Raw genomic sequence first — 72,089 nt, forward strand, 5'->3', positions numbered from 1 at the left:
ACACCGATCTTCTGACGGGCATGAAGCACATTCTGGTAATTGGTGGTGACTAAATGACTAATCATTGTAGGCTGTATCCTGGATCTCATACCTCCCATAGCCACCGCTGTTATTAATCATGTATGTTCCCATTCCTGTCATCACGATGCCCCTTTTCCTGATCACTTCATCCAACGATTCGGAATTTTGGAATGTTTAAATAAAAATGAACATTTAACGTTTTTACACAAAAAATGTACTTCAGCTCCAATTTGTTCTATTTTACAAAGGGTAACAGGAGAAAATGGACCCCAAAAGTTGTTGTACACTTTGTCCTGAGTATGCCGATACCCCATATGTGGGGGTAAACCACTGTTTGGGTGCATGGCAGAGCTCGGAAGCGAAGGAGCGCCATTTGACTTTTCAATGCAAAATTGACTGAAATTCAGATGGGACGCTGTTGTGAATTTGGATTCTGGGCTCCCCCGGTGGCCGCTTGTGGAATTGGACTTGTCATCCTCTTTCCTGTTTCACCTGGTTCCATCAGTAGTGGGTGTCGCTATTTAAGCTCATTTCTCTGGTGGTTTCTTGCCGGTCAACAATGTTATCTGATGCCTCTCAGTGCTTGTTCCTGCTTCTGACAACTACTAGATAAGTTGGACTGTTGTCCATGTTTCGTTTGCCTATTTGTTCCAGTTCACAGCTGAAGTTTTGTTACTGTGTCTGGAAAGCTCTCGTTGATCAGGGATTGCTACTCTGGTGTTATGAGTTAATGCCAGAGTTTAAGGTAATCTCTGGATGGTGTTTTGTTAGTGTTTTTCTGCTGACCATGAAAGTATACTATCTGTCTTCTGCTATCTAGTAAGCGGACCTCAAATTTGCTAAGACTATTTTTCCTGCTGCGTTTGTTGTTTCATCTGAACTCACCGTCATTATATGTGGGGGGCTACTGTCTGCTTTTGAAATATTTCTCTAGAGGTGAGCCAGGTCTTATATTTCCCTCTGCTAGCTATTTAGGTCTTAGGCCAGAGCTGGGCATCTAGCAATAAATAGGAAATGCTACCTGGCTATTTCTAGTTGCGCGGCAGGCTTAGTTCATGGTCAGTATAGTTCCATCTTCCGAGAGCTTGTCCCTCTATAGGCTTGCTATGATCTCTGCTTGCAGAGATCATGACAGTTTGACCGGCCAATAAAGTGTTAAAGACCCAGGTTGAGAAAGGAGAGTTATAAGAAGTCTGCTGGTATTTTTTTTTTTTTTTTTTTTTTTTTTTTTTTTTTCCCTCCAGTTTGCCTTGCTGCAGTCTTTTTTCTCTCTCTCCTCCTCATCTCTGTATGGCTCTGTGTGCACCTGACAATAATGGATCTTCAGAGTGTAACTGCGGGTTTGAATAATCTCATCACGAAAGTACAAAATGTACAAGATTTTGTGGTACATGCTCCAGTATCTGAGCCGAGAATTCCTTTGCCGGAGTTCTTCACAGGGAATAGAGCTAGCTTCCAGAATTTCCGAAATAATTGTAAGCTTTATTTGTCCCTGAAGTCTCGTTCAGCTGGAGACCCTGCTCAGCAGGTTAGGATTGTGATTTCCTTGCTCAGGGGTGACCCTCAAGATTGGGCCTTCTCATTGCCAGCAGGGGATCCTGCGTTGCGCGATGTGGATGCGTTTTTTCTGGCCTTGGGCTTGCTTTATGAGGAACCTCATTTGGAACTTCAGGCAGAAAAAACTTTGATGGCACTATCTCAGGGGCAAGACGAAGCTGAGGTTTACTGCCAAAAATTCCGTAAATGGTCTGTGCTTACTCAGTGGAATGAGTGCGCCTTGGCGGCAACTTTCAGAGAAGGTCTCTCTGATGCCGTTAAGGATGTTATGGTGGGGTTCCCTGTGCCTGCAGGTCTGAATGAGTCCATGACAATGGCTATTCAGTTTGATAGGCGTCTGCGGGAGCGCAAACCGGTGCACCATCTGGCGGTGTCTATGGAAAAGACGCCAGAAAGTATGCAGTGTGATAGAATTCTGTCCAGGAGCGAGCGACAGAATTTTAGACGGAAGAATGGATTGTGCTTCTATTGTGGGGATTCTACTCATGTTATATCAGCATGCTCTAGGCGTACAAAGAAGCTTGATAAGTCTGTTTCCATTGGCACCATTCAGTCTAAATTTATTTTGTCTGTAACCCTGATTTGCTCTTTGTCATCCATTGCCACGGACGCCTATGTTGACTCTGGCGCCGCTCTGAGTCTTATGGATTGGTCCTTTGCCAATCGTTGTGGTTTTGATTTAGAGCCTTTGGAGACTCTTATTCCTCTGAAGGGGATTGACTCCACCCCATTGGCTAATAATAAACCACAATACTGGACACAAGTAACCATGCGTATCAATCCGGATCACCAGGAGATTATTCGTTTCCTGGTGCTGTATAATTTACATGACGATTTGGTACTGGGATTGCCATGGTTGCAGTCTCACAATCCAGTCTTGGACTGGAGAGCAATGTCTGTGTTGAGCTGGGGATGTAAGGGTATTCATGGGGACTTACCTTTGGTTTCTATTTCGTCGTCCATTCCCTCTGAAGTCCCTGAGTTCCTCTCAGATTATCAAGACGTCTTTGACGAACCCAAGCTTGGGTCGTTACCTCCGCACCGTGAGTGCGATTGTGCCATAGATTTGATACCGGGTTGCAAATATCCAAAGGGTCGTTTGTTTAATTTGTCCGTGCCGGAACATGCTGCTATGCGGGAATATATAAAGGAGTCTTTGGAAAAGGGACATATTCGTCCATCTTCTTCTCCCTTGGGAGCTGGGTTTTTCTTTGTCTCAAAAAAGGACGGCTCTTTGAGACCATGTATTGATTATCGGCTTCTGAATAAGATCACTGTTAAGTACCAATACCCATTGCCATTGCTTACTGATTTGTTTGCTCGTATAGAGGGTGCTAAGTGGTTCTCTAAAATTGATCTTCGTGGGGCGTATAATTTGGTGCGGATCAGGCAGGGGGATGAGTGGAAGACCGCATTTAATACGCCCGAGGGCCACTTTGAGTATTTGGTCATGCCTTTTGGTCTTTCTAATGCCCCTTCAGTTTTCCAGTCTTTTATGCATGATATTTTCCGCGATTTGCTGGATAAATTTATGATAATATATCTGGATGATATTCTGATTTTTTCTGATGACTGGGACTCTCATGTCCAGCAGGTCAGGAGAGTTTTTCAGGTTCTGCGGTCTAATTCTTTATGTGTGAAGGGGTCTAAGTGCGTTTTTGGGGTCCAGAAAATTTCCTTTTTGGGGTATATTTTTTCTCCCTCTTCCATTGAGATGGATCCCGTCAAGGTGCAAGCTATTTGTGACTGGACTCAGCCCTCCTCTCTTAAGGGTCTTCAGAGATTTTTGGGCTTTGCCAACTTTTACCGCCGATTTATTGCTGGTTTTTCGGATGTCGTTAAACCACTGACTGATTTGACCAGACATGGCGCTGATGTTGCTAATTGGTCCCCTCATGCTGTAGAGGCCTTTCAGGAGCTTAAGCACCGTTTTGCCTCTGCCCCTGTGTTACGTCAGCCTGATGTGAATCTGCCTTTTCAGGTTGAGGTTGACGCTTCGGAGATCGGAGCTGGGGCAGTGTTGTCGCAGAAAGGTTCCGACTGCTCCGTCATTAGACCTTGTGCCTTCTTTTCTCGCAAATTTTCGCCCGCAGAGCGGAATTATGATGTTGGGAATAGGGAGCTTTTGGCCATGAAGTGGGCGTTTGAGGAGTGGCGCCATTGGCTAGAGGGGGCTAAGCATCAGGTGGTGGTATTGACTGACCACAAAAATTTGATTTATCTTGAGACTGCCAGGCGCCTGAATCCTAGACAGGCGCGCTGGTCTTTATTTTTTTCTCGCTTTAATTTTGTGGTGTCATACCTACCGGGTTCTAAGAATGTTAAGGCAGATGCCCTTTCTAGGAGTTTTGACCCGGACTCTCCTGGTAATACTGAACCCACAGGTATCCTTAGGGAGGGAGTAATTTTGTCGGCCGTTTCTCCTGATCTGCGGCGGTCCTTGCAAGAGTTTCAGGCGGATAGACCGGATCGTTGTCCGCCTGATAGACTGTTTGTTCCGGATGATTGGACCAGTAGAGTCATCTCTGAGGTACATTCTTCTGCATTGGCAGGTCATCCCGGAATTTTTGGTACCAGGGATTTGGTGGCAAGATCCTTCTGGTGGCCTTCCCTGTCACGAGATGTGCGAGTCTTTGTGCAGTCATGTGACATTTGTGCTCGGGCCAAGTCTTGTAGTTCTCGGGCTAGCGGACTGCTGTTGCCCTTGCCTATTCCTAAGAGGCCTTGGACACACATCTCGATGGATTTTATTTCAGATCTGCCTGTTTCCCAGAAGATGTCTGTCATCTGGGTGGTCTGTGACCGTTTCTCTAAAATGGTCCATTTGGTTCCTCTGCCCAAGTTGCCTTCTTCTTCTGAGTTGGTTCCTCTGTTTTTTCAGAATGTTGTCCGATTGCACGGTATTCCTGAGAATATTGTTTCTGACAGAGGTACCCAATTTGTGTCTAGATTTTGGCGGGCATTCTGTGCTAGGATGGGCATAGATTTGTCTTTTTCATCTGCTTTTCACCCTCAGACTAATGGCCAGACCGAGCGGACTAATCAGACCCTGGAGACATATCTGAGGTGTTTTGTCTCTGCTGACCAGGATGATTGGGTTGCTTTTTTGCCATTGGCAGAGTTCGCCCTCAATAATCGGGCCAGCTCTTCCACCTTGGTGTCCCCGTTTTTCTGTAATTCGGGGTTTCACCCTCGATTTTCCTCCGGTCAGGTGGAATCCTCGGATTGTCCTGGAGTGGATGCGGTGGTGGAGAGATTGCATCACATCTGGGGGCAGGTTATGGACAATTTGAAGTTGTCCCAGGAGAAGACTCAGCGTTTTGCCAACCGTCATCGTCGTGTTGGTTCTCGGCTTTGTGTTGGAGATTTGGTCTGGTTGTCTTCTCGTTTTGTCCCTATGAGGGTCTCTTCTCCTAAGTTTAAACCTCGGTTCATCGGCCCTTATAGAATATTGGAGATTCTTAATCCTGTTTCGTTCCGTTTGGACCTCCCTGCGTCCTTTTCCATTCATAACGTTTTTCATCGGTCGTTATTGCGCAGGTATGAGGTGCCTGTTGTACCTTCAGTTGAGCCTCCTGCTCCGGTGTTGGTTGAGGGTGAGTTGGAGTACGTTGTGGAGAAAATTTTGGACTCTCGTGTTTCCAGACGGAGACTCCAGTATCTGGTCAACTGGAAGGGTTACGGCCAGGAGGATAATTCTTGGGTCAATGCATCTGATGTTCATGCTTCTGATCTTGTTCGTGCCTTTCATAGGGCTCATCCTGGTCGCCCTGGTGGATCTGGTGAGGGTTCGGTGCCCCCTCCTTGAGGGGGGGGTACTGTTGTGAATTTGGATTCTGGGCTCCCCCGGTGGCCGCTTGTGGAATTGGACTTGTCATCCTCTTTCCTGTTTCACCTGGTTCCATCAGTAGTGGGTGTCGCTATTTAAGCTCATTTCTCTGGTGGTTTCTTGCCGGTCAACAATGTTATCTGATGCCTCTCAGTGCTTGTTCCTGCTTCTGACAACTACTAGATAAGTTGGACTGTTGTCCATGTTTCGTTTGCCTATTTGTTCCAGTTCACAGCTGAAGTTTTGTTACTGTGTCTGGAAAGCTCTCGTTGATCAGGGATTGCTACTCTGGTGTTATGAGTTAATGCCAGAGTTTAAGGTAATCTCTGGATGGTGTTTTGTTAGTGTTTTTCTGCTGACCATGAAAGTATACTATCTGTCTTCTGCTATCTAGTAAGCGGACCTCAAATTTGCTAAGACTATTTTTCCTGCTGCGTTTGTTGTTTCATCTGAACTCACCGTCATTATATGTGGGGGGCTACTGTCTGCTTTTGAAATATTTCTCTAGAGGTGAGCCAGGTCTTATATTTCCCTCTGCTAGCTATTTAGGTCTTAGGCCAGAGCTGGGCATCTAGCAATAAATAGGAAATGCTACCTGGCTATTTCTAGTTGCGCGGCAGGCTTAGTTCATGGTCAGTATAGTTCCATCTTCCGAGAGCTTGTCCCTCTATAGGCTTGCTATGATCTCTGCTTGCAGAGATCATGACAGGACGCCATGTTGCGTTTGGAGAGCCCCTGATGTGCCTAAACATTGAAACCCCCCACAAATGACACCATTTTGGAAAGTAGACGCCCTAAGGAACTTATCTAGATGTGTGGTGAGCACTTTGACCCACCAAGTGCTTCACAGAAGTTTATAATGCAGAGCCGTAAAAATAAAAAATCATATTTTTTCACAAAAATGATTTTTTCGCCCCCAATTTTTTATTTTCCCAAGGGTAAAAGAAGAAATTGGACCCCAAAAGTTGTTGTACAATTTATCCTGAGTGTGCTGATACCTCATATGTGGGGGTAAACCACTGTTTGGGCGCATGGCAGAGCTCGGAAGGGAAGGAGCGCCATTTGACTTTTCAATGCAAAATTGACTGGAATTGAGATGGGTCGCCATGTTGCATTTGGAGAGCCATTGATGTGCCTAAACATTGAAACCCCCCACAAGTGACACCATTTTGGAAAGTAGACCCCCTAAGGAACTCATCTAGATGTGTTGTGAGAGCTTTGAACTCCCAAGTGTTTCACTACAGTTTATAACGCAGAACCGTGAAAATAAAAATTCTTTTTTTTCCCCACAAAAATTATTTTTTAGCCCCCAGTTTTGCATTTTCCCAAGGGTAACAGGAGAAATTGGACCCCAAAAGTTGTTGTCCAATGTGTCCTGAGTACGCTGATACCCCATATGTTTGGGTAAACCCCTGTTTGTGCGCACGGGAGAGCTCGGAAGGGAAGGAGCACTGTTTTACTTTTTTAACGCAGAATTGACTGGAATTGAGATCAGACGCAATGTCGCATTTGGAGAGCCCCTGATGTGCCCAAACAGTGGAAACCCCCCAATTATAACTGAAACCCTAATCCAAACACACCCCTAACCCTAATCTCAAATGTAACCCTAACCACACCCCTAACCCTGACACACCCCTAACCCTAATCCCAACCCTATTCCCAACTGTAAATGTAATCCAAACCCTAACCCTAACTTTAGCCTCAACCCTAACTTTAGCCCCATCCCTAACTTTAGCCCCAACCCTAACCCTAACTGTAGACCTAACCCTAGCCCCAACCCTATCCCTAGCCCTAACCCTAGCCCTAACCCTAGCCCTAACCCTAACCCTAACCCTAGCCCTATCCCTAACCCTAACCCTAGCCCTAACCCTAACCCTAACCCTAGCCCTAACCCTAACCCTAGCCCTAACCCTAACCCTAGCCCTAACCCTAGCCCTAACCCTAACCCTAGCCCTAACCCAAGCCCTAACATCACAATAAAGTGGCAGATCGCCGATCTGACACTTTGCTGTGCACTGTGTCAGATCGGCGATCACACAGCACAGCAGGGAGGCTTCCCGGCGCCTGCTCTGAGCAGGCGCTGTGAAGCCACCTCCCTGCAGGACCTGGATGCAGCCCCACGGCCATTTTGGATCCAGGGACTGCAGGGAGGAGACACTCGGTGCAAGGTGAGCACATCGCCTTGTACCGATCGTCTCAGGGAAGCACGCAGGGAGCCCCCTCCCTGCGTGATGCTTCCCTATACCGCCGGCACACTGCGATCATGTTTGATCGCAGAGTGCCGGGGGTTAATGTGCCGGGGGCGGTCCGTGACCGCTCCTGGCACATAGTGCCGGATGTCAGCTGCGATAGACAGCTGACACCCGGCCGCGATCGGCCGCGCTCCCCCCGTGAGCGCGGCCGATCGCGCTGGACATACTATTCCGTCCTTGGGAAGTAGGGCCAACCCCACATGGACGGAATAGTACGTCCGATGACAGAAAGGGGTTAATCCTTATATGTACTTACCCTTTGTATGTTAACATATACAAAAGTGTACGCACTCATACTATTCAATCATACAATTCCTTTAATTTTGTACTTTGCAATAAAATTGCGTTGTATTGCAAGTATTAGCCTTCTTTTAAAGCTGTTTAGCGTTAAAAACTTGGCTAATAAAATTGCCAAATTCTCCTGTAAATATTTCTGCAAAGAGGGAACATCATACCATTTAAGGATAAAAAAAAAGTTGATCGTCCTTCAATGTAGTGCACCCTGCTCTCAATATATTTTCGGGATTTCATCATTATCATTTTAAAAGGGTTTGACAGCTTGAAGTTTCATGGTACACAATTTTTTTTTAAAGTAACAGTCTTTTGTCTCTAATCACGTCATTCAGAAAGCATTGTTGGGTATTATTAAAATCTTAACTTAAAACAGACATCATTTTGTGTCACATTAGAAAACTTTATAGTCTTGCAAGGATTTAAAGTATTCGGTTTCACTCGCTTTTGGACTAATTGGTGATATTTTTATCAGCCACAACTCTGAATTTTTAGCAAGTTTTCCTGGAAGAGATACAGATTCTTTCCTTTTTTTCCCTTGCAGTCAGTTCTCCTTAACTCTGTGTGATTTTATATGTGATTTTTTATTTGAACATTGAGAAATGGATTTGGTAGGGGAAGAACGCACTTTTCTGACATTTGAAAAAAATCTTTTTGAACCATGCCTTGCTTAATGGCCACCATCTTGCAATGCCTACAGTTTAACAGTTCAATAAATGCTTTTCTTTTCCATCAGAAGACAATTTCAGGGAAGCAACATTATTTTTTTTTATCTGATACAATAACAGTCGAAAAAAAAATAATGGTCTTCAAGTGTTTCTGTGGAGAAAACGAACACTTTGCATGGAGGTGTAATTTTTTTGGCGTGGAAATGCCATTTACTTTGATATGTTGGAAAACTTGCACTAAATCCCCACTAATAATCACTTGGGTAGATTAACTTAGACCTTTTATGTCTATCATTGGCGACTTCTGGATGTACAAAATGCATATTGTGAAGTGGATTTTCATGGGCCCATCCAGTATATAGGTTCCAAGACGTAATGGGGTGCATATGACTATGCAGCAGGGCTGGCTTTGCTGCCAATGTGTGATACAAAGGAGTACGGGAGTACAAAATGCATATTGTGAAGTGGATTTTCATGGGCCCATCCAGTATGTGGGTTCCAAGGCTTCTTGGGCTGCATATGAATTGGTAGCAGACCTTGCATTCAATGCAACATTTTTTCAGGAGTCCCTTCTGAACATCTTATGAAACGGGTATTGTGGTGTGTAGTAATTCTTGGCAGCCCATCCACTCACGGCATAGGCTACAACAGATTAGGAGACCCACAGTTTAACAATGGCCCTTTAAGAAGATTAATGTCACCTGATGCACCAGTAAAAATAGATTCTGTGACTTTAAGAGTCCCTCCTTCATAAATGAAACAAGATGGGCCTGCTTATGTGTCACACACCACATGGCCAGCTAGGATTGTTACTAGAGTTGAGCGACTTTTACTTTTTTCGGATCGAGTCGGGTTTCGCGAAACCCGACTTTGTCAAAAGTCGGGTCGGGTGAAATCGGCCGATTATTGCGAAAAGTCGGGGGCCGACTGAAACACGAAACCCAATGCAAGTTAATGGGGAATCAAAGTCGGCAGTGAGTGGAGGACAGGAAAACACCTACAATGCCCATTTTAATGCCAAAAACATCAATTCTGATTACTTAAGCTTGTCAATCTTAATTTACTTTATAAGAATAGTTAGGCATTGAAAACTGGGGGTCATTTGGCTAAAGTTGTGGGGGGGTAGGGCTGGCTCAAGATTTTCGTGGGCCCAGGAAACGCGGAACAAGTCACGGCGGTAGAGCAGGGAGAGGTAAGTATTTCAACTTTGCAAGTGCTGTGATCCTGAGCAAGCAGGGGGGCCCACTCGTTGGCACTGGCACAGGGCCCCTCATTGTACGGCGGGTGGCGCCTCCCACTGGCAGAGACACTTTTGCGTACTATGAGGGGCCCTGTGCCAGTGACGTCGCCAACGAGTTTGCCCCCCACCTGATGAAGGAACCTGCACTTTCATCTGCACCTTCCTCTTTGTCCCCGTGTAAGGTGGTATAGTATGCGGGAAGGGGAACCTGACTTTCAGCAGGGTCAGATTCTGGCTGTGTAGAGTGCAAGGGGAATGTAGCTGTCTGGGTCAATGTACCAGCATACTCATCTAGCAGTGGCTGGGCTATGGGCAGGATGAGGAGGAAACACAGATATAGGCCCAAATAATAAAGTAGGCTAAATGCAGTTCAAAATTGGTAACAGGATTAAACAGTCAGCATTGCTTTGTTCAGTGGAGGAAAACTGTAATGAGTGGCAGACACAATTAGTAGGCCCAAATAATAAAGTAGGCTAAATGCAGTTCAAATGTGGTAACAGGACTAAATAGGCGGCATTGCTTTGTTCAGTGGAGGAAAACTGTAATAAGTGGCAGACACAGTTAGTAGGCCCAAATAATAAAGTGGGCTAAATGCAGTTCAAATGTGGTAACAGGACTAAACAGGCGGCATTGCTTTGTTCAGTGGAAGAAAACTGTAATGAGTGGCAGACTAAGTTAGTAGGCCCAAATAATAAAGTGGGCTAAATGTCTGCCAAAAAATTGTTCATAAATAAACAGGCGACATTGCTTTGCTCAGTGTCGGAAAATTGTAATGAGTAGCAGACTAAGTTAGTAGGCCCAAATAATAAAGTGGGCTAAATGTCTGCCAAAAAATTGTTCATAAATAAACAGGTGGCATAGCTAGGTACAGGGGTGGGCTCCTCTGCTGAGTAGCAGACAGTGGTAGTAGGCGCAAAGTATTAACTGGTCTAAATGGAGGCCAGGGCCCCTGTATATTTTAATTATTATTTATCATTTCAACAAATTTGTATTGGCAGTGCCATTGAAGGATTTAACAACACAGACTACACAGTGGTGGAGCAGGGAGAGTTAAGTATTGCAAGTGGTAGAGCACTGTTCGAGCTGGGGGGAACACTCTCTCGTGGGCGGCGGTACTGGCACAGGGCCCCTCATATTACGACGGTGTGTCTGACGTTGGTTGTGCACCACCACCATCAGAGACACTTCATTGTATTAGGAGGGACCCTGTGCCAGTGCCGTCGCCCAAGAGTGGGCCCACCCACCTGTCCAGGCAAATGGCACTCGCACGGGTGCTTGTGCCAGGTGGTGACCATGGCCCTGTGGGGGGAGTCAGCCCATTTAGGGAGGTATAAAAATGGCCTATGGTAGGCATTCAGCAGCTGCAAATGGAGGAATTGGAGAAGTCAGTAAGAGGAGGCCAAAAGCAAAACATTTTTCAGGCAAGCTACGTGTCAGCAGGGGAAGGTGGGGCAAAAGAATTTGAAATCCATGATTGGTTCATTTTAATGAAGGTTAGATCATCAACATTTTGGGTAGCCAGACGTGTCCTTTTTTCGGTCAGTATTGAACCAGCAGCACTGAAGACTCTTTCTGATAGCACACTAGCAGCAGGGCAAGCGAGCTCCTGTAATGCATATTCTGCCAATTCAGGCCAGGTATCTATTTTAGATGCCCAGTAATCAAAGGGGAATGACCTGTGAGGGAGAACATTGATAAGGGAGGAAAAGTAGTTCGTAACCATACTGGACAAATGCTGTCTCATGTCACTTTGAATCGATGCAGCAGTACCTGTCGTGTCAGCGGTCATTGCGAAATCACTCCACAACCTGGTCATAAAACCCCTCAGTCCAATGCCACTTCAGATTTGTGCACCTCTAACACCTCTGCCATGTTTCCCCCAACGGCTCGTGTGAGAACCATCACCGCCGCTGTGTGCTGGGAATGCCTGAACCAAACGGTCTACAAGAGTTGCTTGTTTGGTAGCCAATATTTGCTCAAGGTTCTCATGTGGCATGATATTTTGTCATTTTCCTTTATATCGTGGATCCAGGAGGCAGGCCAACCAGTAATCATAATCGGTCATCATTTTGATAATGTGGGGGTCCCTTTTTAGGATACGCAAGGCATACTCAGCCATGTGGGCCAATGTTCCAGGTGTCAATTCACTGCTTGTGCTGGGTTGAGGAGCACTTTCTTGCAAATCAACATCACCTGTGTCCCGCAAAAACCCTGTACCTGACCTTGCAACGCCACCGGTTTCTATTGCCCCCTGAGAAGCATCCTCCTCCCATAAATATTCATCCCCATCATCCTCCTCCTCCTCTTCGTCCGCCACCTCGTCCAGGAGAGTTCCCTGAGCAGACAATGGCTGACTGTCATCAAGGCTTCCCTCCTCCTCGGCTGCAGACGCCTGCTCCTTAATGTGCGTCAAACTTTGCATCAGCAGATGAATTAGTGGGATGCTCATGCTTAAGATGGCACCTTCTGCACTTACCAGCCATGTGCATTCCTCAAAACACTGAAGGACTTGACAGAGGTCTTGTAGCTTCGACCACTGCACACCAGACAACTCCATGTCTGCCATCCAAGTGCCTGCCCGTGTATGTGTATCCTCCCACAAATTAATTGCAGCACGCCTCTGTTCACACAGCCTCTGAACCATGTGCAGTGTGGAGTTCCACCTTGTTGCAACGTCGATTATTAGGCGGTGCTGGGGAAGATTCAGCGATCGCTGATGGTTCAGCATACGGCTGGAGTGTACGGGCGACCAGCGGATGTGCGAGCAAAGTCTTCGTACTTTCAGGAGCAGGGCTGGTAACCCCGGATAATTTTTCAGGAAGCACTGCACCACCATGTTCAAGGTGTGAGCCAGGCAAGGTATGTGTTTCAGTTCTGAAAGGGCTATGGCAGCCATAAAATTCCTTCCGTTATCACTGACTACCTTGCCTGCCTCAAGATGTATACTGCCCAGCCATGACTGAGTTTGTTGCTGCAAGTACTCGGCCAGTACTTCCGCGGTGTGTCTGTTATCGCCCAAACACTTCATTTGTAACACAGCCTGCTGACGCTTACCACTAGCTGTTCGATAATGGGACACCTCGTGTGCAACACTGGCAGCTGCCGATGGAGTGGTCGTGCGACTGCGCTCTGTGGATGAGCTTTCGCTTCTGGAGGAGGAGGAGGAGTGGCGAATGCCTACAGCCAACTGTTTCCTAGACCGTGGGCTAGGCAGAACTGTCCCACTATGGCTGTCCCCTGTGGACCCTGCATCCACCACATTAACCCAGTGCGCCATGATGGACACGTAGCGTCCCTGGCCATGCCTACTGGTCCATGCATCTGTTGTGAGGTGCACCTTTCCACTGACTGATTGCCTCAGTGCATGGACAATGTGGTCTTTGACATGCTGGTGGAGGGCTGGGATGGCTTTTCTCGCAAAGAAGTGCCGACTAGGGTTGAGCGACCTTTACTTTTATGGGATCGGGTCGGGTTTCACGAAACCCGACTTTTTCAAAAGTCGGGTCGAGTGAAATCGGACGATCCTATAAAAAAGTCGGGGTCGGGGTCGGCCGAAACTCGAAACCCAATGCAGTGCATTGGGTTTCCAATGGTTCCCAGGGTCTGAAGGAGCGGAAACTCTCCTTCAGGCCCTGGGATCCATATTTAAGTGTAAAATAAAGAATTAAAATAAAAAATATCGCTATACTTACCCTCTGACGGGCCCTGGTACTAACCGGGAACCTTCCTTCCTTAGAATCAGCCTTCCAGGACCTTGCGGTGACGTCACGGTGACGTCGCAGCTTGTGATTGGTCGCGCGGCCGCCCATGTGACCGCTCGCGCGACCAATCACAAGCCGCGACGTCACCGTGACGTCACCGAAGGTCCTGGAAGGGCTGATTCTTAGGAAGGAAGGCTGCCGGAAAGAAGCAGGGCATGTCCGAGGGTGAGTATATACCTAATAGGAATATATTCACCCTCGGCTTCGTTCCGGCAGCCTTCCTTCCTAAGAATCAGCCCTTCCAGGACCTTCGGTGACGTCACGGTGACGTCGCGGCTTGTGATTGGTCGCGCGAGCGGTCACATGGGTGGCCGCGCGACCAATCACAAGCCGCGACATCACCGCGACGTCACCGCAAGGTCCTGGAAGGCTGATTCTAAGGAAGGAAGGTTCCCGGTTAGTACCAGGGCCCGTCAGAGGGTAAGTATAGCGATATTTTTTATTTTAATTCTTTATTTTACACTTAAATCTGAATTCCGATACCAATTCCCGATATCTTAAACATATCGGGAATCGGTATCGGAATTCCGATTCCAGATTCAGAAGATCGCCGACTTCATGGCTGACCCCACACAGGGGTCGGGTCGGGTTTCATGAAACCCGACTTTGCCAAAAGTCGGCGACTTCTGAAAATTGCCGACCCGTTTCGCTCAACCCTAGTGCCGACTGGGTAGGTCATAGCGTGGTACTGCGTAGGCCATCAGGTCTTTGAAAGCTTCGCTTTCAACCAACTGGTAGGGCATCATCTCTAATGAGATTAGTATAGCAATGTGGGTGTTCAAACCCTGTGTATGCGGATGAGAGGATGAGTACTTTCTTTTCCTAACGAGAGTCTCTTGTATGGTAAGCTGGACTGGAGAGCTGCATATGGTGGAACTAGCGGTGGTGGTGGTGGACAAGGCGGATTGAGAGAGGGTTGGTGATGGTATTCTTGATGTTGGCCTACATACAGTGTTTCCTACCAATAACCTTGTGATTCCCTGACTGCTTTGGCCTTGCAACGATACCTCCACATTTGCTGCTGGTGGTGTCCTAACCGGTGGGCTCACAGTGAGGGAAGCAATGTAGCGTTGCTGACTACCTTCATTCTGAGCAGGTGCACCAACGGTACGGGACGTTTGGTAGTTATTCCAGGCTTGCAAGCGCATGCTGGTTAAATGTCTAAGCATACACGTTGTATTTAAATTTTTAAGATTCTTCCCTCTGCTAAAGGTCTTTGAGCATTTCTTACAGATAACTTTTGACTGATCATTCGGATCATGGTTAAAAAATTGCCACACTACACTCTTCCTACTATGGAATACCTTTTCAGGCATTGCACACTGTGCTACTTTCACGGGATGGCCACGCTGTCCTAAAACTGTTTTTGTTTTTGACAAACGTTTTTGGCCTGATACGGGCCTGCCAGATGACAGCTGTTGCGATGTAGATGGGTGCTGCGGATCATCTTCCTCTGCTTCTGAGCTACTGGCAGCGGCACCCTCTTCCCCCAATGGCTGCCAATCTGGGTCAACAACTGGGTCATCTATCACCTCCTCTTCAATGTCATGTGCACCTTCCTCTGTGTCACCGTGTAAGGTGCTATAGCGTTCGGGTCGGGGCACCATAGTCTCATCAGGGTCAGATTCTGGCTCTGTACACTGCGAGGGCAATGTAGTGATCTGAGTCAATGGAACAGCATAATAATCTAGCTGTGGCTGTGCATCAGTGCACTCCATGTCCGATTCATCTTGTAATGGGCATTTAAAAATTTCCCTTTCTAACCCAGGCACGGTATGTGTAAAGAGCTCCACGGAGTAACCTGTAGTGTCGCCTGACGCATCCTTCACTTTTGGTTTGGGTCAAGGACACAAGGAAACGTCTTGTTCCTGACCGGGGGCATCCACTGACGATTCGCTGCTTTTATATTTGGAACTTTCTGAAGAGGAGGCGAAAGAGCTAGAGGCTGAGTCAGCAAGGAAAGCCAAAACTTTTTCCTGCTGCTCCGGCTTTAAAAGCTGTTTTCCTACTCCCAGGTAAGGGAGCCTTTGAGGCCTTGTGTAGCCAGATGATTATGCTGGCTCAACACCTCCAGCCTTAGGTGCTATTGTGCTTTTGCCACTACCACCAGATGCACCACCACCACCATCAGTTCCAGCTGTCAACCGCCGCCCACGGGCTCTTCTACCAGACTTCCTCATTTTTTTGAAAATCTAACCAAAATAACAACCATTATATGGTACTGTAAAACAAGGTAGAAGGTGTATATAAACTTGTTGAGAATTTAAATCTCCCTTTTTTTTTTGGGAGACTGAACCAAAACTCAGGCCCTGTGCATAAAACAACACAATGCAAGTGGCACAAAGTGGCTGGCTGATAAACGACAAACTAACAGGACTGAAGTATATCCACTTTGTGAGAATTTGAATCTCACTTTTTTTGGGGGGAGACTGAACCAAAACTCAGGCCCTGTGCATAAAACTACACAATGTAAGTGGCAGAAAGTGGCTGGCTGATATATGCGACAAACTAACAGTACTGAAGTATATCCACTTTGTGAGAATTTGAATCTCTCTTTTTTTTTGGGAGACTGAACCAAAACTCAGGCCCAGTGTATATAACAATGCAATCTAAGTGGCAGAAAGTGGCTGGCTGATATATGACAAACTAACAGGACTGAAGTATTTCCACTTTGTGAGAATTTGAATCTCACTTTTTTGGGGAGACTGAACCAAAACTCAGGCCCTGTGCATAAAACTGTAGTACAATTTCAATCTTCCTACAATGATCTCAGGACAAGTATGGCAGCAATAAAAAGGACTGCTGCACACAAAAGTGTTGACAAATAAACAAGGTAACTGTACAGAAAGGAGCAACAGGATTTTTGCTTTTAAAAAAGCAGTTGGTTTGCACAGCAGCGTGCAAACAGCAATGCAGCTATCAGGGAGCCTTATAAGGCAGCCTAATAAGCTACAGAGCTGATGCACAAAAATATAGCCTCCACTGTCCCTGCAAAAAAAAGGTGGTGTTGGACAGTGGAAATCGCTACAGCACAAGCAGTTTGGGGGTTAATCTTCCCTCCCTAACTATATCCCTTCTTCTGATGAAGCTGCAGCAAACTCTCCCTATGCTAAGATCGGCAGAAGTAAGATGGCGGTCGGCTTTATAGCCCCTGTGATGCCGCAGAAAGCAAGCCAATCACTGTCATGCCCTTCTCTAAGATGGTGGGGACCGAGACCTATGTCATCACGCTGCCCACACTCTGCGTCCTCCTTCATTGGCTGAAAAATGGCGCTGAAAGCATCTTACGAAACGCGACTTTTGCGCGCAGATCGCCGACCTCATGGCCGATCCCACACTAGGATCGGGTCGGGTTTCACGAAACCCGACTTTGCCGAAAGTCGGCAATTTTTGAATTTGTCCTATCCGTTTCGCTCAACCCTAGTTGTTGCAATTACATTTCCCAGTGAATGCATTTGTAGTGGTTGAAAGCAATGTCAAAGTTGAAAATGCTTCAAAAACACTGCATCTGAACTAAGCCAAAGTAGGGGAGGAAATTTTCGGTCTGGGGTTAATTATTTGGCCTTACAGGCAAGTCATTAACCTGCAAAGGATGTACCTTAACATATTTCCCAGCAAAATCCATTTTGGTTTCGTTTTAGTGTGTTTTTTGTTATTTGAGCAGTTTCCATCATTTTCAGATGTTTTTAGACCTTAAAAGGACCCCGGGGGGGGGGGGATCGCGGTAAAAATACTCGGGTCTCCCATAGACTTACATTGGGCTTGTCGCTCTGGTCTAGTACCCGAGTATTCCAATCTGCTCGACCCGAGCAATGAGCACCCGAGCATTTTAGTGCTCGCTCATCGCTACTCAAGACCCCTTGTCCCAGTGTCAATGGATCCTGAAATGCCAACCATTCTTATGCCGGCTAAGAGTTTCTCGTGGTTCTGCAAGGAAGAAGGAAATGGCGACAAAGTAAACTGAACTTGAAAGAAGGAGACATTGTATTAATGAAGGAAAAACACACTCAAACGATTTACTGGTCTATGGGAATCATTACAAAGGCTTTCCCTAGTGAAGACTGTAAGGTCCGGAAGGTGGAGCTGAAGATCCTTAGGAAAGGCGAACCTAAGACTTTTCAGAGGCCAAACGAAAAGTTCATATTGGTACTACCGATCGAGTACATTCCGGTAGGATAAACTATGAACAGAACACTGCACTAGTACTTGCCCATTGGATTACAGTTGGGTCGGAGAGAGTTTCGCCTAGTGCAGTTTCTCCGATCCGAAGATGGGTTTCCTTTGGATTATCTCAGGAACTGACTTAGAGACATTCATCTATCTCATTTGAAGTAGTTATTATTGCATTGCATGCATGTTTTTGTTTGGTTTTCATTTCTAGGTTGTGGACTTTATTTCAAGGACATTAATATAGTGAAATCCCTTACAGAATTTCAGACAGGGAGTGTGCTGTTCCATGTGTGCTGTTCAATTTCTATGTATTATTTTCATGCTGTGTATGGTATCTGTTATATTTTACTCTGCTGCCACCTAATGGACTTTTTCCATATGGCAGCTTGTTATTCATTAATTTTATGGGCACGCCTTTCACTTCTGGTTCAAGGGTCATGTCTTTTTCTTCCTGCTGGCAGCCATTTCATTTTAGTCTGCTTGCTGTTGTGAGGACACATTTGAACCAGGTTTAGGAATGCATCAGTCTTTCGACCACTCGCTGTCACAAATACACTTGCTGTACTTGTCTCTACTCTGGAGAAGTTACTGTATAACCATCGTACGCTGTATGTCCAGATTTACAAATAAACAAGTCTGGATTGCACAATCCCTGGTGTGCATTATCTCTCTGGACGCTGAACAGCATTCGTCCTGTCTGCCCTGCATCGAGGACAGGGAAGGTAGGATCTCACATCTTGATTAAGGGAGCTTAGTCTCCAGAAACGCGTTGAGATTCTTACACATATGGTTTGTGCTGAAGTTTGTATCCTAAATGTTTAAGTTTGTGAATAAAGAAAACTTTTTTTCACGGATTTGGTGAAGCTGGACATTTTTTTCTTTAGGATCTGACAACCCCTATTAATCAACCACACCTCCATTCGCCTCATGTGGGGACAGAACACTATTTGATGAATCGGCCCTTATATGACATGTTAGTCTAAATCATATCAAATGTATTATTTTAGAGTTGAATTGGGAAAATATTGTTATGGTTTATATTTTATACATTGCTTTGATTGTGATTTTAACAATTTATGTTTAATATCTATGTGTTTTTGTGTGCTCAGCACAGTTCTGCTTTCAGCAATAAGCTGAGAAGTTGCTTAAACTGTTTAGACTGGATTTTGAATGTATAGATATTGGAACATGTGCCTCCTGTTGATATGCTGACCTGTACTGTAAGGGTACTGTCACACAGTACCATTTTAATCGCTACGACGGCACGATCCGTGATGTCGCAGCGATCGTATGATTATCGCTCCAGCGTTGTAGACTGCGGTCACACGTTGCAATCACGGCGCTGGAGCGATGCCGAAGTCCCCGGTAACCAGGGTAAACATCGGGTAACTAAGCGCAGGGCCGCGCTTAGTAACCCGATGTTTACCGTGGTTACCAGCGTAAACGTAAAAAAACCAAACAGTACATACTTACATTCCGGTGTCTGTCCCCGGCGTTCTGCTTCTCTCCACTGTGTAAGCGCCATAGCCGGAAAGCACAGCGGTGACGTCAGACGTCACCGCTGTGCTCGCTTTCTGGCTGGCCGGCGCTCACACTGCAGAGAAGCTGAGACGCCGGAGGACAGACACCGGAATGTGAGTATGTACTGTTTGTTTTTTTTACGTTTACGCTGGTAACCACGGTAAACATCGGGTTACTAAGCGCGGCCCTGCGCTTAGTTACCCGATGTTTACCCTGGTTACAAGCGAACACATCGCTGGATCGCTGTCACACACAACGATCCAGCGATGTCAGCAGGTGATCAAGCGACGAAAGAAAGTTCCATACGATCTGCTACGACGTACGATTCTCAGCAGGATCCCTGATCGCTGCTGCGTGTCAGACACTGCGATATCGTAACGATATCGCTAGAACGTCACGAATCGTACCGTTGTAGCGATCAAAATGGTACTGTGTGACAGTACCCTTAGTTCCTCTTTTTCAAAAAGACAATAAAATTCTCAGTGATGTTGAATCTCAGTCAGACAGGCTCTGTACATAGACGTTTGTATATTGTGGCTTTGTCTCCATGACCAGTCAACACCCTCATTTACTCAAAATTGGCAAAAGTGTTGAGACCCCATGTGTCATCTCCAGAATCTCTCCCTAAACAGGGGGTTTTCTATGACAATGTAAGCTGGATTTTTTTGTGAAAACTACAAAGAAATTAAGAAAATGAATAAATTTGCAATTTTACCTTCTCCCAATGCTTCTCCCTCTCACTGGATATGGCGGTGCACAGGCTTAATTGTAGCATTTGTTTTAGAAAATGTGATTGTCCTGTGGAGGTCATCTGTAGTCCTTCAGATAAACCAGGTTACATCAAAAGTAAAAGAAAATAGATGTAAAATGGAGTGTTCATATGAACAGATCATCCAGCCGTTCACCAAGGCAATGTGCTGTGCACTGAACTGCAAATAACTGATGCAAATACTATACCACAGTCTCCATAGCAAGTACCTAGTGCTAACGTACCACGGTGTCTCATGACTATGACCTATGGTAAAAATTAATTGTAGTAGGAAAGGAAAAGCAAATATATAATGTTTGTCCTTTGGTGTCACGCATGACCAGACAAGCAAATCATTGCTTTGTAATGCTCTACAGATAGACTGACCAGAGGCTGTATATTTGCTATGTTATATAATATCAAAGGCAGTCGGTTTCTTGTCAAACAGGAGGGTCAAGTATGCATGAAAGCTACTTGATGTGTCATTCGGAGAAACAAATTATTGTGTTGGATAACCCTAGTCCATTTACCAAGAGTTCAGGAAATGTATTGTAGCACCACATGAAATGTTCTTCATTGACACAGATCATTAGAGTAGTATCCTAATGCGCTTTTTCTGACAATGAAAGTAAAGTAGAATTTAAATAGGACCTTTCTGCGTATTTTTTGTACATTAAATCTGAGTGCCTACTTACAATTCTAGATGAAAAAGCACAAAGTACATTAGGGTCTTATCCAAGTTACACAATTGCATTATGCTCACCTAATAAGGTTGGGTGTAGTACAACCACCAGTACTGCGAAAATACCAGCTGCTGTAGCGTCTATGAGTGTGGGCGAGAGATAATCATGGGAGTGGATTAAATCTGCGCTGCTGATTTCTAATAAGGGTCCAAGAACTAGGATTGAGTAAATGGTTTATTGTCAATGCATTTCAAAGTCAATATGACTCCTTCCTCAGGATGACCACATGTAAAAAACATTTATCACAGGCGGTTGTCCTGATGAAGGAGCTAGATTGACTTTGAAATACGTTGATAATAGATTACTTTATTCAATTCTCGTTCTTTGATCCTTATTGGAAATCAGCAGTACAGATCTATTCCCATGGTTATCTCTTACCTACTTACAATTCGTACTGCTCCACTGATTATGGAACAGTTATTCTTTTTTTATGCGCCCTTGTGTGCTAAAGTTATGTTACCCTGGAAATAAAAAAGCTGACTTCCTATTCAACAAACTGGGTATATACCACAGAACTTCTCTATTGATGCAGCAATGTTTTGATCCACCAACATCAGAGGTTTACCATATCCCATGGATTTTCCCTGGCCTTCACCATTTAACCCCTGTACAGGGGTCTTGACTTAAACAGGGGTCTTCTGGGCTGGGGACATTGAATAAGCTCTGTTTGGGGTTACAGACTGGCAGCAGTGATCAAGAAGCTGGGTCAGGACCATGAGGGCAGAAAAAGTACAAAATCAAACTATGCAAGGATAACGTGGTGCAGGCAGTAGTCACATGTGAGGCACACATCTGTTGCGCCCCGGCATGCTTCATGAAAGTGGGGGTTCTGGCTGAGCGTGTGAACTTGTGCTGTTAGGGTGCTACGCTCATGTAGGCCTCATGTAACTAATGTTGGTGCTTCGCCAGGATCAGATGTTTCAAAGTTCAATGAGGGAGACCACCATTCAAAAATGAACAGTTTTGGTTGAACAGGAACTTGGTAGGGAATATATACATGAGATAGTGGATACACAATCTTATGACCTTTTCCTTTTCAACTCAAAGCATTTTCCACACAGTTTCCTTAGTTCATTTGTCTTTTGCTTTCTATGGCCACTGCTTTAACTTTACAGTCCTGCTTAAAAAGTGTCCTTTGCTCGCAATGCGATTCTGCGTTTTCATTCCCCTTAGGGTACCAGAATGGCCAAACTTTCCTTCAAGCTCTCTGATGCTCTGAAACTCCCACCTGGAACAATCTATACATCTGTCGCACTCAGTCCCGTCCAGGCTTGTTACAGTGTGAGCTGTGCGACAGATGCATAGACAGGCTGAATACATTTGAGAATTCTCTAACAAACAGGCAACCCCCACATGTATTCAAGCTGTCTTGCAGTCTCAAAACATGCAGCTGCGGTGACGAAAACTAAATCTCCGAGCACGCCAAAATCCTTGGAGACCACCCGAGCATTCTCGGGGAAACCCAAGTAACGAGTATACTCGCTCATCACTAGTAGTCAGTTTAAATTAAAGAGTAACCTTTGTTTTAATTTTTTTCATAAATAAATAGCACAGGTGAAAATAGGATTTTTAATGTCTCTTATTGGAGAAATCTGGTTAGGATTAGAGCTGCAGTGACAGAGGCTTGGAAAGAGCATCCACATACCTAAAGCACTTCAGCCTCATTTGCATATCAGTTCAGTTGCCTTACCTCTCAGAAATGGAGGAACATACTGATTAGGTAAAGGTATTGCTGGATTTGTAAGAGGTGCATTCACAAATAAATAGTTTACGAGGTTAAATCATTCTGACTGATTCCCTTTAAAGAAATAGGTTGTGAGTTGGACGACTGCATTGAAGCTCTAGTCTCAGGATTATAAGATTCAGCAATAAGTACACATGGATACACAGTAGCTGTCTTTAGACCTTTGATGGAAATCCGTCCTCACTTCTTTCTCTACTAAGCTCATGCCAGTGTCAGAGAGAACACTTAATTATAGCTGAAAAGCTACCTGGATTAGTGAGAAAGAAGTTTTAGGGTATGTGCACACGATGCTTTTGCAGCATCTATAGTAAAAGATAGAATGTTTAAAAATAATAAAAAAAATAAAAAAAATGCTTATACTCACCCGCAGACAGCTGATCTCCTCACCGGCATCCGTTCCGTATAGCTGGTGTGTGCGTGCAGGACCTTCCATGACGTCGCGGTCACGTGAGCGGTCACATGACCGGTCTCGAATAATCACAAGACGGCGACGTCATCGGCAGGTCCTTCACCGCACACCAGCTACAGGAACCGAAGTGACAGCATGCAGCGGAGAGGCGGGAAGACATCGAAGGTGAGTATATCACTATTTTTTATTTTAATTCTTTTTTTTTGACCAATTATATGGTGCCCAGTCCGTGGAGGAGAGTCTCCTCTCCTCCACCCTGGGTACCAACCGCACATGATCTGCTTACTTCCCTCATGGTGTGCACAGCCCCGTGCGGGAAGTAAGCAGATCAATGCACTCCTAGGTGTGCGGAATCCCCTGCAATTCCGCATTTTAACCCCTTCATGACCGTGGGATTTTTCGTTTTTCCGTTTTCGTTTTTCACTCCCCTCTTTCCCAGAGCCATAACTTTTTTATTTTTCCGTCAATTTGGCCATGTGAGGGCTTATTTTTTGCGGGACAAGTTGTACTTTTGAATGACACCATTGGTTTTACCATGGCATGTACTAGAAAATGGGAAAAAAATTCCAACTGCGGTGAAATTGCTAAAAAAGTGCAATCCCACACTTGTTTTTTGTTTGTTTTTTTGCTAGGTTCACTAAATGCTCAAACTGACCTGCCATTATGATTCTCCAGGTCAGTACGAGTTCATAGACACCTAACATGCCTAGGTTATTTTTCACCTGTGGTGAAAAAAAATTCCAAACTTTGCAAAAAAATAAATAAATAAAATTGCGCCATTTTCCGATACTCGTAGCGTCTCCATTTTTCATGATCTGGGGTCGGTTGGGGGCTTATTTTTTGCGTGCCGAGACGGCGTTTTTAGTGATACCAATTCGGTGCAGATGCGTTCTTTTGATCACCCGTTATTGCAGTTTAATGCAAATCGCGGCGACCAAAAAAACGTAATTCTGGCGTTTCGATTTTTTTTCTCGTTACGCCGTTTTGCGATCAGGTTAATGCTTTTTTTATTGATAGATCGGGCGATTCTGAACGCGGCGATACCAAATATGTGTAGGTTTGATTATTTTTTTTATTGATTTATTTTGATTGGGGCGAAAGGGGGGTGATTTAAACTTTTCTATTTTTTTTATTTTTTTCACATTTTTTTTTACTTTTTTTTTCAACTTTTACCATGCTTCTATAGCCTCCATGGGAGGCTAGAAGCAGGCACAGCACGATCGGCTCTGCTACATAACAGCGATCATCAGATCGCTGTTATGTAGCTAAAATGCAGGTGTGCTGTGAGCGCCGACCACAGGGTGGCGCTCACAGCCACCGGCGATCAGTAACCATAGAGGTCTCAAGGACCTCTATGGTTACAATATCCAAGCATCGCTGACCCCCGATCATGTGACTAGTTAATAGCGGCGGGTGATCGCGATTTCACCCGCCGCTATTGCGCGCACATGTCAGCTGTAAAAAACAGCTGACATGTCGCGACTTTGATGTGCGCTCACCGCCGGAGCGCACATCAAAGCAGGGGACCCGACATCGGACGGTATAGTACGTCCGATGTCGGGAAGGGGTTAATGAACATGTTGCTTTTTTTTCCGCGATGCGATTTTTTCGCGGAAAAAAAGGCTACATTTGCACAAAAAATGCGGAATACACTGAAAATAATGGGAGGCATATGTAAGCGTTTTTTTCGCGTTTTTATCACGTTTTTATAGCGGAAAAAACGCGAAAAAAACGTGAAAAATACTGAACGTGTGCACATGGCCTTATTCTTCATGTGTATTGGTTAGCAACATGTCATAGAAATAAGTGCTCACAAACATGAGAGTCCAGCAAATGGATATCACAGATGGAGGATCTCATTGTCAGACAGAATGACATTGCCCAGCGCTGGCGTCAGAAAATCAATAGTTAAGTGATGTTGGCCAAAGTACTTGCCTGGCCATAGACCAGGGGCGGATTATCAGAGGGTCAATATGGGCGGTAGCCCAGGGCCCAGTGGCTTGGGGGGGCCCTGGGCCACCGCAGATTGACCCTCTGATAATCCGCCGGAGTGTGACTGAATGCCCGGCCCGCCGGCATTTATGTGCCCCGCCCCCCGGACCCGGTGGGCAGAGAGAGGGGGTCCGCATCGGGCCCCTTCTCATCTGCTCACCGGGCCCCTTCCGGCGCTGCGGCGCTTTCCTATTGAGGTGCGTGCGCGCGCCCGCACCTCAATAGTTAACAACAGCCGCCAGCCAGCCAATTGGAGGCTGGCAGCTGAAGTCGGCCGCAGCTCACACGTCGCTAGCGTCTGACGTCATTGTCAGTCGCCGGCGAGTGTGCGCTGTTAGAGGGAGCTCGCCGCGTGGAGCGCTGGTAAGGTGAGGAGACTGTTTTTTTTTTCGTTTTTTTTTTATAAGCTAACGGTGGACTGTGGACACATTGGGGGTAATGCTGGAGACACTGGAGCAGATTGCTGGACACACTGGGGCAGATTGCTGGAGACACTAGGGCAATGCTGGAGACACTAGGGCAATGCTGGAGACACTGGGGCAGATTGCTGGAGACACTGGGGGCAATGCTGGAGACACTAGGGCAATGCTGGAGACACTGGGGGCAATGCTGGAGACACTAGGGCAATGCTGGAGGACACACTGGGACAGATTGCTGTAGACACTGGGGCAATGCTGGAGACACTGGGGCAGATTGCTGGACACACTGGGGGCAATGCTGGAGACACTGGGACAGATTGCTGTAGACACTGGGGCAGATTGCTGTAGACACTGGGGCAGATTGCTGTAGACACTGGGGCAATGCTATAGACACTGGGGCAGATTGCTGTAGACACTGGAGCAGATTGCTGTAGACACTGGAGCAGATTGCTGTAGACACTGGGGCAGATTGCTGTAAACACTGGGGCAGATTGCTGGACACACTGGGGGCAATGCTGGAGACACTGGGGCAGATTGCTGGAGACACTGGGGCAGATTGCTGGAGACACTGGGGCAATGCTGGAGACACTGGGGCAGATTGCTGTAGACACTGGGGCAATGCTGGAGACACTGGGGCAGATTGCTGCACACACTGGAGGCAATGCTGGAGACACTGGGGCAGATTGCTGGAGACACTGGAGCAGATTGCTGTAGACACTGGGGCAGATTGCTGTAGACACTGGGGCAGATTGCTGTAGACACTGGGGCAGATTGCTGTAGACACTGGGGCAATGCTGTAGACACTGGGGCAGATTGCTGTAGACACTGGAGCAGATTGCTGTAGACACTGGGGCAGATTGCTGTAAACACTGGGGCAGATTGCTGGACACACTGGGGGCAATGCTGGAGACACTGGGGCAGATTGCTGGAGACACTGGGGCAGATTGCTGGAGACACTGGGGCAATGCTGGAGACACTGGGGCAGATTGCTGTAGACACTGGGGCAATGCTGGAGACACTGGGGCAGATTGCTGGAGACACTGGGGCAATGCTGTAGACACTGGGGCAATGCTGTAAACACTGGGGCAGATTGCTGTAGACACTGGGGCAGATTGCTGTAGACACTGGGGCAGATTGCTGTAGACACTGGGGCAGATTGCTGTAGACACTGGGACAGATTGCTGTAGACACTGGGGCAGATTGCTGTAGACACTGGGGCAGATTGCTGTAGACACTGGGGCAGATTGCTGTAAACACTGGGGCAGATTGCTGTAGACACTGGGGCAGATTGCTGGACACACTGGGGGCAATGCTGGAGACACTGGGGCAGATTGCTGTAGACACTGGGGCAGATTGCTGTAGACACTGGGGCAGATTGCTGTAAACACTGGGGCAGATTGCTGGAGACACTGGGGCAATGCTGGAGACACTGGGGCAGATTGCTGTAGACACTGGGGCAGATTGCTGTAGACACTGGGGCAATGCTGTAGACACTGGGGCAATGCTGTAGACACTGGGGCAGATTGCTGTAGACACTGGAGCAGATGCTGTAGACACTGGGGCAGATTGCTGTAAACACTGGGGCAGATTGCTGGACACACTGGGGGCAATGCTGGAGACACTGGGGCAGATTGCTGGAGACACTGGGGCAGATTGCTGGAGACACTGGGGCAATGATGGAGACACTGGGGCAGATTGCTGTAGACACTGGGGCAATGCTGGAGACACTGGGGCAGATTGCTGGAGACACTGGGGCAATGCTGTAGACACTGGGGCGATGCTGTAGACACTGGGGCAATGCTGTAAACACTGGGGCAGATTGCTGTAGACACTGGGGCAGATTGCTGTAGACACTGTGGCAGATTGCTGTAGACACTGGGGCAGATTGCTGTAGACACTGGGACAGATTGCTGTAGACACTGGGGCAGATTGCTGTAGACACTGGGGCAGATTGCTGTAGACACTGGGGCAGATTGCTGTAAACACTGGGGCAGATTGCTGGACACACTGGGGGCAATGCTGGAGACACTGGGGCAGATTGCTGGAGACACTGGGGCAGATTGCTGGAGACACTGGGGCAATGCTGGAGACACTGGGGCAGATTGCTGTAGACACTGGGGCAATGCTGGAGACACTGGGGCAGATTGCTGGAGACACTGGGGCAGATTGCTGGAGACACTGGGGCAATGCTGTAGACACTGGGGCAATGCTGTAGAAACTGGGGCAATGCTGTAAACACTGGGGCAGATTGCTGTAGACACTGGGGCAGATTGCTGTAGACACTGGGGCAGATTGCTGTAGACACTGGGACAGATTGCTGTAGACACTGGGGCAGATTGCTGTAGACACTGCGGCAGATTGCTGTAGACACTGGAGCAGATTGCTGTAAACACTGGGGCAGATTGCTGTAGACACTGGGGCAGATTGCTGGACACACTGGGGGCAATGCTGGAGACACTGGGGCAGATTGCTGTAGACACTGGGGCAGATTGCTGTAGACACTGGGGCAGATTGCTGTAAACACTGGGGCAGATTGCTGGACACACTGGGGGCAATGCTGGAGACACTGGGGCAGATTGCTGGAGACACTGGGGCAGATTGCTGGAGACACTGGGGCAGATTGCTGGAGACACTGGGGCAATGCTGGAGACACTGGGGCAGATTGCTGTAGACACTGGGGCAATGCTGTAGACACTGGGGCAGATTGCTGTAGACACTGGGGCAATGCTGTAGACACTGGGGCAATGCTGTAGACACTGGGGCAGATTGCTGGAGACACTGGGGCAGATTGCTGGAGACACTGGGGCAGATTGCTGTAGACACTGGGACAGATTGCTGTAGACACTGGGGCAGATTGCTGTAGACACTGGGGCAGATTGCTGTAGACACTGGGGCAGATTGCTGTAGACACTGGGGCAGATTGCTGTAAACACTGGGGCAGATTGCTGGACACACTGGGGGCAATGCTGGAGACACTGGGGCAGATTGCTGGAGACACTGGGGCAGATTGCTGGAGACACTGGGGCAATGCTGGAGACACTGGGGCAGATTGCTGTAGACACTGGGGCAATGCTGGAGACACTGGGGCAGATTGCTGGAGACACTGGGGCAATGCTGTAGACACTGGGGCAATGCTGTAGACACTGGGGCAATGCTGTAAACACTGGGGCAGATTGCTGTAGACACTGGGGCAGATTGCTGTAGACACTGGGGCAGATTGCTGTAGACACTGGGACAGATTGCTGTAGACACTGGGGCAGATTGCTGTAGACACTGGGGCAGATTGCTGTAGACACTGGAGCAGATTGCTGTAAACACTGGGGCAGATTGCTGTAGACACTGGGGCAGATTGCTGGACACACTGGGGGCAATGCTGGAGACACTGGGGCAGATTGCTGTAGACACTGGGGCAGATTGCTGTAGACACTGGGGCAGATTGCTGTAAACACTGGGGCAGATTGCTGGACACACTGGGGGCAATGCTGGAGACACTGGGGCAGATTGCTGTAGACACTGGGGCAGATTGCTGGAGACACTGGGGCAGATTGCTGGAGACACTGGGGCAATGCTGGAGACACTGGGGCAGATTGCTGTAGACACTGGGGCAATGCTGGAGACACTGGGGCAGATTGCTGTAGACACTGGGGCAATGCTGTAGACACTGGGGCAGATTGCTGTAGACACTGGGGCAGATTGCTGTAGACACTGGGGCAGATTGCTGTAGACACTGGGGCAGATTGCTGTAGACACTGGGGCAGATTGCTGTAGACACTGGGACAGATTGCTGTAGACACTGGGGCAGATTGCTGTAGACACTGGGGCAGATTGCTGTAGACACTGGGGCAGATTGCTGTAGACACTGGGGCAGATTGCTGTAAACACTGGGGCAGATTGCTGGACACACTGGGGGCAATGCTGGAGACACTGGGGCAGATTGCTGGAGACACTGGGGCAGATTGCTGGAGACACTGGGGCAATGCTGGAGACACTGGGGCAGATTGCTGTAGACACTGGGGCAATGCTGGAGACACTGGGGCAGATTGCTGGAGACACTGGGGCAATGCTGTAGACACTGGGGCAATGCTGTAGACACTGGGGCAATGCTGTAAACACTGGGGCAGATTGCTGTAGACACTGGGGCAGATTGCTGTAGACACTGGGGCAGATTGCTGTAGACACTGGGACAGATTGCTGTAGACACTGGGGCAGATTGCTGTAGACACTGGGGCAGATTGCTGTAGACACTGGGGCAGATTGCTGTAAACACTGGGGCAGATTGCTGTAGACACTGGGGCAGATTGCTGGACACACTGGGGGCAATGCTGGAGACACTGGGGCAGATTGCTGTAGACACTGGGGCAGATTGCTGTAGACACTGGGGCAGATTGCTGTAAACACTGGGGCAGATTGCTGGACACACTGGGGGCAATGCTGGAGACACTGGGGCAGATTGCTGGAGACACTGGGGCAGATTGCTGGAGACACTGGGGCAGATTGCTGGAGACACTGGGGCAATGCTGGAGACACTGGGGCAGATTGCTGTAGACACTGGGGCAATGCTGGAGACACTGGGACAGATTGCTGTAGACACTGGGGCAATGCTGTAGACACTGGGGCAATGCTGTAGACACTGGGGCAGATTGCTGTAGACACTGGGGCAGATTGCTGTAGACACTGGGGCAGATTGCTGTAGACACTGGGGCAGATTGCTGTAAACACTGGGGCAGATTGCTGTAAACACTGGGGCAGATTGCTGGACACACTGGGGCAGATTGCTGGAGACACTGGGGCAGATTGCTGGAGACACTGGGGCAATGCTGGAGACACTGGGGCAGATTGCTGTAGACACTGGGGCAATGCTGGAGACACTGGGGCAGATTGCTGGAGACACTGGGGCAATGCTGGAGACACTGGGGCAATGCTGGAGACACTGGGGCTATGCTGGAGACACTGGGGCAGATTGCTGTAGACACTGGGGCATATTGCTGTAGACACTGGAGCAGATTGCTGTAGACACTGGGGCAGATTGCTGTAAACACTGGGGCAGATTGCTGGACACACTGGGGCAGATTGCTGGAGACACTGGGGCAGATTGCTGGAGACACTGGGGCAATGCTGGAGACACTGGGGCAGATTGCTGGAGACACTGGGGCAATGCTGGAGACACTAGGGCAGATTGCTGGACACACTGGGGAAAATGCTCCAGGACACACTGGGGCAGATTGCTGGACACACTGGGGCAATGCTGGAGGACACACTGGAGCAGATTGCTGGAGACACTGGGGCAATGCTAGAGACACTGGGGCAGATTGCTGGACATACTGGGGCAGATTGCTGGACACACTGGGGGTAATATGCTGGAGACAATGGGGCAGATTGCTGGACACACTGGGGGCAATGCTGGACAATTGGACATACTGGGGCAGATTGCAGGACACACTGGTGGTAATATGCTGGACACACTGGGGCAATATGCTGGACATACTGGGGCAGATTGCAGGACACACTGGTGGTAATATGCTGGACACACTGGGGCAATATGCTGGACATACTGGGGCAGATTGCAGGACACACTGGTGGTAATATGCTGGACACACTGGGGCAATATGCTGGACATACTGGGGCAGATTGCAGGACACACTGGTGGTAATATGCTGGACACACTGGGGCAATATGCTGGACATACTGGGGCAGATTGTTGAACACACTGTCTGGGGGCAATATGCTGGAGTCAGACACTGGGGCAGATTGCTGCAGACACTGTCTGGGGGCAATGCTGGACACACTGGGGCAGATTGCTGGTTACTGGGGCAATATGCTGGACATACTGGGGCAGATTGCTGGACACACTGGGGGTAATATGCTGGACACACTGGGGCAGATTGCTGGACACACTGGGGGCAGGACTGGAGGCATGGGCAGAATGTAGACACGGGGAAGAATGAAAGACATGGGGCAGGATTGGATCATGGGGCAGGAGAATACGATGGAGACAGATGGGGCAGGATGGGGAGATCACATGGGGTAGAATGGATACTCATGAGTGCAGGATGGGAGAACATATGGCAGGAGCCAGGAATGAGACACATGGGTGTTATGACCCCAATGGCAGAGGGTCTCAGAAATAATTTCTAAGTCTGCAAACACAAAAACCAGCTCATAGGGCAGTGGTAACTGGGCTGACCATATATCTAATCCTAGCACCACAAATAACAGCAGCCGGGGAACGTACCTACGTTGATTCTAGACGTCTCGCGCCAGCCGGAGAACTAGCTAACCCTAGAAGGGAAAAGAAAGACCTTTCTTGCCTCCAGAGAAAATACCCCAAAAGTTGGATACAAGCCCCCAACAAATAATAACGGTGAGGTAAGAGGAAAAGACAAACATAAGAATGAGCTAGGTATTTAGCAAAGAGAGGCCCACTAGCTAATAGCAGAATATAGAAAGATAACTTATATGGTCAGCAAAAACCCTATCAAAAATATCCACACTGGAAATTCAAGAACCCCCGAACCGTCTAACGGCCCGGGGGGAGAACACCAGCCCCCTAGAGCTTCCAGCAAGGTCAGGAATCACATTTAGTACAAGCTGGACAAAAATGAGAGCAAGCAAATAACCCAAAAAACAAAGAAGCAGGACTTAGCTAAATTTTGCACGAACCAGGACCAGCAGATAGGAGCAAACAGAATGTGTCTGATTACAACGATGCCAGGCACTGGACTAAGGTTCCAGGAGGTTTATATAGCAACACCCCTGAACTAACGACCCAGCTGGGTGCAAACTGAGGGAAGAAAATCCCAGAGTCATATCACTAGTAACCACAAGAGGGAGCCAAAAGTGTTGTGAAATTGGATTTTGGGCTCCCCCGGTGGCCACTGGTGGAATTGAACTGGTGTGCATCATCCTCTCTGTTCACCTGTTTCCATCAGGATGTGGGAGTCGCTATTTAGCCTTGCTCCTCTGTCACTTCCATGCCGGTCAACATTGTAATCAGAAGCCTTTCTGTGCATGTTCCTGCTGCTAGACAACTCCCAGCTAAGTTGGACTTTAGTCCCTGTTTGTTTTTGCATTTTGTTCCAGTTCACAGCTGTAGTTTTGTTTCTGTGTCTGGAAAGCTCTTGTGATCTGAAATTGCCACTCTGATGTTATGAGTTAATACTAGAGTCTTAAAGTAATTTCAGGATGGTGTTTTGATAGGGTTTTCAGCTGACCATGAAAGTGCCCTTTCTTCTTCCTGCTATCTAGTAAGCGGACCTCAATTTTGCTAAACCTATTTTCATACTACGTTTGTCATTTCATCTAAAATCACCGCCAATATTTGTGGGGGCCTCTGTCTGCCTTTCGGGGAAATTTCTCTAGAGGTGAGCCAGGACTATATTTTCCTCTGCCAGGATTAGTTAGTCCTCCGGCCGGCGCTGGGCGTCTAGGGATAAAACGCAGGCTACGCTACCCGGCTACTGTTAGTTGTGCGGCAGGTTTAGTTCATGGTCAGTTTAGTTTCCATCCTTCCAAGAGCTAGTTCTTATGTTTGCTGGGCTATGTTCTCTTGCCATTGAGAACCATAACAGTTTGACCGGCCCAAAAAGGGTTAAATTAATTGACAGAGAAAGGAGAGAAAAGAGAAGTCTGCTGAAGATTTTTTTTTTTTTTTTCAGTTCTGAGTGTGCTTGTAATTGAATCTCTTGCAAGTCTGCCTATATTGCAGCCTTTCTCTCTCTCTCTCCTTCTAATCCTGGAATGGCTCTGTGTTCACCTGTTTAAAATGGATATTCAGAGTTTAGCTGCAGGTTTGAATAATCTCACCACGAAAGTTCAAAATTTACAAGATTTTGTTGTTCATGTTCCTATATCTGAACCTAGAATTCCTTTGCCTGAATGTTTCTCGGGGAATAGATCTTGCTTTCAAAATTTCAAAAATAATTGCAAGTTGTTTTTGTCCCTGAAATCTCGCTCTGCTGGAGATCCTGCTCAGCAGGTCAGGATTGTGATTTCCTTGCTCCGGGGCGACCCTCAGGATTGGGCTTTTGCATTGGCTCCAGGGGATCCTGCGTTGCTCAATGTGGATGCGTTTTTTCTGGCCTTGGGGTTGCTTTATGAGGAACCTCAGTTAGAACTTCAGGCGGAAAAGGCCTTGATGTCCCTATCTCAGGGGCAAGACGAAGCTGAAATATACTGCCAGAAATTCCGTAAATGGGCTGTGCTTACTCAGTGGAATGAGTGCGCCCTGGCGGCGAATTTCAGAGAGGGTCTCTCTGATGCCATTAAGGATGTTATGGTGGGGTTCCCTGTGCCTGCAGGTCTGAATGAGTCCATGACAAAGGCTATCCAGATCGATAGGCGTCTTCGGGAGCGCAAACCTGTGCACCATTTGGCGGTGTCTACTGAGAAGACGCCAGAGAATATGCAATGTGATAGAATTCTGTCCAGAAGTGAACGGCAGAATTTTAGACGAAAAAATGGGTTGTGCTTCTATTGCGGTGATTCAACTCATGTTATATCAGCATGCTCTAAGCGTACTAAGAAGCTTGATAAGTCTGTTTCAATTGGCACTTTACAGTCTAAGTTTGTTCTTTCTGTGACCCTGATTTGTTCTTTATCATCTATTACTGCGGATGCCTATGTCGACTCTGGCGCCGCTTTGAGTCTTATGGATTGGTCCTTCGCCAAACGCTGTGGGTATGATTTGGAGCCTCTTGAAACTCCTATACCCCTGAAGGGGATTGACTCCACCCCATTGGCTAGCAATAAACCACAATACTGGACACAAGTAACTATGCGGATTAATCCGGATCACCAGGAGATTATTCGCTTTCTTGTGCTGTATAACCTACATGATGTGTTGGTGCTTGGATTGCCATGGCTGCAATCTCATAACCCAGTCCTTGAATGGAAAGCTATGTCTGTGTTAAGCTGGGGATGTAAGGGGACGCATGGGGACGTACCTGTGGTTTCCATTTCATCATCTATTCCCTCTGAGATTCCTGAATTCTTGACTGAATATCGTGACGTTTTTGAAGAACCTAAGCTTGGTTCATTACCTCCGCACTGGGAGTGCGATTGTGCCATAGATTTGATTCCGGGTAGTAAATACCCTAAGGGTCGTTTATTTAATCTGTCTGTGCCTGAGCATGCTGCTATGCGAGAATATATAAAGGAGTCCTTGGAAAAGGGACATATTCGTCCTTCGTCATCTCCCTTAGGAGCCGGTTTTTTCTTTGTGGCTAAGAAAGATGGCTCTTTGAGGCCGTGCATTGATTATCGGCTTTTGAATAAAATCACGGTTAAATATCAATATCCGTTGCCACTGCTGACTGATTTGTTTGCTCGCATAAAGGGGGCCAAGTGGTTCTCTAAGATAGATCTCCGTGGGGCGTATAATTTGGTGCGAATTAAGCAGGGGGATGAGTGGAAAACCGCATTTAATACGCCCGAGGGCCACTTTGAGTATTTGGTGATGCCTTTTGGTCTTTCAAATGCCCCTTCAGTCTTTCAGTCCTTTATGCATGACATTTTCCGTGATTATTTGGATAAATTTATGATTGTGTATCTGGATGATATTTTGATTTTTTCGGATGACTGGGACTCTCATGTCCAGCAGGTCAGGAGGGTTTTTCAGGTTTTGCGGTCTAATTCCTTGTGTGTGAAGGGTTCTAAGTGCGTTTTTGGGGTTCAAAAGATTTCCTTTTTGGGATATATTTTTTCCCCCTCTTCCATCGAGATGGATCCTGTCAAGGTTCAGGCTATTTGTGATTGGACGCAACCCTCTTCTCTTAAGAGTCTTCAGAAATTTTTGGGCTTTGCTAACTTTTATCGTCGATTTATTGCTGGTTTTTCTGATGTTGTTAAGCCATTGACTGATTTGACTAAGAAGGGTGCTGATGTTGCTGATTGGTCCCCTGCTGCTGTGGAGGCCTTTCGGGAGCTTAAGCGCCGCTTTTCTTCCGCCCCTGTGTTGCGTCAGCCTGATGTTGCTCTTCCTTTTCAGGTTGAGGTCGACGCTTCTGAAATCGGAGCTGGGGCGGTTTTGTCGCAGAGAAGTTCCGATTGCTCCGTGATGAGACCTTGTGCTTTTTTCTCGCGTAAATTTTCGCCCGCCGAGCGGAATTATGATGTTGGGAATCGGGAGCTTTTGGCCATGAAGTGGGCTTTTGAGGAGTGGCGTCATTGGATTGAGGGGGCTAGACATCAGGTGGTGGTATTGACTGACCACAAAAATCTAATTTATCTTGAGTCCGCCAGACGCCTGAATCCTAGACAGGCGCGCTGGTCGTTGTTTTTCTCTCGGTTTAATTTTGTGGTGTCCTACCTGCCGGGTTCTAAGAATGTTAAGGCGGATGCCCTTTCTAGGAGTTTTGAGCCTGACTCCCCTGGTAATTCTGAACCTACAGGTATCCTTAAGGATGGAGTGATATTGTCTGCCGTTTCTCCAGACCTGCGGCGGGCCTTGCAGGAGTTTCAGGCGGATAGACCTGATCGTTGCCCACCTGGTAGACTGTTTGTTCCTGATGATTGGACCAGTAAAGTCATTTCTGAGGTTCATTCTTCTGCGTTGGCAGGTCATCCTGGAATCTTTGGTACCAGGGATTTGGTGGCAAGGTCCTTCTGGTGGCCTTCCCTGTCTCGAGATGTGCGAGGCTTCGTGCAGTCTTGTGACGTTTGCGCTCGGGCCAAGCCTTGTTGTTCTCGGGCTAGTGGATTGTTGTTGCCCTTGCCTATCCCAAAGAGGCCCTGGACGCACATCTTGATGGATTTTATTTCGGATCTTCCTGTTTCTCAGAAGATGTCTGTCATCTGGGTGGTGTGTGATCGTTTCTCTAAGATGGTCCATTTGGTTCCCCTGCCTAAGTTGCCTTCTTCTTCCGAGTTGGTTCCTCTGTTTTTTCAAAATGTGGTCCGTTTGCATGGTATTCCGGAGAATATCGTTTCTGACAGAGGTACCCAATTCGTGTCTAGATTTTGGCGGGCATTCTGTGCTAGGATGGGCATAGATTTGTCTTTCTCGTCTGCTTTCCATCCTCAGACTAATGGCCAGACCGAGCGGACGAATCAGACCTTGGAGACATATTTGAGGTGTTTTGTGTCTGCAGATCAGGATGATTGGGTTGCTTTTTTGCCTTTAGCGGAGTTTGCCCTCAATAATCGGGCCAGCTCTGCCACCTTGGTGTCTCCCTTTTTCTGTAATTCGGGGTTTCATCCTCGATTTTCTTCTGGTCAGGTGGAATCTTCGGATTGTCCTGGAGTGGATGCTGTGGTGGAGAGGTTGCATCAGATTTGGGGGCAGGTAGTGGACAATTTGAAGTTGTCCCAGGAGAAGACTCAGCTTTTTGCCAACCGCCGGCGTCGGGTTGGTCCTCGGCTTTGTGTTGGGGACTTGGTGTGGTTGTCTTCTCGTTTTGTCCCTATGAGGGTTTCTTCTCCCAAGTTTAAGCCTCGGTTCATCGGCCCGTACAAGATATTGGAAATTCTTAACCCTGTGTCCTTCCGTTTGGACCTCCCTGCATCTTTTTCTATTCATAATGTTTTTCATCGGTCATTATTGCGCAGGTATGAGGTACCGGTTGTGCCTTCCGTTGAGCCTCCTGCTCCGGTGTTGGTTGAGGGAGAGTTGGAGTATGTTGTGGAAAAAATCTTGGACTCCCGTGTTTCCAGACGGAAACTCCAGTATCTGGTCAAATGGAAGGGATACGGTCAGGAGGATAATTCTTGGGTGACTGCCTCTGATGTTCATGCCTCCGATTTGGTCCGTGCCTTTCATAGGGCTCATCCTGATCGCCCTGGTGGTTCTGGTGAGGGTTCGGTGCCCCCTCCTTGAGGGGGGGGTACTGTTGTGAAATTGGATTTTGGGCTCCCCCGGTGGCCACTGGTGGAATTGAACTGGTGTGCATCATCCTCTCTGTTCACCTGTTTCCATCAGGATGTGGGAGTCGCTATTTAGCCTTGCTCCTCTGTCACTTCCATGCCGGTCAACATTGTAATCAGAAGCCTTTCTGTGCATGTTCCTGCTGCTAGACAACTCCCAGCTAAGTTGGACTTTAGTCCTTGTTTGTTTTTGCATTTTGTTCCAGTTCACAGCTGTAGTTTTGTTTCTGTGTCTGGAAAGCTCTTGTGATCTGAAATTGCCACTCTGATGTTATGAGTTAATACTAGAGTCTTAAAGTAATTTCAGGATGGTGTTTTGATAGGGTTTTCAGCTGACCATGAAAGTGCCCTTTCTTCTTCCTGCTATCTAGTAAGCGGACCTCAATTTTGCTAAACCTATTTTCATACTACGTTTGTCATTTCATCTAAAATCACCGCCAATATTTGTGGGGGCCTCTGTCTGCCTTTCGGGGAAATTTCTCTAGAGGTGAGCCAGGACTATATTTTCCTCTGCCAGGATTAGTTAGTCCTCCGGCCGGCGCTGGGCGTCTAGGGATAAAACGCAGGCTACGCTACCCGGCTACTGTTAGTTGTGCGGCAGGTTTAGTTCATGGTCAGTTTAGTTTCCATCCTTCCAAGAGCTAGTTCTTATGTTTGCTGGGCTATGTTCTCTTGCCATTGAGAACCATAACACAAAAGGTCTAATTCACAACAGTACCCCCCCTTTAAGGAGGGGTCACCGAACCCTCACCAAGACCACCAGGGCGATCAGGATGAGCAGCGTGAAAAGCACGAACTAAATCGGCCGCATGCACATCAGAGGCAACCACCCAGGAATTATCCTCCTGACCATAGCCCTTCCACTTGACCAGGTACTGAAGCCTCCGTCTGGAGAGACGAGAATCCAAGATCTTCTCCACCACGTACTCCAACTCGCCCTCAACCAACACCGGAGCAGGAGGCTCAGCAGAAAGAACCACAGGCACAACGTAGCGTCGCAACAAAGACCTATGGAACACGTTGTGAATGGCAAACGAAACCGGAAGATCCAAGCGAAAGGACACTGGATTAAGGATTTCCAATATCTTGTAAGGACCGATGAAGCGAGGCTTAAATTTAGGAGAGGAGACCTTCATAGGAACAAATCGAGAAGACAGCCACACCAAATCCCCAACACGAAGTCGGGGACCCACACCGCGGCGGCGGTTGGCAAAACGCTGAGCCTTCTCCTGTGACAATTTCAAGTTGTCCACCACATGATTCCAGATCTGCTGCAACCTATCCACCACAGAATCTACCCCAGGACAGTCAGAAGGCTCCACATGTCCCGAGGAGAAACGAGGATGGAAACCAGAGTTGCAGAAAAATGGCGAAACCAAAGTAGCGGAACTAGCCCGATTATTAAGGGCAAACTCAGCCAATGGCAAGAAGGTCACCCAATCATCCTAATCTGCCGAAACAAAACACCTCAAATAAGCCTCCAGAGTCTGATTAGTTCGCTCCGTTTGTCCATTAGTCTGAGGATGAAAGGCAGACGAGAACGACAAATCAATGCCCATCCTAGCACAAAAGGATCGCCAGAACCTGGAAACAAACTGGGATCCTCTGTCAGACACAATATTCTCAGGAATGCCGTGTAAACGTACCACATTCTGAAGGAACACAGGAACCAGATCGGAAGAGGAAGGCAGCTTAGGCAAAGGCACCAAATGGACCATTTTCGAAAAACGATCACATACCACCCAGATGACAGACATACCCTGAGACACCGGGAGATCAGAAATGAAATCCATGGAAATGTGTGTCCAAGGCCTCTTCGGGACAGGCAAGGGCAAGAGCAACCCGCTGGCACGAGAACAGCAAGGCTTAGCTCGAGCACAAGTCCCACAGGACTGCACAAATGACCGCACATCCCGTGACAAGGAAGGCCACCAAAAGGACCTAGCCACCAGATCTCTGGTGCCAAAAATTCCCGGATGACCTGCCAACACCGAGGAATGAACCTCGGAAATGACTCTGCTGGTCCATTTATCAGGAACAAACAGTCTGTCAGGTGGACAAGAGTCAGGTCTACCAGCCTGAAATCTCTGCAACACGCGTCGCAAATCAGGAGAAATGGCTGACAAGATAACTCCCTCTTTAAGAATACCAACTGGTTCTGCGACTCCAGGAGAGTCAGGCACAAAGCTCCTTGAAAGAGCATCAGCCTTCACATTCTTTGAACCTGGTAAATACGAGACCACAAAGTCAAAACGGGAGAAAAACAATGACCAGCGGGCCTGTCTAGGATTCAGGCGTTTAGCAGACTCGAGATACATCAAATTTTTGTGATCAGTCAAGACCACCACACGATGCTTAGCACCCTCGAGCCAATGACGCCACTCCTCAAATGCCCACTTCAAGGCCAGTAACTCCCGATTGCCAACATCATAATTCCGCTCAGCAGGCGAAAACTTCCTAGAGAAGAAAGCACATGGTCTCATTACCGAGCAACCAGGGCCTCTCCTAAATTTAAGCCTCGCTTCATCGGTCCTTACAAGATATTGGAAATCCTTAATCCAGTGTCCTTTCACTTGGATCTTCCGGTTTCGTTTGCCATTCACAACGTGTTCCATAGGTCTTTGTTGCGACGCTACGTTGTGCCTGTGGTTCCTTCTGCTGAGCCTCCTGCTCCGATGTTGGTTGAGGGCGAGTTGGAGTACGTGGTGGAGAAGATCTTGGATTCTCGTCTCTCCAGACGGAGGCTTCAGTACCTGGTCAAGTGGAAGGGCTATGGTCAGGAGGATAATTCCTGGGTGGTTGCCTCTGATGTGCATGCGGCCGATTTAGTTCGTGCTTTTCACGCTGCTCATCCTGATCGCCCTGGTGGTCTTGGTGAGGGTTCGGTGACCCCTCCTTAAGGGGGGGGGTACTGTTGTGAATTAGACCTTTTGGCTCCCTCTTGTGGTTACTAGTGATATGACTCTGGAGAAGGGGCATATCCGTCCATCCTCTTCCCCTCTTGGTGCGGGATTCTTTTTTGTGGCCAAGAAGGACGGATCTTTGAGACCTTGTATTGACTATCGGCTTCTGAATAAAATCACTGTTAAATTTCAGTATCCTTTGCCTCTGTTGTCGGACTTGTTTGCCCGGATTAAAGGTGCCAAGTGGTTCACCAAGATAGATCTTCGTGGTGCGTACAACCTTGTGCGCATTAAGCAAGGTGATGAATGGAAGACTGCATTTAATACGCCCGAAGGTCATTTTGAGTACTTGGTGATGCCTTTTGGGCTCTCTAATGCTCCCTCAGTGTTTCAGTCCTTTATGCATGATATTTTCCGGAAGTATCTGGATAAATTTATGATTGTTTATCTGGATGATATTCTGGTTTTCTCTGAAGATTGGGACTCACATGTGGAGCAGGTCAGGATGGTGTTTCAGGTTTTGCGTGAGAATGCTTTGTTTGTTAAAGGCTCAAAGTGTCTCTTTGGAGTACAGAAGGTTCCCTTTTTGGGGTTTATTTTTTCCCCTTCTGCTGTGGAGATGGACCCAGTCAAGGTCCGAGCTATTCATGAGTGGACTCAACCCACTTCAGTTAAGAGTCTTCAGAAGTTCTTGGGTTTTGCTAACTTCTACCGTCGTTTTATCGCTAATTTTTCTAGCGTTGTTAAACCTTTGACGGATATGACCAAGAAAGGTTCTGATGTTGCTAACTGGGCTCCTGCAGCCGTGGAGGCGTTCCGGGAGTTGAAGCGCCGGTTTACTTCGGCGCCTGTTTTGTGCCAGCCTGATGTCTCACTTCCCTTTCAGGTCGAAGTGGATGCTTCTGAGATTGGGGCAGGGGCCGTTTTGTCACAGAGAGGCCTGGCATACTGTTATGACCCCAATGGCAGAGGGTCTCAGAAATAATTTCTAAGTCTGCAAACACAAAAACCAGCTCATAGGGCAGTGGTAACTGGGCTGACCATATATCTAATCCTAGCACCACAAATAACAGCAGCCGGGGAACGTACCTACGTTGATTCTAGACGTCTCGCGCCAGCCGGAGAACTAGCTAACCCTAGAAGGGAAAAGAAAGACCTTTCTTGCCTCCAGAGAAAATACCCCAAAAGTTGGATACAAGCCCCCAACAAATAATAACGGTGAGGTAAGAGGAAAAGACAAACATAAGAATGAGCTAGGTATTTAGCAAAGAGAGGCCCACTAGCTAATAGCAGAATATAGAAAGATAACTTATATGGTCAGCAAAAACCCTATCAAAAATATCCACACTGGAAATTCAAGAACCCCCGAACCGTCTAACGGCCCGGGGGGAGAACACCAGCCCCCTAGAGCTTCCAGCAAGGTCAGGAATCACATTTAGTACAAGCTGGACAAAAATGAGAGCAAGCAAATAACCCAAAAAACAAAGAAGCAGGACTTAGCTAAATTTTGCACGAACCAGGACCAGCAGATAGGAGCAAACAGAATGTGTCTGATTACAACGATGCCAGGCACTGGACTAAGGTTCCAGGAGGTTTATATAGCAACACCCCTGAACTAACGACCCAGCTGGGTGCAAACTGAGGGAAGAAAATCCCAGAGTCATATCACTAGTAACCACAAGAGGGAGCCAAAAGGTCTAATTCACAACACACGGGGCCAGGGTGGGGAATATTATTACCATAGGGGCTGTAAGAGTCATGTCGGCCTGGTAGTCGGGGGCAGGTATATCTCGCCCAGGTATTTGTCCTATGTGAATTAGGCCACTCAGTATCTTCAGGATACCGAGGGGTTAATATGTGAAGGAATAAAGGCTGACCAGCTGGAGGTTTCAGGTGTCAGCCTGGGGCACACAGAATGCCTGTCTGTGTGAGACAAATGTGAGTAAGGCCTGTGCTCATGACCTGTGTTATGTTTGCTGGGTGGGAGTAGCCCCCCCAGTTGTTAGATAGGAACGTGTTTGTTTAGTAAGTGCCGGACAGGCAAGGATTTATTTTTATGATTTGTTTTCTGTATTTGCTTTCACTTTAATAAACCTGACCTGAGGTCAGTTTACCTGGAAACCTGCTGTCGCCTCAGAGTTTAATGCACAAACCACGTGACCTTTGACCCCAGCAAAGGCGATCCCGGAGTGTTTTGTCACATTGTGGTGGAGAATGCGAGCACTCCGTGGTACAGGCGACAGTATGGAAGACGTGGTGAAAGCCCTGGTACAGTCCGCTGCCGTACAGCAGGAAGCTAATCGTTTGATGGCCGCACAGCTGAAGGAGTTACTGGACATGACGGCTGCAGACCGCCAGCTTCTCCAACAGGTGGCGCAGCGCTTGGTGAGCATGCCTGAGGCTAACCCGGAAGCAGAGTCCAGGAGGATCCATGTGAGTCGATACTGGCAAAAACTGACAGCAGAAGATGACGTCGAGGCGTACCTGACAACGTTTGAGCGGACAGCGTTGAGAGAGAAGTGGCCAAAGGAACGATGGGCCGATTTAATTGCTCCGTTTCTCTCCGGCGAGGCCCAAAAAGCTTACCATGACTTGGACCCGGAAGTCGCGCAGGACTTTGAGAAGCTGAGAGCTGAGATCCTGGCCCGGCTCGGTGTGACGACGGCTGTCCGTGCACAGAGGGTACACCAGTGGACATACCAGCAAGATAAACCGTCGCGGTCTCAGATGTTCGACCTGATCTACTTGACAAAGAAATGGCTGCAACCCGAGGAACTGACAACGCCCGAAATAATCCAGCGGATTGTCTTGGACAAGTACCTGAGGGTACTACCACCAGCGCTGAAAAAGTGGGTAAGCCAAGGAAATCCCACGACAGCGGATCAACTTGTGGAGTTGGTCGAGCGTTATTTCGTGGCAGAAGGACTTCCCGACGACACCGCCAGCACCCGGTCTGTGCCTCCTCCTCGTGGAACCGGTAAGACTGTTCCAGCGACTACGGGTGAAGGAAAATCGCCAAAAACTGTGGGGGAGGAACCCGGGACTGCTCGCGCTCCGAGACCGAGAGTATGGGACGGTGGTCTCAGTAGGGGGCCTGTTAGGTGTTTCCGTTGCCGTGAGAAGGGCCATGTTTCTGCGAACTGTCCTGTTACTACTAAACCCATGCAGTGCGATGTTATAGACTCTAAGAAACGCATGTCTTTGGTTACACGGCTGGTGAATGTGAATGCGGGTCAAAATGATATAGCAAAACACCTGTGTGAATTATCTGTGGACGGGAAAAGTGTTGTGGCGTTACTAGACTCTGGAAGTGTGGTGACTCTGGTGAAAGCTAGTCTGGTGGCACTTCCGTCTGGTTCGTCTGACAAATTCTCTGTAACGTGTGTGCATGGTGACACCTACTCGTACCTAACAGCGGTCATACCGATTTTCACTCCCTATGGGTCTGTGCAGCACAAAGTGGGACTCATTCCCGCATTGTTACATGATGTAATCCTGGGCAGGGATTTTCCCCATTTCTGGCAGTTGTGGGAGAGTCAGTTGCTCCTTCACGGTAGCTGTGAACCTTCCCCCATGCCATCTCGAGGTCCCGAGTTCCTAGATGAGACCCCACAGGAAGATGTTGCTGGGGAGGTTATTGAATCTAACCTTCAGTTCCCCTTCTCAGTTATGGCGGGGGAAACTGAGGAAATTCAGCGAGAGGCGGAGGCAGATAGCCATCCAGCACCCGGCCTGCCAGATTTGGGAGTCCAGTTGGATGACTTCCACAGCGAACAAATGAAAGATCCTACCCTGACTCAGGCTAGGAAAAATGTAAAAATGATAAATGGGGTGCCCGTAGAACCGGACACTAGGCTAGCGTACCCGTACATGATTCTTGAAAATGATTTACTCTACCAGGTAGAAAAAAAAGGGGAAGACACTGTGCAACAGTTAGTGGTACCCAAACCTTATCGGCAGAAGGTACTGGACCTGGCCCACGGACATATAATGGGGAGACATCTGGGGGTACAAAAAACACCATAGAGAGGATATTGCATTGTTTTGTGTGGCCTGGAATACACAATGATGTGCGTAGCTATTGTGAGTCCTGTCCAGAGTGCCAAGTCTCGGCACCTAAACCTCGGTTCTGTAGCCCTTTGGTACCCCTCCCTATCATTGGAGTCCCTTTTGAGAGAATTGGGATGGATCTGGTTGGGCCCCTTCCCCAGTCCGCACGTGGGCACCAACATATCCTCGTCATCATGGACTATGCCACTCGTTACCCAGAAGCCATCCCTTTGCGTAACACTGCTACCAAAACGATCGCCAAAGAGTTGGTACAAGTGTTTAGTCGGGTGGGAATTCCAAAACAGATACTCACCGACCAGGGGACTCCTTTTATGTCAAGGGTGATGAAGGAGCTCTGCAGACTCTTGCAAATAGACCAGTTGCGTACGTCTGTCTATCACCCTCAAACAGATGGCCTGGTTGAGCGGTTCAATAAAACCTTAAAACAGATGCTCCGGAAGGCGATAGACAAAGATGGGAAGAACTGGGATTACTTGTTACCCTATTTGCTGTTTGCCATTAGGGAAGTTCCCCAGTCTTCCACAGGATTCTCGCCTTTCGAGCTATTATATGCCCGTCGTCCCCGTGGACTGTTGGACGTCGCAAAAGAAACCTGGGAAGGTCAAGTCACTCCCTTTAAAACGGTGATAGACCATGTAACGCAAATGCAGGACCGGATTTCTGCTGTCATGCCCCTTGTTAGGGAACATATGTTACAGGCCCAGGGAGCCCAGAGGCAAAGTTATGATAGAGGCGCCAAGGTCCGTACGTTTGCACCCGGGGATAGGGTGTTGATCCTAATCCCTACGGTGGATAGTAAATTTCTGGCAAAATGGCAGGGCCCCTTTGAGGTCATGGAACGAGTTGGAAAAGTGAACTATAAAGTGCACCAGCCTGGTAAGAGAAAACCAGAACAGATTTATCATGTGAATCTGATAAAACCCTGGAAAGACCGCGCTGCCCTAACAGCGGATCTGCCCCGTCCGGTTTGCTCACCTACCATACCGGAGGTGCAGATTACCGAGACTCTCTCTGAACGACAAAAATCTGAGGTTAAGCAGTTTTTGTTACAGAACCAACAGTTTTTCTCGGAAAAACCTGGCCAGACTAGGCTAGTGAAACATGAGATTGTCACAGAGCCTGGTGTCACAGTTCATGTGAAGCCATACCGGATTCCGGAAGCACGCCGTGAAGCCGTCTCCCGGGAGGTGAAGGCCATGTTGGACTTAGGAGTCATTGAAGAGTCGCACAGTGCCTGGTCCAGTCCAATCGTGTTGATACCTAAGCCGGATGGCTCTATACGGTTTTGCAATGACTTTAGGAAACTGAATGCGGTTTCTAAATTTGATGCCTACCCTATGCCCCGGGTTGATGAGTTGATCGATCGGCTCGGTAAAGCCCGATATATTACGACACTGGATCTAACAAAGGGGTACTGGCAAATCCCTCTGGCCGAGGCGGCCAGAGAGAAGACTGCATTTGCTACACCAGAAGGGCTGTTCCAGTATATCTACATGCCGTTTAGACTTCACGGAGCCCCAGCAACGTTCCAGAGATTGATGGATCGAGTCTTGAGGCCCCACAGGCAGTACGCCTCTGCCTACCTAGACGACATCATAATTTACAGCGTGGACTGGGAAGCTCACCTCCGGAAGGTACAGGCGGTGATTGATGACCTGAGAGACGCAGGCTTAACGGCGAATCCCAAGAAATGTCACATCGGCCTTGAAGAAGCCCGATACTTGGGCTACGTGATTGGCAGAGGAGTGGTTAAACCCCAGATCGACAAAATACAGGCAATTCAGGGCTGGCCGCAACCAGTGAACAAGAAACAAGTTCAAGCTTTCCTGGGCATTGCCGGCTATTATCGCCGGTTCATACCCAACTTTGCGGCCATGGCTGCCCCCTTGACGGATCTTACCAAAGGGAGGGATTCCGTCATGGTAAAATGGACCTCAGCGGCTGAAGAGGCCTTTCACAGTCTGAAACGGGCTTTGTGCTCTCAGCCCGTACTAGTGACTCCTGATTTCAGCAGCGAGTTTGTGGTGCAAACGGATGCTTCTGATACTGGTATCGGAGCTGTACTTTCCCAGGTCAGTGACGGAGTCGAACACCCGGTCCTCTACCTCAGTCGGAAACTGAATGTGCATGAGCAGAGGTATGCCGTGGTTGAAAAAGAGTGCCTAGCCATCAAATGGGCTCTCAACTCCCTCAAATATTACCTGGCAGGTAGGAAGTTTAGGCTGGTCATGGACCATGCCCCTCTCAAATGGATGCACCTCCACAAGGACCATAATAGTCGGGTAACCCGGTGGTTCCTTGCCCTGCAGGCTTACTCGTTCACGGTGGAGCACCGCCCCGGGGTACAGATGGGGAATGCTGATGCCCTGTCCCGAGTGCACTGTTTCAGGAGTGTCTTTGCTCGACCGGAGTGGTCTGAGCAGGGGGGGAGGATATGTAAGAGTCATGTCGGCCTGGTAGTCGGGGGCAGGTATATCTCGCCCAGGTATTTGTCCTATGTGAATTAGGCCACTCAGTATCTTCAGGATACCGAGGGGTTAATATGTGAAGGAATAAAGGCTGACCAGCTGGAGGTTTCAGGTGTCAGCCTGGGGCACACAGAATGCCTGTCTGTGTGAGACAAATGTGAGTAAGGCCTGTGCTCATGACCTGTGTTATGTTTGCTGGGTGGGAGTAGCCCCCCCAGTTGTTAGATAGGAACGTGTTTGTTTAGTAAGTGCCGGACAGGCAAGGATTTATTTTTATGATTTGTTTTCTGTATTTGCTTTCACTTTAATAAACCTGACCTGAGGTCAGTTTACCTGGAAACCTGCTGTCGCCTCAGAGTTTAATGCACAAACCACGTGACCTTTGACCCCAGCAAAGGCGATCCCGGAGTGTTTTGTCACAGGGCTAATTAAGGGATATTATTACTGCAGTGATGTATTTATTTTATTTTTTGAGTATACTGTTTTAAATGGGGGGGCGGTCCTGTTACTGTGCAGAGTGACTCTATATCGCCTTTTTTTCTCCATGTGTAATGTAGAAGTTGTGAAAAATTAAGTAATGTGTTCTGCAAGCAGAGCTCGAGATAACTGTGTTATTTCCTGCAGAAACGAGTCCTGGCTGGAAGAAATGATGGCGGTCTGTGCTGGATGAAAGATGAAGGACTTCACCTAGAGACGTCATTGGTGAGTCAGTGTTACCTATACATTGACACTATACACTATACTATATACAGAGGTCCTGTGTACAATGTCACCAGTGATCACTGTATTACCTATACACTATATACAGAGCTCCTGTGTATAATGTCACCAGTGATCTCTGTATTACCTCTACACAGACACTGCATACTAAGTATAGATCTCCTGTGAATACTGGCACTTATGGTGATAGTATTGGGGTTTTTTTTTATTATTACTGATCAGTATTGTAGTATTCAGTCACTATGTGGTGGTAATATGTGGTCTGGAAATGGTGTTGTGGTATTTGTCCCTTGAATGTGCTATTTGGTCACCAAGTGGTGGTAATATGTGGTCTTGACATGGTGCGGTGGTATTTGTTCCTTGTATGTGATATTATTCGATCACTGTGTTTGTAATTTGTGGTCTGGTCATGGCACGGTGGTATTTGTCCCTTGTATGTGATATTATTGGTCAAAATATACCTAAATTATATTGCAGATTTTAACAAATATTTAATAGGTTACAGTAGAGTAGGGCCCGGCCATTTTTCTGGAATAATCTGGTTCGGGTATAATATCACCCCCCCCCCCCCGTCACATGAACCCCCCGTCACATGAACCCCCCAGTCACATGACACCCCCCTCGTCACATGACCCCCGTCACATGACCCCCCGTCACATGACCCCCCGTCACATGACCCCCCGTCACATGACCGGGGGGGCCCACAGTGTCTGAACAGCCCGGGGCCCTGGCTACCCTTAATCCACCCCTGCCATAGACACACAGCAGGGGCATAGCTAGGGGTTCAGCTCGGGGTGGGGCAAAAATCCGGGTGGGCATCTAACCGGTATCTGTGATCACAACTCAGGTGGCGCACTTTAGTCGTGGGTATAGGGGAACCTCAGCAGATGACCGTGCTGTAACTGAAAAAAATCTCTATACAAAAAGCAATACTGATATAATCGCACAGTGGTAGATACCAGTGCTGCAGAATATATAAGAGTTTACAATACAGTTACATATAATAACTTACAGTTGACGTTCTTTCTGATAGTCGTTCACTTTTACATCTGAGGCTGGCGTCACACTAGAGAGTTTTACGGACGTATGAGAGGCGCAAAAACTACGCATTGCACATGGACCAATGATTCTCTATGAGGCAACTCCTATCTGGCATATATTTTGCAGCCGTATTTTACGGCCGTAGAAAATCACAGCATGCTGCGTTTGTCAGCGTACTGCGCAAAAAATCCACCAATGAAAGTCTATGGGTGCGCAAAAAATACGGATTACACACGGACCAGCAGTGTGACTTGTGAAAAATACGCCAGACATCTCCAGGTGACAGGAAATGTGCCAAGCCCTCAATCAGGAAGCTTAGACATGCTAATTAGCTGAAAAAGCCAGACAGACATCCTGGAATTAAATACCACAGGATCTCTCAGTTAGATATCACCTGAAGAAGAGCAGCGAAACGCACATCGGGACGGCAGGCTGGGGTCCAGGTCTCGATTTTTGCAGTAAGTTATATCCTGACACATGCTTTATAGTTTAGGCTCTTAATCTCTATATGGCACTTGGAGCTTATTCCGCAGTGGGATTGTATTATACTGCACTTGCAGATTATACTTAATTTCCTATTTAGCTATAACTAGCATCTAGGATAAATTGGCTCTATACATATAAGTGTCCTTGGTCATTTTATATTCACTTCCCTCTTAAAGGGCCAGACATCTTTTGGTTTCTTACTACTGTATACACAGCAACTTTGCACAAAATTTGGTATGGATATATATGAAACCCTTTATGGTCATGGCATCCATGTTTACAAAATAATGCTTTATTAAATTTTGATGGTATAAATTGTTACCTGTAACAGACCTGGTTTTATTCCCCTTTTTGAACCTGCTTGGTTTGTGGTACTCTACTCCCATGTAAATGAATCTTGTTTATATATAAAATAAAATATTGATATTTTGAAAATACTCTCTACCTCATTGATTAATATACAATAGGGGTTATGGTGTTATAGACATCCCGGAAGTCTGGCTCACTCCTCCACGGAGTTGCAACATGGCATCAATCATAAATGTCGATATGTTCCTGGTCCTGCTCCAAGAAAGGCTCGAAATTTGTGACCAACGTGATGCAACGTGATGCAAACTATGCAAAACGGGCAGGGAAAGAGGCTGCTTGGAGGAACATCTGTGGGATCCTTTTCCCAGATTATGAGCAGTGGCCACGTGAGGGCCAGAGGCAAATAAGTAAGTACACTCATGTTTCTCAATTATTTAATATTGTAAACTGCAGTAAGAACAATATTTTGACACTATTATTATTTTTCTTATTCTGATTTTGTATGTATATTGCACCATTTATTTAATGGTGCTGGACATGAGAAAGGGGTTGCGTACAGAGTTTATAGATGTCGCTTACATTAAGCAAATTTACAATGACAGACTGGTATAGAGGGGAGAGGACCGTGTCCTTGTGTACTTACATTTTATGGGGTTTCCCTTTTATGTTATTCTGGTATTTGTGTGTTTAAATTTATTACTGAAGATATTTAGTAAGAAATGCACCTTATAAGGGCATATTAAAACCTGTTAAATCACTGACACCTTGTGGTACCACTGTGAACAATGGCCTTATACATTATTTTCTTCTCTGTCATTGCAGTGGAAGATGTTATGAGACGTTGGCGCAGCATTCGGGACCAGTAACGGAGAGAAAGGCAGCAGCGGGCCAGAAGTGGGTCATCTGCTTCGGCCAAATGCAAATACATCTATTTTGACTGGCTGTCCTTTCTGGATCCCAGTATGGATCTCAGACCGTAAGTACAAACCTCACACCACATTACACATATGTTTGGAATGCTCATAGATGATTTTTAAAATTTAATTTTTACATTTTCATAACAGAACACAATCCAACCTCACTGAGAGGGAGACAACAGTGTCCGAATCCGAGCTGTTATGGACCTGGTGGTTAGGAGCACCCGAAATGACCTGATGGTTAAAACAGAAAACCTGGGACAAGCTCTGAGGAGGTGGTAACTCTACTGACCACAATCCCTAATCCTATCACACACACTAGAAATAGCCGTGGAGCGTACCTAACTCTCCCTAGACGCCTCTTCACAGCCTAAGAGCTAACTACACCTAAAGATAGAAATAGCAGCCTACCTTGCCTCAGAGAAAGTAAAGGTAGCCCCCCACAAATATTAACTGTGAGTTAAGAGGGAAGTAACAAACACAGGAATGAAACAGATTTTAGCAAAGGAGGCCGAATCTTCTCTAGATAGACAGAGGATAGGAAAGGGAACTATGCGGTCAGTATTAAAAACTACAAAAACCACACAGAGTGTGCAAAAAGACCTCCACACCGACTCACGGTGTGGAGGTGCAGCTCTGCACCCCCAGAGCTTCCAGCTAGCAAGGAAATATCATAATAGCAAGCTGGACTAGAAACATAGCATGTACTGAAAAATCTATTCAAAAACCGATGAACAGCAAATGACTAGCAAGGACTTAGCTTCTGCTGGAGTAGACAGGTCATCTGAGAATTCCAAGAGAGATCTGAACCAGTACTGAGACATTGACAGCTGGCATGAACTAACGACCTGGGCAGAGTTAAATAGGGAAGCCAGCAGAAGCAATAAACGAGGGCAGCTGAGAAAGCCAACCTCAAAGATCAGCAGTTCCACTCAAAGCCACCAGAGGGTGTCCAAGGACAGAACTCACCAAAGTACCATTCACGACCACAGGTGGGAGCCCGAGAACGGAATTCACAACACCGAGCCATTGATAGATCCTTTTGGGAAGGAGAAGATGTGGCTGGCCCATCTACGGCTCCTTCCATGTGTATCCCTCCAGATCCATCTTCGGCTGCCCCTCATGTTCCACAACCACCTGGGCCAGATGCTGCAGCCCCACCCACAGATGCACCAGCTTCAGTGATGCCCAAAGATCCTGGCCATAACAGCAGCCCCACTGTTCCTCTGGAGCCCTCACCACAGCCTGCTGTGACCTCACGCCATGGCCGCAGAAGGAGAGAGCTAATTGAAAGTCGAAGGAATGTGGACACTGGTGTGTTAAATTATTTGGCCAGGGCTGCTCAGGATGTGAGTGAGGAAGCATTTTCGCATAGCCTGGCCCGGTATCTCTGTCCCCTACCCCGTGAGGTGAGGCTACGTGTGAGAGGGTGCTTTCAAATCCTTGTTGATGCATGCACCCCCCCCCCCCCAAATAGCCCTTATGATTTGTTTGAGTACATTGAGAAGTGGCAGCTGTCACCACGTAACCTCATGAGCATGCAAACAAATCAACAAGTGTATGCTCGAGAGGGATCTGAAGCACCTCCTCCACGTGTGCCTACACCTCAACCCAACATAACCCACCAATGCCTACACCTTACCAAATGGCATCCTTCCAGCAACCTTACCAATATGGCCACCTGTCTAGACCCAGTGTTGGAGGCTGGTCCCAACCTGGGTTTGGACAACATGGCCATATTGGTGGGGGTTATGACTCACGTGAGTTGTACTATCCTCATGATGCCCATGGTATCAACCCTTATGGCCAGTATTCAACTGGGCAATCTGAGCATGGCCAGATTTTGGCCCAACAGAGATTACACCAACAGGGTGAAGGACAATTGGCCCAACAAAGGCCACAAGAGCAGCAACCTGAACTGCCGCCATCACCTCCACCAATGTATCGTAATCTTTAAAAAATGTTTTTTTCCTGGTTTCAAATTTTGTGGATATCCACAAATTGTTAATCTGCTGTGATAGCAATGTTTTTTGGGGTTTTTAATTTACTTTGGCCAAGTTTAAATGGCCACAAAAGCCATATGATGGCAATATGGTCTTATAAATACCAAATGTGGCTTATGATATCATTTATAAAAACTTATTAACATGCCAATTTCTTTTTCTTTGACCAATCAATATTACACCATACACAATTCATACATTTATAAACATCTCTAAAATAAATCAAATCAAAACACACAGTAAAGTAACATAATTTTATATTCGTGGATGTACATATAGGTAAAAAATAACAAATCACAACATAGAGACAGTATTATCTTGCCAGGGAGTAGCACCCTGAGGAGAAACAAAATAATTTGTATAAATATCCCTAACTTTTAGGCCAGAAAGGGGATGCCGCTGAGGAAGGCCATGTGGTGTAGGCCTACCCACATTGGCCAACATGCCTTCACCACTATCAGCTGAGGAGCACTCATGAATTCTTGTGAAGTTGTGTAAAACACCACAAGCTTTTATGACTTCATTCACATTTGTCTCACTCAACTGAATGGCAGACTGGAGGACCCGCCATTTGGCACACAGAATGCCAAAGGCGCACTCCACTAGTCGCCGCGCCTGTGAAAGTCTCAAATTAAGCACCCGCCGCCAGTGGTCCACGTTGTGCTGGGGATAAGGCCTCATGATATGCCTGATCAATTGGAAGGCCTCATCTACCACAAGTACATATGGCACTGCTTCAGCATTGGAGCCTGGGAGTTATCGTGGTGGTGGGAGGTCAAACTGGTTTTCACGTAGCCGCCGACCCATAATGGACCGAATTGAAGGCTCTAGAGTCTCCAGTTCGCCCATAGGCCCCAATATCTACAATTAAAACCTGTAGTTACTGTCAACTACAGCTAACAGAACTACAGAGAAAAACTGCTTATAATTGTAGTATTGGGAGCCCGAGTTCGGCGGCTTACACACCCTGATATGTTTCCCATCCAGGGCTCCAATACAGTGAGGAAAATCACAAGAGTCATTAAATCCACAGGCTATTTTCAGCCAATCCTCCCTTTTGGGCTCCGGCATCACAAGTTCATGTAGTTTTTCCCATATTTGATTACATGTATCCCGCACTGTGCCGAAAATAGTGGACCACCCTATTAGAAATTCCAGATGGATTCCGGCATAAGACAATCCAGTTGACAGGAAGCTGAAAGCACACAACAAAAAAATATATTAGCGATGTAACAATGCTTGATAAAAAGCATAGTAAAGACAAGTAATATGAGGATATAAAAAGGCAGGATACCAGTGTACCTTCCAAAATGTACACTGACTACTTACATTTTACATTAACTACATATTTGTATCTGATTTTGCTTTAATTCAGTAATATAATATAAATAAGATGCTAGGAAATACAAAATAAAAAAAAAACATCATCAACATACAGTATGTGAGGATGGTGAATACGTACCGCATTGAATACATGTCCGCAGAGCTGTATACAGCCTTTGAAAATGCCCTTCAGTGATGCATTGCCGCAAAAGTGGATGCACGCACATTCTTCTCCTCCTTCTCGGATCCACTATCACGGGTTATGGCTGCCCAAAGCGGTGTGACGACACCCAATTAAATAACACCCGCTGAGTTGGGGTGAAATGCAGGAGGTCACACATGTTGCCAAAGTACCACCAAAACACCTACACAAGCACAGCAACAAAATGGCCAGATGGGAGGGTTCCACCTGTTGTAGAGGCCTTAAATAGGGTTGCTGCTGATGATTTAAATTAATTTCAGGCCTCAAAACCGTTATATGTCCATTTTGTAAGGTTGAGTGAAGAAAACGCATTACGGATGTCATACGGATTACATACGGAGGATGACATGCGTAAAATACGCAGCCACACCTTGCCAACGGATTACATACGGATCACTGTTTTGGGATCATTTCTGCGTATTACGCCTGTAAAAAACGGAACGTATTTCCCTACACTGAGTGTGACCCCGCCCTGAGATTGACATAACAACTTCTCCAGCCACGAGTCATCTGCAGAGATTACAACAAAGACACAAGAGACTTCTCACATTTCTAGCCCAGTACCCATCTATTCCCAGCCTGCACAAATTCCTCAACCCAATACTGAGCCGCTGCTGCTGCATGTGTCCCTAATACTGTACCTGTGGTGTGGTACAAAAGCAGGGATCCTCACTCCTGGAGCCACAAGACCCCTGCAGCCCAGTGCTGAGACTGGCAGAGAACCCCGGAGCCACAAGACCCCTGCAGCTCAGTGCTGAGACTGGCAGAGACCCCCGGAGCCACAAGACCCCTTGCAGCCCAGTGCTGAGACTGACAGAGACCCCCGGAGCCACAAGACCCCTGCAGCCCAGTGCTGAGACTGGCGGAGACCCCCAAAGAAGCATCAGTGCTGGAGCCACAGGGAATTTATCATTTCATGCTAATTATTTTAAAATTCTCAGAAAACCCCTGTAGTGTCTGTTCACACACACCATTTTTGCTGCGAATTGATCTACAGTGTTGGCAGGAAATATTCAGCGTTTGTGCAGCGTTTTCACTTACATGTTTGTATCCCATTCATTTGAATAGGAAAAGAAACGCTGAAAGACGACAGCAACAGATTTATAAATAAAAAAAGTGTCTTCTGGCCGGTGTCCGTGTCTGGCCGCTGTCCGTGTCTGGCCGATGCACTGGGACAGCGCGAAATAGTATAGTAGACTGCACTATTCCGCACAATAGGATATTAAGCCCTGTTCACACTGCGCTTCTCCAGTGCATCTGGGGACTCTGCCTGAATCCCCCAACGGGGCCACAGTCTGCACCAACACAAGCAGATGTCAAAGGAATTTTTTTTTTCCTGAAATTTACTGATGTATTTTCTTAGGCCAGGTGCACATGATCAGGAATTGGCAGCGCTTTGGACGCAGCACATGTCCGCTGCCGGCTATTGAACGCAGATGACTCCACATGTGACCACTGAACCGTGCGGATTCATTGCGTCCAATACATTGTACGGGTGACATTTATCGCGTCTCCGCAAGATAAATAGACATGTTGCGATCAGGAAAGATGAGTCGCATGTCTGTCTCTGCGGGTGAGCCGTGGGCGTCTGTGAACGCATTGTGGGTTTGGGATTTCTTGAGATCCCATCCACTATACTGTAACATCTGGACGCTGCACAAGTGCACAGCGTCCAATAATCTTTATTTTTATATAAATGAGTAAAAGTAAATAAATAAACTGCAGGGGTTCTGGCCTTTCACAAAATGTTGGCAGAGCCCCCACAGCACCGTACAACCACAGCAACGAACACCTGCAGTGGCCCGCCGCACTGAACACCCACAGCGGCGCGCCGCACATCCGATCACCAAGTAAAAAAAGTTGTGTTTCAGCTCACCCCCATCAGCAAATCCATGAAAGTCCACAGAAACATCCGAGAAAGGAAAACGCCACCGCCCAACATCCTCTGCCAGGTAAGTAGGAAGAAAATCCAGCTCCGTAGCTGGATTTTCTTCTTACTTACATCCGATCACCCCCTCATGCCAGCCTGCAGCAATGCTCCACTCTTCCCTCCTCCAGCAGTGATCCTGGGACCCCGCTTCACCACAGCCACCACCCCTCAGTAAGCAATAAGAGGCATGGATTATAAAAAGCACCACCATTTTATTAAAAAAAAGTTTTTTCCCTATTTTTCTCCTCAAAATTTGGGATGTGTCTTATAATCCAGAGAGTTTTATAATCCGCAAAATACGGTAAACTACTGATTCCTATATATATATATATATAGCGACACTACAATTACAGAACTGTATATGCAGCACATATACACAGATATACACTATACATGTACACATGCAGCACCCCAGGTTACCGGTTGCTGCAGTGATGTTGCTTTTCCTTCAGGGAAGGTAATGTCATGCTCAGAGGCAAAGGAGTTCTCTTCACCGGTAAGGCACACACATGCAATAGATTCTGAATCCAGGCCAGGAGGGGGAGCTCAGGACCCGGATTCAGGGGAGCTTCCCTATTCTTTATGTTTTCCTGACCTGGAGGAGGAGCTAGTTAGTTGTTGAGAGACACAGAAGTAGAAGGAAGTCTGGAACTGAGAGCAGACAGAGAGGCCTGGCAGCCACAAGGGAGCTGCAGCCTCTGAAAGGAGTGAGAGAACCTGAAGGGTTGTTGTATGTGGAGTAGCTGGAAGGGAAGGGGCACAGGAGAGGAACAGAGCTCAGAGGCGAACTGTGGTAGGGCACCCTCAGAGCTGAAGCGCAGTAGCCGGGAACCGGGAGCCCGAGGCTTTGGTGGGACTCTAGGACACAGAGCAGAACCGGAGGGCACTACACTACACGTTACCTGCCCGCACGACGCCTGAGACGCAGCAGCACCTGAGGAGCCCGGCCCTGTAGGAAGCTTCAGGCAGCAGGTATTTCGCCTTGAAAGGCGCTAGTTGGAAAGGCTCACGGACCTCTACTGGTACAGGAGAACTCTCACTTGCCTCTGAGCCGGCCGGACCACAATCATCCGTGCCGGGTACTCTGGACTGTGGCCAGCCACTTGCAGTAAACCAGGTAAAGACTTACAACTTGTCTCCACCATTTGTTCACTGGCTTTACCATCTGCGCCACACAACATAGGACCCCTGGGGACCCCGCTTCACCTGTGGGAAGTGTAACATCTGGGCTGCCGCAATATCCCCCAGGGGACCCCTCTAATGCAGCATCGGTCCCCCCTATTGACCGAACCCCACAGGTGGCGTCACGACAAACTCTGAACATTTAACCCACTCTAACGTTGATGCCCAGGGCCACGGACCGGGTCGCAGCAACCGTGACATCCCCCATTTGTGACCGGACCTGTTACCGAGTACCCCACTGCCCTGTGGGCGTGTCACACACATTATATATACTTAATAAATATAGAAACACATTATAAAAAGTATATACACACAGAAACATTCAGTTTATACACAGTATATGCAGTATGCTCACATACATATACAGTTTATATATATTTACACAATATACTGCACACATGCAAATATAATATACATACTGTGGTGCGGTAACCCATGTTACAGCCAGGGGGCGCTGTGTGTGTGCTTCAGGATGCGCATGGAGGCATAATTATTGTGATGAGACAAAGTCCGGCAGGATTGTAAATGGCCGGTATGTGTCACAGAGGTGCTCTGCGCAGTAAGCCCAAAAAGATATGGTTATGCTGGGACTTATAGTTCCACAAGAGTTTGTTGTGTTTACTTATAAGGGCAGGCTTATAGGGTTAGGTGGTGAGCTGGGCGGGACTGGCTAATCACACACATTCCCATCTAGGGGAGTGGTTACAACCATATAATGTGACTGATCTCTGGTCACATGGTTCAGAGTGTATGGATCTGTTTGGTCCATGTGCAAGGTCCTGGACGGTCGGTGTTGGAAGCTCCTGTGAGTGGAGTCTTCCTGGAAGCACCTGAGAGACCGTGTACCTGGTGGTCTGTGTTGGAAGCTCCTGTGAGTGGAGAATTCCTGGAAGCACCTGAGAGACCATGAACCTGAATGCTCAGGGTGTTGGATTGTCCTGGGATGGACTGGAGTCCTGCAAGCACCTGGTGAGAGTATGAGTCCTGGAATGGTCAGGGTATTGGATTGTCCTGGGATGGACTGGAGTCCTGCAAGTACCTGGTGAGACCATGGACTGATGGCCTGTGTGTTGGAAGTGCCTGAGATTGGATTTCCTGAAAGCGCATGGAGAGGCTGTATCTACAGAGCCTGTGACGGCTTCTGTGTTTGGGAAGCTACAGTTCCTATTGTGTGTCTGGACTATCCAAGGTGCCCTGGTCCCAAGGACGGTGATCCCAGTGAGGCAGCTTTCCTCTGTGAACCAGCACTGGCAGGAGTCAGTGCGTGGAGCCGGAGCTCCTGTAAGGAAATTCCAGGTAACGTGGGGTTACGGGCAGACACGGATCTGCCATTGGAACAGACTGACGATGGTTAATGTGTTCTGTTGATGTGTATAATGAACTGTTTGTTATGTGGTTTATGACGTTTAATAAACCGCACAGACGCACAAAGAGGACTTAAAAATCCTCCAGAAAATTGACAAAAAAATCACAGAGAAAAAAGCAGAGATGATTACCTGCTGAAGCCTCCAAACAAATGAACCAGCAGGGCGCATCGGACCCGATAAATGATGGCAACAACACAGGTGCAAAAAATACCGATGAAACAACCACTTTCAATCCAGTATTGGTTGTTTGGCATTAGTGCACAAAAGGATAAACGATAATAGTCTGTATGTGGCATTGTTCACACAAGCAATGCAGAGCATCTGGTCTACAGCCTATTACTAACGCACATACAGGCGGGCTGCCCAGTGCTACAAAATGCATGCTGTGTGAATAGACGTGGGTTGCCGGCTTACATATTGAGGCCCCAATATAAACTAATACCTTACATACATTGATATGTGGGGTTTTTTTGCACTTTACCTTGCAGGGCGCAGTGGGACCAAGATGGCTCTGTAAACTGTAGGCCTCTATTCACACAGCATGCATATGTAGCATTTTAAGTGCGGTTTCCTTTGCTGGCTAGTACGCATCACCCCACGGTCGGTACAGAGACTTCTGCAGCTTTTCCTGCTTTGATTGTATGGGCTTATGGACTAGGGGCTCAGCGGGTAAAACCGGAGATAGCCCTCTGGCTCCAGAAGATGGATTGTTAACATTGGACCCCATCTCAGGACCCTACACCGGCCTTTGCTAATACTACTACCCCCATCAGACTGTGGACTAAGGACCCCACCAGGAGCTACATAAAGTGTTGTTTGAAACTTAGACTGTCGCACTTATTTTGCTTATTTCATTTAACCCTTGTTGTTCCAATAGTTTTTTACTACTGCCTACAGTATTAACTCCCTGCGAGGAGATTACTTTACCTTTTACTGTTAAAAGAATAAACAGTATTGGAATACCATACTGCTCTGCAATCCCTGCGTACTGCATCTCAGCACCTGCTTGCATTTGGCGTAGTGGGCAGGATGCAGTCCAGGAACGCAGAGGAAGCAGACCAGACGGTTATGGGTGCCCCAAGGGCCAGCTTGCCCATAGGAGCCATGCTCAGCAATCTCCCGAAGATTATAGGGAGTAATTCACTGCTGTGGGACTGGACTGAGCGGATTAAAGGCATGTTAAGAATGTACCCAAAGACCCCCGCTATGCAAGCAGATAGCCCTACATGGGGAGGCTAGATGTTCTGTAATGTTTCGGCCCCCTCATGAATGGGACACCTTTACTAAAGTGTTACAAATGTTTGGAGAGATGCATGGGGATCCCACTGATATCGGAGAATTGCGGATACGATTGTTTAGCTGTGTTCAGAGAGAGGGCGAATCCATGACGCAATATATGAATGTGCTACAAGAGGTGCACGCAGCGATTGCTAAGTGGAATAATGTGGGCATGGGACCTCACAATGTGATTTTGAGGGAACAACTTGTAGCGGACCTCAAGGACACGTTTCTTAAACAAGCACCGATCTGGGAGAGGTACCGACAGATACCGCCTCAAATGTACAAAGAAGTGAAAGAAATGCTGCCACACATGCTGCAGAGTGGAGTCATACGGGAGAGCCAGAGCCCATGGGCAGCTCCCATTGTCCTAGTTCGGAAGAAAGACGGGACCCTGCGTTTTTGTGTTGACTATAGGCAGCTGAATGCTTGTACGGTGCGGGACTCTTATCCTTTACCCCAAATTGAAGAGTCGCTCTCGGCCTTGGAAAAGGCAAAATATTTATTGTCCTTGTTTCTGGCCAGCGGATACTGGCAGGTGCCCATGGCCGAGCATGACTGGCCGAAGACAGCGTTCATGCTTCCCATGGGATTGTTTGAATTTAACCGGATGCCCTTTGGCCTGACTAATGCTCCTGGGACGTTCCAGCAATTGATGGAAAGGTGTGTGGGGGACCTAAGCTTTGAAGCCACACTTATCTACCTGGATGACATAATTGCCTATGCAACCACCTTTGAAGAACACCTCCAGCGGCTGAATCAAGTTTTGAGTCATCTATAGAAGCATGGCCTGAAGGTGAAGCCACAAAAATGTAATCTCTTCCATAAGCAGATCTAGTACCTGAGACACGTTGTTTCCGCTGAAGGAGTGAGACCGGCACGTGAGAAGATAGCGGCAGTACAGGAATGGCCTACCCCGAAGACAGTGAAGGACGTCCGGGCCTTTCAGGACCTGACTTGATACTACCGGAGGTTCGTGAGGAATTTCACCGGTATCGCCAATCCACTGCTGGATCTACTAAACGGAGTGCTGTCTGATTCGAAGAATAAGGTTATCTGTTATGGCTGGACCTGGTGGTTAGTGCAGCGCCCCAGAGTCCTGGTCGTTGCAGTACTGTGGCTCCGCCACTAAGGGGAGCCATGGTACGTCTGATGGCACTGAAGGAGTTCATCTGACCAGGTATCACAGACACCAATATATTTCACCGCCGGGCCTCCAGGGGGAGCTAAGGGTTCTATTCATTAGGCCACTCCTCACATACTGGTAAAACTGGGGGTCAGGCAGGAAGTTAGAAAGAAAGCTGACTGGGTTGGAACCAGGCAACACCTTGTGGCAGAGGGTGTTGTGGGGGAAGATTCGGTAGGGTCCATGTCAGGGGTGGGATCTTGACAGAGGCCTGGCTACAGGAAAGAACGTAACGGGACCGTGCCTGCTCAGCATAGCGGCGGTGCCCAAGGAAGGATTAGAAGCGAGATAGATTGTGCTGAGTGAGAAACGAGATCAAAGCAAGAAGGAGAATACCAGTAGGGGTCGTGCTGTAAGACCGAGGCAACATCCTACTGAGGCGCAAACAACCGGTGGCCGGAACGCCGAAGGAAGTATTTCTATATACAGCTTCAGGCAATACTTCGAATCTACGGCAGGACAGTCAGTCTCAGGCAGGCTGTCTCACCTAAATCACCTATGCAGTCTTGGGGGGCCAGAGGGAACCCACGGACAGAACTCACAGAAATACCATTCCTGACCACAGGAGGGAGTTCCAGAACAGAGTTCACAACAGTTATCCAGTGGGGAAGTCGCCAGAAAGAAGACTTATGAGCCCTGAAGATGGCCTTTACTGAGGCTCCCATACTCGCTTATGCTGACTTCTCACAGCCCTTCATTCTTCACACTGATGGGAGTCTGCATGGCTGTCGCAGATGCAGAATGGGAAAGAGCAAGAAATCATCTACGCGAGCCAGTCCCTTCACGACTCAGAACCAAACCCCAACAATTACAGCTCATTCAAGTTGGAACTGCTGGTGTCAGTGTGGGTGATGACCGAGAAGTTCGCCAAATACCTGTCCAGATCCGAAGTCCTAGGATGTACCGACAACAATCTTTTAGCCCACCTGGAAAATGCAAAGCTGGGGGCCTTGGAGCAATGATGGGTGGCCCACATGGCAAAGTACAGGTACAAGATCGCATATCGGGCTGGAGCTGAGAACACGCATGCTGATGCTCTGTTGAGAGTGTCCCATGAGCGACCTGAATGCGACCGGGATGGAGAATTGGAGGCAGAAGAGATTCCTGGTTTCCGGGACCTCACCAGGTCTTTGGCAGCGATGCAGGGACAGATCGGAGGGGGGTCTGGGGAGCAGGTACTGGGGTGACCTAGGGATGACTGGGTGCGATTCCAGCAGGAAGATAAGGAACTCGCACAGCTGAGACAGTGTGTGGTCCTGAAGCAAGCCCCCAGCTGGTGTGAAAGAGACGCTCTGTCCCCAGGGACTCTGCAGATTCTAAGGCAGTGGGAAAGACTCCAACTGGAGGATGGCCTGTTGTATCGAAGAATACAGTTGGTGTGAGAGTTGGGGGTCACCTGGCAAGTGGTGCTTCCAGAGAAGTTGATCCAAGTCGTGGCTACAGAGGCCCATGAGAGAGGGGCTTACTTTGGTCCAGAGAAGACGTTCCAGTAGCTGCAGAAGCTGGTTTATCACCCCTGATTAAAGACTGCAGTAGAGGAGGCCTGCCAGCGATGTCGGAGCTGTGAACTGGCCAAACCTCCGGAGCTGAGAACCCCAATGCAGACCATTGTGACTTCTTCCCCCTTAGACCTGTTGATGATCGACTACTTGACTGTGGGCCCGGCCCATCTCAGGTATGAACATTGTCTCGTGATGACCGACCACTTCACCAAGTTCGCTGTGGTGACTCCAACTCGGGATCACACTGCTGAGTAAGCGGCACAGGCTATCTGCCGAGACTTCATCAGGGTGTACAGTTGTCCAAAGAGGATCCATTCTGACCAAGGCGCTTGTTTTCAAGGTTGAGTGATGGAGGAGTCGCATCGCCTGTACAAAATCGAGAAGTCAAGAAAGACACCCTATCATCCTCAAGGGAATGTAATAATAATAATAATAATAATAATAATAATAATAAAATGTAGCTTTTGAACACTTCAACTGGATGTTGATTCAGATATTCCGAACATTGGAGGAAGATCGGAAGGTACGGTGGCCTGAATACGTAGTTGAATTACTCTGATTGTATAACAACCGAGTGCACAGTACAACAGGCTACACTCCGTATACTCTACTGTTCAGGCAGAAAGGGCAAGAAATCATAGAGCTGGAGTTGGATCCAGGAGACTACCCACGGATGGTTGCTTACTTCATTTAACCCTTGTTGTTCCAATAGCTTTTTGCTGCTGCCTATTAACTCCCTGCGAGATTACTTTAACTTCTACTGTTAAAAGAATAAATAGTATTGTTATACCGAACTGCTCTGCAATCCCTGCGTACTGCATCTCAGCACCTGCTTACACCTACACCTACAGTACAGACCAAAAGTTTGGACACACCTTCTCATTTAAAGATTTTTCTGTATTTTCATGACTATGAAATTCCCGGTGACTACCTCTTGAAGCTCATCAAGAGAATGCCAAGAGTGTGCAAAGCAGTCATCAAAGCAAAAGGTGGCTACTTTGAAGAACCTAGAATATAAGACATAATTTCAGTTCTTTCACACTTTTTTGTTAAGTATAAAATTCCACATGTGTAAACTCATAGTTTTGATGCCTTCAGTGTGAATGTACAATTTTCATAGTCATGAAAATACAGAAAAATCTTTAAATGAGAAGGTGTGTCCAAACTTTTGGTCTGTACTGTATATATATGAAGAGGTAAAGATACATAATCTAATCTGTGCTGTCCTGCAGCCGTGGTGACGTTTATCAGTGCAGTGCATGATACTGACTACTCATGACAGTCCCTCTATCTGAAGCACAGTGAGATTTATGTCAGTTGCTTTGAAGTCTTTTACACATCGTGTGATGCTCTGTCAATTTGCATTGATAGAGAAACAGATCTGTTTAAATGTTCAAGCAACCGCCATAAATCTACTGTGCCTCAGCAAGATCTCAAACCAGGACTCCTCACTGCACTGACACCTCCAGCCCTGGGTGCAGGCAGCAGCCTGAGCTCCTACTCACAGCACCATCCTGTCCTCTGTCCTGCTCCTCTCTGGCCGGAAGAAGCCAGTGCACTGTGCTGTGATGTCTCTCCGGCAGACACAACATGCAATGTGGACGTGTCTGCAGTTTGACTGAGGCAGCTAACAGGTACAGTGCCAGCATCCAGAGTCCCCGGGGGCGTATGCACCTACACCCTTGGTTTAAAGAACAGACAGTGGTAGTGCAGGGAGATCATGTCTTCTTGCACTACAGTGGAGCTTAATGATAATAATAATAATAATAATAGCTTAACTACTTTGGCGTGCCTTGCACACCGACATAGTTAACAGTGGCAGTAGTTCCGGGTAGGCCCCTCAGAGCAAGGGGCCCAGGCGACCGCACCCTCTGCCCCCCGGTAGCTATGCTACTGACACACAGATATAACCATACACACGATATGTGCAGTTTGTGTAGCGCAGAACCTTAGAGCACCTGCGGCCTAATTTGTATGAAGAATAAGACTAATATTTTTCACTAATATATCAATAATACACACGTGGTCAAAATTGTTGGTACTCCTCGTTTAATGACAGAAAAACCCACAATGGTCACAGAAATAACTTGAATCTGACAAAAGTAATAAATAAAAATCTATGAAAATGAACAAATAAAAGTCAGACATTGCTTTTCAACCATGCTTCCACAGATTTTTTTTAAAAATAGAACTCATTAAATAGGCCTGGACAGAAATGATGGTACCCCTGAAAATACTGTCACAAAAGGGACATTTTAATTCAGGGTTTGCCCACTATTTAGCATCACAGGTGTGTACAATCTTAGAATCAGTGAGTGGGCCTGTATATAGCAATATATACGTTATATAGCAATAACTTACACAGCACAATAGAAAAATTGTTTCCTTGCACATTTCATTTCCTATTTCTCAAAATTGTCTTTTATTTTACCTTGTCATTTATTTTAAATGTATTTTAATACAGAGAAACCATTTTAAGGTTGAAATTTGAAGCTTGATCAATTATGCAGAATAGCAAATACAGACTATTGCAGACTTGAAGCACAAAATAGGCACTGAAAATCATTCTTGAATGATTTGTAATATATTGCTTTAGATTGGGTCTACTGGGAATGACATGAGACTCAGGTGTCAAGCATCAAGTGTATAAATGAATACGAGAACTGACTGCAACCTAAAGAACACTTCTTTCTCCTTTTCTGAATTTCATAAGGAGACGACACAAGGTGCTGACAGTAAGCGGCTGCAGTGGTAGTACATCGTCGAGTCATAACATCACTAATACTGTACATATGCAAGAAAAAAGGTTGAAAGCAGAAAACCTCTTTTGCGCTCAGAACAGTTGAAAACAAAGCTGCTTGTAAAATTGCATCAATATAAACATAGATATTGATTGTATTTATAAATCTAACATATAAAGATAACCTGAACGTGGTAGGAGGTAGGGATGGGACAATAGAAAAGAGTAAGACTGGCAGGCAGGAAACAAATGGGTGAGACAGATGTTATCATGACATGGTTCATTGCAAAATTTTTGATTTCTGAAAAGTTGATTACGTTTTGCACTTACTTAAGTCCATCTAATGCTTCCATACTTTGTGCAAAGGAAGCTGTGTGCAGGTCCTACAAGCCACCAACTGCTCCATGTGAAAGATGCGTTTTTTTCTGCAGCATTTTTTGGGAAATAGTTCTATTTCAACTTAACCCCTTTACCCCCAAGCCTCTTTTCATCTTCATGACTAGGCCAAATTTTACAATTCTGACCAGTGTCAATTTATAACTCTAATAACTCTGGAAGGCTTCAACAGATCCCACTGATTATGAGACTGTTTTTTTGTGACATCTTGTACTTCATGATAGTGGTAAAATTTCTTCGATATGACTTGCGTTTATTTGGGAAAAAAACAGAAATTTTGCAATTTTCAAACTTTTAATTTTGATTCAATTTTCAATTTTTAAATTTGTGCCCTTAAATCACAGCGATACGTCACACAAAATAGTTAATAAATAACATCTCCCACATGTCTACTTTACATCATCACTTTTTTAAACTTAATTTTTTTTTGTTAGTAAGTTATAAGGGACGGGTTGAAACATGACCAGCAATTTCTCAGTTTTCCAACAAAATTTACAACACCATTTTTTTAGGGACAACATCACATACCAACAATTGACACCATTCTAAAAACTGAACCCCTCAAGGTGCTCAAAACCACATTCATGAAGTTTATTAAACCCTTCAGGTGCTTCACAGGAAATTTTGCAGTGAAGAAAGAATAATTAAATTTTTACCATTAAAATGTTGTTTTAGCCCCAAGTTTCTAATTTTTCTAAGGGCTAATAGGAAACATTGACCTTAGTTTGTTGTAAAAATCTCTCCTGAGTACGCCAATACCCTACATGTAAACAGAAATACTTTTCAGGCACAGTGCAAAGATCAGAATGGAAGGAGCGCCATATTATACTGCAGATTTTACTGTTATGGTTTGCAGGTGCCATGACCTACTGGAAGAGCCCCTGAGGTAGCAGAACAGCAGCACACCTTATAAGTGACCCCATTTTACAAACTAAAGCTCTTGATGAATTAATCAAGGGGTGCAGTGATCATATTGACACCACAGGTGTGTCACAGAATTTTATACCATTGGGCAGTGAAGAGAAAATAATTACATTTTTACCATAAAAAATGTAGTTTTAGCCCCAGATTTTACATTTTTACAAGGAGAAATGGGTAAAAAAAATACGAGGCTGTACAGTACTGATTAGCCATACAGCGAGACTCGGGAGGGACGGAGCATTACTAGCCTCCTGGAGCACAGATTTTCCTAGAATAGTTTGCGGACTCCATATACAGAACCCCTAAGTGCTAGAAGAGCAGAATCCCCCCTCAAGTGACCCCATTTTGGAAATGTATGATTTTATATACTGATGTAGTGACAATTTTGACTCCATGGGTGTTTTCCCAAAACAAGCAGCAATGGATGTTACTGAGTAAATTGCAAACTACTATTGTAGTGTCCAGTACGTCATGACCAGCTTGTGCTTCTGGAGGCATGCACCCATAAAATATGTGAGCTCTCATCACTTCAGAAATGCCAAACATGTGGACGCTAAATGTGGCTTAGGCACATTGGGGCTCAGAAGGGAGGAGGGCATTTGGATTTGGGAGTGCAGAATTTGCTGGATTTCTTTTGAGAGGAGCAAGGAACCATTTCACTGTTCCAGAGCCTTTGTACTACCAGTAACGTGGAAGTTTCCTATATTTCCATTGAAAGTTGACGAACCTGAGTGGGCACTTGCTAGTTTTGTGGATTGAGTTGAACCTTTTACTGGGGACATTTTAAATAACGTTTGGGATCACATTTATCCATCTCTCTACGCTGAGCACTTTGCGGTTTCCATCTAAACTGATGAGTGACGTGTTTCAGATGAAACTCCCAATGGATCCATTCACTTTAATGAGGCAGCAGCCTCTGGGCTCCATCTGGCCTCTGTTCAGGAGTTTTCTTCTTTTCAGAAGTACACAAAACTGTGGCAGACCGCACTTTAATGCACACTTAAAAAGATGGACACCGATGGATCACTTGAAGGACAGTGTCCATAATGATTCCATTTGCCTCATTATAGGGAATATTCCACTGGGGGTTCCGCCTGAATAACGTATTTCAGAGATTTACACGGAAACCCCGGTGCAAGCGCTCATCGCAGAGCACAGGATAAATGTGAGTCGAGCCTTACTGCGATCTTTGGGAGGCAGAGTGAAAAAATCAACAGCAGGTGAAGAATTGGTTTTATTCAATTTCACGCTGTTCCTCATGCGATATAAGTGATTAGATGACTATTTCTCAGATTGGTGCAATTAAAGATTTATAGTGCTTTTTTGTGTTTGGCTCCTTTCACACACTAAAAAACTCTATTTTTTAAAACTAATTTCTGCATCACCACATTTTGAGAGCTATCATTTTTCCATATTTCTGCTGACGAGTCATGTGAGGGCTTGTTTTTTGCAGGATGAGTTGATGTTTTTATTGGTACCATTTTCGGTCACATAACACTTTTTATTACGTTTCTATTATGATTTTTGGGCGGCAGAATGAACAAAAACCAGCAATTCAGGAATTGTTGTTTTTTTTTTAATGCCTTTCCATGTGTGGTAATTTGATAAGATAGCTTTATTCTTCGAATCAATACGGTCAATTATAGCGGTACCACATTTATTTATTTTTTATGTTTTGGTGCTTTTATATAGTATAGACTATTTTATAGAAAAAATATCTATTTTTGCATTGCTTTATTCTTAGAGCTATAACTTTTTAAATTTTCCACTGATTGAGCTGTATGGCAACTTGTTTTTTGCAGGACAAGGTGACGTTTTCAGTGAATCCATTTTTATTTACATTCGTTCTTTATCACTTTTTATTCCACATTTTTCTTGCCGATATGATGATAAAGCATAGATTTTTGTCTTGTTTTTTATTTATTTATTTTTTTTACGGTGTTCACTGACTTAGTAGGACAGTTTTATGGGGCAGGTGCTTCTGTACTTTTTTGTTTATTTTTTTAAATAGAAATAGAAATTTATACAGTAGGTACAATATATATTTTATTATTTGATTTAAAAAAAAATAGTTTTACAATTTTTTATTTACTTTTTTTTTTACTTTTTTACTTTGTCTCACTATGGGACTTTCAGCAGCCTGATCGTTGTTATAAACCATTGCAATGCATGAGCATTGCAATGGTTTATTGCTGGCAGTTATGCACTGACACAAGCCCCTTAGACCATGCTCTCTGCATGACGACATCGGGTCACCATTGCAACAATCAGGCTCTCGCGATGATTTTGCGGGAGCATCGATCAGAGGGCAAAGGTGGCTCCCTCCTTCTTCCTACATTGATTCCAGCATTTAGGGGGTTAAACTGCAGGGAGCAATGCGGTCACCGATCCTGTCAGTAAATGCCGTGTGTCAGCTGTGATAATTAGCTGGTTATCCGGTGGCAATCGTGCTCACAGCTCCTGTGCATGCAAAATCGCCTGCACAAGCTCAGTACGTCCAACAGGTCAAAAATGACCAGATTTTGCTCTTATTTTATTCCTACTGCTCCCTTGAGTATTACTTTTTGTTTTATATAGGACATTTAGGCCACATGCACATGTTGAATATTTGGGGAGTTTTTTATCTCAGTATTTGTAAACCAGGAGTGGGTGATAAATACAGCAGTGGTGACGTGTTTCTATTATACTTTTCCTCTGATTGTTCCACTCCTAGTATTGTCTTGCAAATACTGAGGTACAAAACTCACCATATATGTATATGTCGCCTTTAAAAAAGGTTTTCCCACAAAGTACATTTTAATTACTAGATCCTGGAATAAAATAAGTTCCACTATTAGATGCATTAAAAAGAATGTTCCTGTTTTAAGATAATCTTATATAAGCGCATCTGTGGTCCCCTGTTATCCTGTCTGTATGCTCCTTTGCGTCCTCCCATGCCCAGGAGATGTGGTATGATCAGACCATGTTCCTGTACGGTCAGACACAGCCATTACACAGTACACAGCAGAGGCATATACAAAAGATTATCACAGCACATGATCATTTTTTAACGCATCAAATTGTGGAGTTTACCTTTATTCTAAGATGTATTGATTAAAATGTACCTTCTTCTTGGAAAAAAAATCCTTTAATCCAGTGCAGGCATGCTTTAAGCTTCTCTGCATTATTTTGCTGCATATTTAAGTGAAATAATTTTTGGTGAGTTTTGGCAAAAAAAGGAAGAATAATCCATGTTTTTTCTCCAATTAGGGAACATATTTTCCAAATCAGTGAGGTAACTCTGGACCAGAAACAGCTGTATAATGCCCCACATTTGTACAAAAGTACAAGCGTCTCGGATGCACATCCTGCAACTGTTGTATTTCTAACGTTTCATGATGGCGAGTCTAGATTGAGAGAGATACCTCATGGCTATAACGTTATATTTTTCTTGTGTCTTCCTGACACAATGAGACACCGCATGGGATTAGGAGTGGATTTGGGAAATTACATTCTCCATAAAGATAGCATCTATATTCTTCTACGAGGGAGATTGGTTGACTGGAGATAGATATAGACCTTAGCTAACTTTTTCATATCCATTTCAGGCCAGGTTCACATGAGTGTCACAGTCTGTATGTGGATCGCAATACCTGAACTGGACGAGGGTCTCCCATGAATTTCTGAATTAACAGCCTCATATGTCTATTAGGCTGTATCTTAGGGTAGGGACACCCGCTGTCTGTAAAGGCACAGTGAAATACGCTAGTGTGAACCCAACCTTACAGTCATGATGATCTTCTTAATACTAATTGATTGAGGTTTTATAACTGAAGTGTCAGTTAAGTGAATACTAAGAGTATGTGGACATGGCATTTTTTTTTAGGTGAACAAAAATCAATGAGTTTTCTATTGGAAACCACTTCAGGAAATGCTCCTTCTTTGTAGAGTTTTTGGAGGAGTTTTTCATTTCCTGCATACGTTAACTTTTGAAGCCTTTTTGGAAAAGTTTCTTTTCTGGAACTTTTTGCAGCCTTCTGATTGGACAGTGCCTACTTTGGAACATCAGGAGCTTTTAGAAAGTAGTCACATGCATTTTCTTTTGTTCCCCACCAAGCATTCTTCAAAACCACATGGAGAAAAAAATGTATAAAAGAGTGAACTTATGAATAGCATAGTACTATGATTAGGGTTAGAGTTGGGGTTTGGTTAGGGCTGTGTTTAGGGTTGGGGTTTTGGTTGTGTTAGGGTTGGGCTTAGGGTTGTGTTAGGGTTGGGATTATGGTTTTGTTAGGGTTAAAGGGAATCTGTCAACTACTTTTTCGTATATAAGCTTCGGCCACCGGCATCAGGGGCTTATCTACAGCATTCTGTAATGCTGTAGATAAGCCCCCGATGTAACCAGAAAGATAAGAAAAGCAAGTTATATTATACTCCCCTGTGGGGGCGGTCTGGTGCGGTCCGGTCTGATGGGCGTCGCGGTCCGGGTCCTCCCTTCTTCATGCAATGAAGTCTTCTTCTTTGCTTCCTGTCATGGCTTCTGCACAGGAATACTTTATCTGCCCTGTTGAAGGCAGCGCAAAGTACTGCAGTACGCGGGCGCTGGGCTTCTCGGACTTTTCCCGCCTGTGTTGGGATAAAGTTTGGATTGGAGTTACAATTATTGTTTTTCAAAAGTAAAAAAAAATGATGTTATGATGGCTGCTTTCTACTAGAGTATGCATTGGGTGCTTGGGTATGCACGGTATATCCCGGATCTCCACAGGGACAGGGACTTGAGCATGTAACTCGAGCACCAGCGATATTTGATGCATACCTGAGCACCCGATGCAAACTGGAGTAGCGATCACTTGTGCTCAACACTAATGATGACGTATTCAATATGACGACCTAATGTTATCAAATTCTGTGTCATACCTGTTGGTTCACAATTCTCACTATACCCCTGGATGAAATCTTTGAGGGATGTGGTTTCCAAAATGGTGTCACTTGTGAGGGGTTTCCACTGTTTAGGCACATCAGGGGCTCTCCAAATGCAACATGGCATCCGCTAATTGTTCAAGCAAATTTTGCATTCAAAAAGTCAAATGGCGCTCCTCCCCTTCCAAGCTCAGCCGTGCGCCCAAACATTGGCTTTCCCCAACATAAGAGGTATCAGCGTGCTCAGGAGAAATAGCACATCAAATCTGGAGGTTGTTTTTTTTCCTGGTACCCTTGTGAAAATAAAAAAATTGGTCTAAATTAATTTTGTGAAAAAGTTAGTTTTCTTTCCACATTCTAAAATTTCCTGTGAAGCACCTGAAAGCTTAATAAACTTCTTGCATCTGGTTTTGAGCACCTTGAGGAGTGCAGTTCTTAGAATCGTGTCACTTTTCAGTATTTTCTATCATATAGACCCCTCAAAGTCACTTCAAATGTGAGACGGTCCCTAAACAAAATGGTTTTGTAAATTTTGTTGGAAAAATGAGAAATTGCTGGTCAACTTTTAACCCTTATAACTTCCTAACAAAAAAATGTTTCAAAAACTGTGCTGATGTAAAGTAGACATGGAAATGTTATTTATTAACTATTTTGTGTGCCACATCTCACTGATTTAACCCCTTCCCGACCTGTGACGCCATGTAGGCGTCATGAAAGTCGGTGCTAATCTGACCTGTGACGCCTATGTGGTGATCATGGAGGGATCGCGTCCCTGCAGATAAGGTGAAAGGATTAACTCCAATTTCACCCAATCTGCAGGGACAGGGGGAGTGGTACTTCAGCCCAGGGGGGATGGCTTTGCCCCCACATGGCTGCGATCGCTCTGATTGGCTGTTGAAAGTGCAACAGCCAATCAGAGCAATTTGTAATATTTCACCTATGAAAAGTGGTGAAATATTACAATCCAGCCATGGCCGATGCTGCAATATCATCGGCCATGGCTGGAAACCCAGATCTGCCC

General features: G+C 46.5%; 1 long non-coding RNA gene across 1 annotated transcript; it reads left to right on the plus strand.

The window, feature by feature from the left end:
• The first annotated feature begins 18,263 nt into the window (after positions 1 to 18,263).
• LOC143773683 (uncharacterized) lies at positions 18,264 to 50,336 on the plus strand. Its single transcript, XR_013215301.1, has 3 exons — positions 18,264 to 18,511; positions 50,045 to 50,198; positions 50,287 to 50,336. It is a non-coding gene; the product is annotated as an uncharacterized LOC143773683 (long non-coding RNA).
• The last annotated feature ends 21,753 nt before the right edge of the window (positions 50,337 to 72,089 follow it).

The sequence above is a fragment of the Ranitomeya variabilis genome, chromosome 5, assembly GCF_051348905.1.
Source record: "Ranitomeya variabilis isolate aRanVar5 chromosome 5, aRanVar5.hap1, whole genome shotgun sequence".
NCBI lineage: Eukaryota > Metazoa > Chordata > Amphibia > Anura > Dendrobatidae > Ranitomeya > Ranitomeya variabilis.